General features: G+C 42.0%; 3 protein-coding genes across 3 annotated transcripts; 1 reads left to right on the forward strand and 2 right to left on the reverse strand.

Moving 5' to 3' along the window:
• Nucleotides 1–887: 887 nt before the first annotated feature.
• Nucleotides 888–40,493, reverse strand: LOC139449969 (WD repeat-containing protein 17-like). Its single transcript, XM_071231583.1, has 27 exons — nucleotides 40,435–40,493; nucleotides 37,283–37,448; nucleotides 34,768–35,179; nucleotides 32,964–33,215; nucleotides 31,233–31,537; nucleotides 30,049–30,162; nucleotides 27,892–28,038; nucleotides 26,847–26,929; nucleotides 25,854–25,940; nucleotides 25,348–25,436; nucleotides 23,821–23,896; nucleotides 23,242–23,444; nucleotides 22,544–22,693; nucleotides 21,936–22,066; nucleotides 20,580–20,705; nucleotides 19,365–19,520; nucleotides 17,566–17,630; nucleotides 16,707–16,937; nucleotides 16,213–16,312; nucleotides 15,335–15,471; nucleotides 14,531–14,642; nucleotides 14,021–14,162; nucleotides 12,859–12,961; nucleotides 12,591–12,692; nucleotides 11,895–12,005; nucleotides 4,433–4,586; nucleotides 888–2,439 (listed from the first exon to the last, which is right to left on the reverse strand). The coding sequence occupies exons 2-27, from the start codon at nucleotides 37,397–37,399 to the stop codon at nucleotides 2,320–2,322; spliced, it is 3,825 nt and encodes a 1,274-aa protein (XP_071087684.1). The 5' UTR covers nucleotides 37,400–37,448; nucleotides 40,435–40,493; the 3' UTR covers nucleotides 888–2,319.
• Nucleotides 40,494–40,575: 82 nt separating this feature from the next.
• LOC139450263 (gem-associated protein 8-like) lies at nucleotides 40,576–45,581 on the forward strand. The gene is made up of 4 exons (XM_071231940.1): nucleotides 40,576–40,661; nucleotides 42,237–43,013; nucleotides 44,578–44,640; nucleotides 45,350–45,581. The coding sequence occupies exons 2-4, from the start codon at nucleotides 42,251–42,253 to the stop codon at nucleotides 45,562–45,564; spliced, it is 1,041 nt and encodes a 346-aa protein (XP_071088041.1). The 5' UTR covers nucleotides 40,576–40,661; nucleotides 42,237–42,250; the 3' UTR covers nucleotides 45,565–45,581.
• An 8,161-nt stretch (nucleotides 45,582–53,742) lies between these two features.
• LOC139449840 (acid-sensing ion channel 4-A-like) lies at nucleotides 53,743–62,512 on the reverse strand. Its single transcript, XM_071231391.1, has 8 exons — nucleotides 62,355–62,512; nucleotides 60,206–60,749; nucleotides 58,430–58,528; nucleotides 57,909–58,089; nucleotides 56,474–56,530; nucleotides 55,511–55,673; nucleotides 54,295–54,386; nucleotides 53,743–53,888 (listed from the first exon to the last, which is right to left on the reverse strand). Exons 1-8 carry the CDS (start codon nucleotides 62,510–62,512, stop codon nucleotides 53,743–53,745), a joined length of 1,440 nt encoding a protein of 479 aa, XP_071087492.1.
• Nucleotides 62,513–72,089: the final 9,577 nt, after the last annotated feature.

The raw sequence follows: 72,089 nt of genomic DNA on the forward strand, positions 1-72,089 counted from the left end.
AGCTGATCAGGTTATAAAAGTAAACATCAACAACCAAAGTCAGAAACACATATATCAGAAAGAGAAACAGAAACTGACAAGTTCCATAATTTGGTTAAATCAACTTGTTTCAGAGAAGCAAAATGTAAATTTGAGGATAATTAACACAAAAACAAACCAAAATTATATTCGGTATATTTTCAAAACGCATCCTTTGATTTCATTTTTATCAAATATCAAAATTTTATATTTAATAAATTTTGAAATATTTAAGGCATCTGTAAAACGATGAAAAGGATATTCTGCCTATAAACATGAGAAGTCTCATTACAGCGAGGAAAGGCCAAACATGCAGGCTTCGATCTATGTATCAACTGGAGTCATAAGGCTCTGTAGCCCACCTGACCTAAAATAGACCTGTATATTGGGGAAGGTTTAATATGTATCCTTGTACAAATACTGTAAACACTGGATGAGACATCATATCAAGGGATATCTTTTTTCATCTGTAAAAGGTGACTTACGGGATCGGGTGGTCAGGCTCACTGACTTGGTTGATGCATGTCATCGATCCCAACTGCGTTGATCGATGTTCATGATGTCAATCACTGGATTGTCTAGTCCAGACTCCATTATTTTACAGACCGCCGTCATATAGCTGGAATATTGCTGAGTGTGGCGTTAAACAAACAAACAAACTGTACATTCCCAAAAGCAAATAACCCCAAACATGATAAAAATAAACCTTAAGAGACATAATGTTAAAAAATATAGCAGCTGGTGTTTGAAGATGAAATATTGGTTCATATTTGGTTGGTTGGTTTGTTGTTTTACGCCGCACTCAGCAATATTCCACCTATATGACGATGGTCTGTAAATAATCGAGTCTGGACCAGAGAATCCTGTGATTGATATCATGAGCATCGATCCAAGCATTTGGGACCCTGTTAGTCGCCTCTCACGACAAGCATAGTCGCCTATTACGGCAAGCATGGGTTCCTGAAGACCTATTCTACCCCGGATCTTCCCGAGTATATTGGTTCAGAAGATTGATACTAAATACGCATAAGGAAGAGAATTTATGGATGTCCACTTCTTTATTATGAGGAACACAATGTTTTAGAGTATATACCTACTCCTTCATCAGGTGAAATTTCATCATAAAGAAGCTGACATCCATAAATTCTCTTCCTTGTGTGTAATGCCACTTAAAGACTTGACGAAATGTGCAGTCTGTGCAAAAACGTTTGAGCCTCCTGCCCCAAACTTGGCATTTAATATCCCCGTTTGTACATGTTAGTGTTATAATATAGCGCTTTATTGGCCAATCTTAAAAGACCAAACAAAATTATACTACACTCTGGCGTCAGGCTGGTGGCTGAAGTCGCAGACTGAAATTATCTCTGTTTTCAAAACACATACATGTGCTATATTTCTTTTATCATAACTCCACACAATATTTCAACATACTTACATTAAAATTGACAGCTTATTCTCATCGCCCAAATTATTCCCTTCAAAAAGAGATTTTGTAGACAACGTTTATCATGGATGACACTGACAACATGCCATTGTTATGTATTTGTAGTGATGAAAATAAACATTCAGATCTGTTGTCAATAAACATAACAACTAGCAACATCATGGTAATATTTTCAAACAAAAATGTTTGGACGGACATGTAAATCATAGGCCGGACATGTAAATCACAGGACGGACATGTTAATCACAGGACGGACATGTAAATCACAGGACGGACATGTAAATCATAGGACTAACACGTTTTCCTAAACACAATCATGGCGCTGTACAAAGGAACATCAAATGTATAAAATACATACCCTTTGGCTTGGCGAATTTCATACCACACAATCAAATATTTGTTTAAAAAAAATTGATTTCTTTTCACATTCTGCTCACCAGGTGGATACAGTTATCATAAAAGCACATGGCGTCATCCATTGCAAGATGGCGTCATAGCATTAGAGATTAACCCTTTTGGTTCCAATTCAAATTTCAATGCCTCAAGTGCTCTATAACACAAAATGTTTATCTCCGTAGTATCTCGCAGAACTTTTCTTAGTCAAGTGGTGTTTATTTTCATTTTATCACTTTTCAAGTGATATTCCATATTGGCAGTTAAAAGCAACACCTGCATAAGTAAAAACATATGTACACAATCACATTATGCATTAACACCTAAACAATAATTTGGCATATGTGTGTAGATCTCAAATATGCATATTCAAAGCAAGTTAAAACTTCATACTATTGTTCAGAATATTTGTTCTGTATGAAAATAACTATCAACACAAACTACATCTTGACTAGGTGATGCCCTCAGAAAGGGTTAATCCTCATCCCTGATCCAAGAGGGGAGAAGGGGTTAACCTTGGCCCACATGAGAGCCTCATTTACAGACAGTGCTGACTGCCCGTCTTCCAGGAAGAAAGCAAGACCCTGAAAAGCAACACAGATTCTGTTACAAACACAAAACACATCAAGATGGTCTACTGACATCTACTGCAATGCGTGAAGTTAATGTCTTGTGTCACACGCCGTGATATAGCTGGAATATTGCTTAACGGGGCGTTTAACCATACTTACTCAAATGATTACGTTTACTGAATGTTTGTTTGTTTGTTTGTTGTTTAACGCTGCACTCAGCAATATTCCAGCTATATGACGGCAGTCTGAAAAATAATCGAGTCTGGACCAGACAATCCAGTGATTGACATTATGAGCATCGATCCGCGCAATTGGGATCGATGCCATGTATCAACCAAGTCAGCGAGCCTGACCACCGGATCCCGTTACTCGCCTTTTACGACAAGCATAGTCATCTTTTATGGCAAGCATGGGTTGCTGAAGGCCTATTCTACCCCGGAATCTTCACGGGTGTTTACTGAATGTACACAGATGTCACCGAGCATACTAATGTCCTAATGCAGAATGTCACCTTATACAGTGAGTGAGTGAGTTGGATTTAACGCTGCTTTTACAGTATTCCAGTTATATCATGGTGTGTCAGCTTAATGTGGGAGGAAAGCCCGAAGTGATGCAGGTCTCAGACGTTTACCACTTCGGTGAAACCCACGAGCACAGGTATGGTGCTGACAAACCCAGAAACATAATCGGGGTGAACCGGGATTCGAACCCGAAATCATAGGTTTCTGGCGTGCCCAAGGGACAAAACTTAGCGAATCGCGAATCGTGGCGCCTTAGGCGACTGGGCCACCTGTGACTCCTGACCTTATATAGCAACAAAGAGTCAGGTCCTGATGTCAAGACAATATAAGGTACCATTACAACTAGTTTGTAACATTCCTATATAACAGCTCATCGGTGTCAGAACTACAGTGAGCGAGTGAGTTTAATGCTGCTTTTAGCAGTATTCCAGTTATATCAAGGCATGTGGGCTTAATGTGGGAGGAAAGCCAGGAGTGATACAGGTCTCAGATGTTTACCACTTCGGTGAAACCCACGAGCATGGGTCGGGTGCTGACAAACCTAGAAACATTATCAGGGTGAACAAGGATTCGAACCCACGACCATAGGTTACTGACATGCCAAAGGGTACAACTACAACTATATACCTCTTGCATTATTCAACTTTTGGAAAACTGGTAGAAACTTGGCTTTGCATGCTTGTAGGTGACAATAGTTTCGATGGTAATGACAATGGATATCAAACAAAGTAGAACACTTGAATCAAACACAGACATGTTGAAATAATGTGAGAAAAAAATCATCTAAGAGCACTGTTTAATTTTGTTGTTTGTGTGTTGTTTAATGCCGCTTTCAGCAATATTCCAGCTATATGACAGTGGTCTGTAAATAATTGAGTCCGGACCAGACAATCCAGTGATCGCTATCATGAGCATTGATCCATGCAATTGAGAAACAATGACATGAATCAACCAAGTCAGCGAGCCTGACCACCCGATCTCGTTAGTCGCCTCTTATGACAAGCATAGTTGCCTCTTACGACAAGCATGGGCTGCTGAAGACCTATTCTAACCCAGATCTTCACAGGCAGTTAATTTGGTATAAAAGGGGGCAAGCAAAGGACAAGCAGTGGATATTGGAGGACCAATGTTTCAAGAGTGAGTGAGTGAGTTGGGTTTAATGCCGCTTTAACAGTATTCCAGTTATATCACGGTGTGTCAGCTTAATGTGGGAGGAAAGCCCGAAGTGATGCAGGTCTCAGATGTTTACCACTTCGGTGAAACCCACAAGCACGGGTATGGTGCTGACAAACAGAGAAACATAATCGGGGTGAACTGGGATTCGAACCCACAATCATAGGGTTCTGGCATGCCCAAGGGACACAACTCTGCACAGCGAATAGGGGCGCCTTAGACGACTGGGCCACCTGTGCCCCCCAATGTTTCAAGAACTAGCCACAGAGTGGAGTTCCTGGTTCCGGGACATTTATGGCTGCTGTACTGACCTGCACCCTTTGTCCGGTGAGACACGAGACGTGCACATCAGAGTGAGACGGGAGTTGAGAACTTGCAACACAGTCAGGGCCAGGATCTATCACGTACGTCTCAGTACCAACACATCTCATCAACATCTTGTACGCATCATCAGATCTCTCATCTCTGTCAACACAGACCAATTTTTAATATGTTAAAGTAGAGTGAGTGAGTGAAAACCTAGTTGCAACAGTCAAAACCAGGTTGCACCCTGGTTCCATAAATTTATCAAAGTTGAAACACATGGACATAGTCTTGAAGTACCTACAGTTTGACATCACGCCCAAGAAAGCATGACAAGTTTGGCATAAAAGCAGAAAAAGAATTGGTTTTCAGGCAATGATGATGATGTGGGCAGTGCCTGAGAACCAAGACTATTATTTTTCTTATCCTTTTATATAACACAGTGGTAAATATACCTTAGAAGTATTGAATGAGTTTAAAGAACGATGTCGTGTGGACAAGTAAGGGTTGAACATAAACATGATTTTTACATGCACACATGTACACATAAATATTAGCTTTCATTTTTCGATAAAAAGTTGAACTGGGGCATGTTTTATATGGCTACCACGAGCCCTGTATTGTAAGCACTGGGTGGTCGTGGTTGGAGGACAATGGTGGTACAGCTGTGGAAGATCTTGGCTGAATCACACAAACCTTCAGGTTTGATTGAGGTTTGTGGACCTGTCTCCATGGTCTACCAGACAATCGCATCAGGATTGGCCTAAACATCTACATACAACATTGAGAAGGATAAATAATGCACGAATACAACCTAGAGCAGTGCTACAATTATTCAAATGCATTTTTATACCAACATTGTATAATTTTGTATGTCAGGGAAGTACCAGGAAGTAGAGTCATAAAACAGCTACTGTTAGTGACATCACCAAAAACTAGCATGCCAGGTTTTAATCCATATGTAAATTTTCATCAGTTCGCAAGTGTGAGTGAGTTCGGTTTAATGCAGCTTTTAACAGTATTCCAGTTATATCACAGCATGTCAGCTTAAAGTGGGAGGAAAGCCCGAAGTGATGTAGGTCTTCGGTAAAACCCATGAGCACAGGTATGGTGCTGACAAACCTAGAAACATAATCAGGGTGGACTGGGAATCGAACCCACAAACATAGGTTTCTGGTGTGCCCAAAATTCGTGGAGGATAAGCATAATAGCATTGTTTTAAGTTCAAAAGCGTAATTATTTCACCAAAAGCATAATGGTTGGCATCTCTGCTTGGTGTGGGATGAAAGCCTGAATGTCGTAGGTCTCAGGCATGTACTGTGCCGTATGGTGCTGATAAAACTAGAATCATGATCAGAGTGAGTGAGTGAGTGAGTTTGGTTTTACGCCGCTTTTAGCAATATTCCAGCAATATCACGGCGGGGGACACCAGAAATGGGCTTCACACATTGTACCCATGTCGGGAATCGAACCCGGGTCTTCGGTGTGCCGAGCGAACGCTTTAACCACTTGGCTCCCCGACCGCCCCAATCATGAGCAAACCTGGATCACAGAAAATTGTAGAATTTTCCTATTCGGAATATTCTATAAGTAATACGTTACCACTGTTATACCGAGGCTGTTGTCCCCCACAACTGCTCTTATAGCGAAATCTTCCACAGAGATCTCAATTACCTCATGCAGCACGTGCGTAGCCACCTAGCTGCCATGTGACACCCTTCACTCTTGTTTCTTGCGAGAGCAAGTGCTCGGGGGACGGACGGGCGGGCAGCAGCCTAGTGGTAACGTATTACTTATAGAATATTCCGAATAGGAAAATTCTACAAATTACATTAAGTAATACGTTACCACTGTTATACCGAGGCTGACTACCACAGTAGGCGGTGGGGAGCACCTACAACCCGAAACCTGACTGCTCGTGTTCCTTCCGGCCAGCGGAAGTAAACAACAAGGCGGATGCACTCGATGCGCATGCTCCCAGCTTGGCGTTACCATATAGGGATACCAAAGCACTGTCAAGCGCAAACCGTAAGGCTCAATCGTCATTGCCAAAACGATTGGTGACTTCAAACGGCCCCACTGGATAGGTATTTCATCGCCGCAGCGGATGAGAACACAGTATCCGTGTGAGCTAAATCTTAGATCAGGTTAAACAGTCGAAAAGAGGGAAATTAATTTCATTCGGACCGTATATCCCGAGAACAAGCCTACTTAAGCGTGTGTAATAGGCGCGTGACCTAAATTCAATATTGGAAAGCATGTATTACAAGGTTGCAATACACGACAGACAATTAGGTTAATAATTGTCAAATCCAAATAAAGAAACACACAGAAAGCCGCACTCACCTGTGGATGAGCGCGCTGGCTTGTGGGACCCACACTCCCGTACCCACGGCTGTGGGAACGTTGGAGTAGACCCAGATTGACCACCGTGCAAGGTCTGAAGCCTGAGGAGTTCGGAATTGCAACGGGCACATCCCTTAGATGACCGCTTGTGCCGCGATCAGCGGCCCAAGACGGTGCACACCCTCCACGTCTTCATCAGAGACCTGTCTGAGGTAATGATTGGCAAAAACCGAGTCAGAACGCCAGTAACAACCCCGCAATATTCTGTGAACAGATATATTGGAGTGTAGGGCAAATGTTGCCGCTAGCGCCCTAATCTCGTGCGGGTTTGACCCCGCTACCGGTAAACCCCGAGACCGGTACGCCAGATTGATGACAGAACGAAGCCATAACGCAATCGAGTTGCGAGTTATGTCAACCGTGCGATTAGGGTTACACGATATGAACAGACGGTCACGCCCTTGTCTGCGTTCATTCGAAGCCTTAAGATAATACTTAAGGGCCCTAACCGGACACAGCGATCTGTCCTCGGTATCAGCAGGATGTAAGATTTCTTTGAGGGATCTTACAGTGAATTCTCTCCCCGTTTGGCCAAATTTCTGATTCTTAGCGACGAAGCCCATGAGCAAGCCCAGGCGGACCGCTCCTTCGTCGCCCCTATCGAATCGTACTTTGGTGACATCGAGTGCGTGTATTTCCGACACTCGTGCCGCCGTGGCAAAGGAGAGAAGAAATGCTGTTTTCCAAGTCACATGCCGGAACGAAGCACTACCCAAGGGTTCATACGGAGCCTCCGTAAGTGATTGTAACACTAAGGAGAGATCCCAGGCCGGTGCCCGAAGGCGGCCCTTTTTAAGATCTTGCTGTTTGAAACCCTTGATAATACCCCGAATCACCGGCTCTTTTGAGAGACTGGTACCCATAGCAACGTCCCGTACCGTGGCAACGGACGAGACATAGTTGGCAATGGAACCCCCGGAGAGTTTCCGGGTCTCTCGTAAGTGAGACATGAAACGAGCAATATCCTGCACAGATACCTTATCTGGCAAATGAATGTGATGTTTGCAACACCACTTCGTGAAAATAGCCCAACGTGCATTATACACCTTCTGGGTAGAATCACGATGCATACTAACGTATGCCCGAGATGCCCGACGAGAAAAACCTTTACTCCTCAGACGCTCGGTGACAACACCCACGCGTGCAGATTGAACTGCCCTGCGTTTGGATGAAGCTGACGGGTGTGAGGGTGGATCAGCAGATCCGGTCTCACAGGCAGAGGAAGTGGCGACTGCGTGGCCTGGGCCAGCAAGTCGGGGGTACCACGATCTGTTCGGCCACATGGGCGCGATCAGTAACATTCGACAGCGAACTCCTCGGAGCCGGCTGAGAATGAGTGGTATTAACGCCGTCGGCGGGTAAGCATAAGCGTCCATGCCCGTCCAGTCTAACGCGGAGAGCATCGTGATCGATGGCCCTCGGGTCCGGGACTGGTGATACAAACAACGGGAGTTGATTGTTGAACCTGGTTGCGAACAGGTCGACCATCGGACGACCCAAACGTTCGCACAGCCACTGAAACACCACTGGGTTTAGCATCCACTCCGTGGGGCTTGGATCCCAAGGCCTCGATAGAGCGTCGGCCAGTACGTTCTGCACACCTGGCACGGGACACTGTCCACCAGAGCGTAAAACTCGAACGCGAGATCGAGGAGCGAGTGACTGTGGGTTCCCCCCAGTTTGTTCACATAGGACACTACCGTCGTGTTGTCGGTCGCCAGCATGAGCCGGGCGTCGACGAGACGATGCTTCCAGTGATTGACTGCGTTTATCACTGCCTTGAACTCGAGGCAATTGATGTGAAGACCTTGTTCGTCTACGCACCACAGCCCCGAGCTCCCCTCCCCGTCTAGATGGGCGCCCCAGCCCACTAGAGAGGCGTCTGTATACAGGTTCAAGGTGGCGCGGAAGGGCCGCATAGAGACACCTGATAAGACGTTGCAAGGGACCGTCCACCACTCCAGATGCGGTCGGAGCCGATCCGGGAGGGCGACGGTCGCACTGTTCTCCTCCTGTGCTAACAACTGTATTAGAAACCGTTGCAGCGGGCGGAGTTGGAGACGACCCCGTTCGGTGCAGTCCTGGGCTGACACAAGTAGCCCTAACAGCTGTTCCCAAAAGTGAACAGTCTGTTGCACCGCTAAGACTTTGGCAATCATCGCCTGAATCTTGTGCCACCGGTCTGGTGGGACAAAGAGGCGATGGGTCACCGTGTCGAACCGACCTCCGATGAACTGCAAGTTCTGTGAGGGGGTTAACTCGCTCTTGGGGAGATTGATAATCCACCCCAATTGCTCCAAGAGCCGACGTGCGAAATCGAGATGGCGTGACAGGGCATCCGTCATTTGATTGGCCACTAGCGAGTCGTCCAGGTACGCGAAGTACCTGATACCCCTCTTGTGGAGGAACCCCACTATGGGGGTGGTTAACCGGGTGAACAGCCAGGGGGCGGACGAAAGACCGAATGGGAGTACAACCCACTCGTAGTGCCTGCCTTGAAAGACAAACCTGAGATACTTCTGATGATCCGAGTGAATCGGAACATGCAGATAAGCATCCTTCAGGTTGATCGAAGCGAGCCAGTCGGCCGGCATGATCAGAGCTTTCAGGTCCGCCAAGGTCAACATTCTGAACTTGGGCGGCTTGTGCAGGTAAAACTCGTTGAACGATTTTAGATTGTGAATCATTCTGAGTTTGGCACTGTCTTTCTTGGGAACAAGAAATATCCTGGAGTAAAACCCCGGTGTTATTTCTGGTAGGACTAACTCCCGTACCGCCCTCTTCTCCACCAAACTGCCGATGGCATCGGCGAGGATGGGAAGATCAGCTTCCGAATAGAAACCTTCCAATGGGGCGACGGTGAGCGGCGGATCCGCTTCGAGATCTAGCCGATAGCCGTACCGAATCGTGTTGACCACCCACGGGTCGTCGAACACTTGTTCCCAATTCTCCCAGTAAGTCTGGAGTCTGGCTCCGACAGGGGAAGGGAAGGGAGGCCTGACAGGCTGCGGCAAACGCAACTGTCCAGGGCTGAATGACTCGGGTTCGCCTACGGGCCAACCGAAGCTGGCGCTGTTGGCACACGAACCCTGCAAGAGAGAGTCATTTGGAGGAGCCCTTACCGTCACGAGACGGCTTAGGCTTCCCTCAGTGACCCTTCTTCCCCCGAAAGGGCGGCAGGTTGCCCTTACCGGGGCCCTCAGAGCGGGACCTCTTCGCGGAGGAAGAAGACACCGACCCCTTGGACTTCCCGGCCGCAGCATCCTGAGGGGCACTCCGTTTAGGGGCACCACTCAGGCGTCTGTGCAGAGACCCAACCAGATCCAACGTATGCTGCGAAGCCGCGGCAGACGAAGCAGACTGCTGTTCTTTTAGAACACCAGGGATCCGATTATTAAAAAGGGTCTGCGCAGACCAAGGCTGCGAAAGTAACACCTCCTGGTTGGCGGCGTCCAACCCAGAGGAGGCAAGGTACGCTTGCCGCCTCAAAAAATGGCACGTGCCGGAAAGAAAGGCCGAAGCCCCGGCAACGTACTCAAGGGTCGCATTCAAACCGATCAAACAGTTGTTCCGAGGGGGAACCTTCGACCAGACTGGCCGCCGCCGCCAAGTAGGTGTCGCCATGTGACATAGCGAGCATGGCGTGCCGAAAGAGGGTGTCCATCTGCTGTAAAGTCGCTTGAGTGACTGTAGCAGCAGGTGGGGCACGGACACCCAACCTCTCCACATGGGCCTCCGCGGTTGGACTTGATTCCGGGAAGGCCAAGTCATGCACCGGGAACGAACCCTTTCTCCACAACGGAGGAGGTAACGGGAGTCCCCGACCGGAGGCCGCCGCGAAGGCTTTCTCCAGAGACGGCTTGATCCCGCGCAACAAAGTTGACGCGGGAAAAGCCTTGTCGGCGGACTCGTCGAAAACCTCGGAGGAACCCACAGAGCCGTGGATTCCCCGGGGTACCGGCTGGGGCCGTGGCATGTCCTCAAAGAGGTCATACACCATGGCCACACGGTCCTTAGTCGATAACGGGAGTATCGGCTCGGGGGAAGGACCGGTGACTATGGTAGCCGCCGCCGTACCCGTAGACCCCGCGTCACTGAAGGGGCTGGGGACGGAACAACCAGGGCCTTATCCTGAGATAAGGCCGCCAGTTTGGTGTCCACCAATTGCGACAACAAAGACGCGACGGAATCCCCGGACAGCCCAAGGGCCGCCAAGGGATCCGCCGCCGAGGAGGTAGTGCCCGCAACGGGCGCCCGACCGGACGAACCGGCCACCTCAGGGGTGATAGCAGAACGCACGTAGCGCCTGTATTGCGCAAAATCCTCAGGCCCCAGACCCTCGCACAGGGTGCACCGGGTGTACTCGCAAGGGACCCGGCACCGCGGGCATCGATCGTGGGGATCCCGGGACGACAAAAACTTCTGACAAGCGCCGCAGCGCCTGGCAGCAGGAGTAGTCGGGGTGCTGGAGAAATCCAATTCCATGTCAGACATTGTTCTTTGAACAAAAAGCAAAACATGGTTACAACACACACACCAAACATATTCACAAACGTAGATTTTCCGAAGAAAAACAAACGATAATAGCGAATACAAAAAATACATATATTATAGATATATATATTTTCATAGGTGATGCAAAAAAACACCCCACAATATACCACTAAAGGTAGACGGAAAACACAAAGTGCCGTCGCCACACCCCGTAAGTAGCGAAAAAAAGAAAAGGCGCGAAAATTTAGGCGGGAAAATTTTATAAGCGCCGTATAACGAACGCCCTGTAAATTACAGTTTACTTAGGACTAAGAAACAGTAATAAATATCACCAAGGATAGCAGGAGGCTGGTAGAACGCAGAGCAGTCTATGGAAGCGAAGGCAAGCGAAGAGACAAGAGTGAAGGGTGTCACATGGCAGCTAGGTGGCTACGCATGTGCTGCATGAGGTAATTGAGATCTCTGTGGAAGATTTCGCTATAAGAGCAGTTGTGGGGGACAACAGCCTCGGTATAACAGTGGTAACGTATTACTTAATGTAATTAAACAACACAAGCCCTCTTAGTCTACCTGTGGTCAGTATGTCCAGTGACACTCCCAGCATCTCTCCATATCTGCAGCGCGGAGGTCAAGTCAGCCTCTGTAAAGGGGAGGTCCAATCTTTCCTTCGACATCAGATCTCTGTGCAAGAAATTCCTCTCTTTAATCCAAGCTCACATAAACATTATAAATTAAATTGTTGCATATTTTATGTGACCTAAAATGGAAATGGACAAACACCATTAGAAGTGAGTGAGTGAATGAGTGAGAGTGAATGAGTGATTTTACGCCGCTTATAGCAACAATATTCCAGCAGTATCATGGGGGGGGGGGGGGGGGGGGGGGGGCTTGAAATGCGCTTCAAACATTATACCCATGTTGGAAATCGAACCCAGGTCTTCTTTGAACCCGGACCACCCCAGTGAGTGAGTGAATGGGTTGGTGGATGAGTGTGTGAGTGAAAGAGTGTGGATGAGTGAATGAGTGAGTGAGCATGAGAGTGGGGTTTACCATCATCATTTCAGTTATTTCACGGCTTAATGTTGGAGGATGCAGACCCAATGGTATGGTGCTGACAGATCATTGATCACTATTCGGAGAATCTTCCGAACCAACAACCAGCAGATCCTGACACGGATAAGGTACACAACTCCGCCAAACAAACTGCCATGCCTCATACCACAGGCCCACCCACCCGTTCCCCGTTCCTGTGGGAGGTCTACTCACATAGCATGGGAGAAGAGAGCTGGTACAATAGGGCTGTACTCCCTCCTCATGGCAACCAGCCCACCAATGTAAGCACTGTACACCAGGAGTTCAAGTCGCTTTCTGAAACAAAGGTCAATGATATGCTTGACAAATCATAGGTATAAATAAGCCCCTTTAGAGGAATCACTTTACTTTTTGTATGGAAAAATCAGCCCAATGAAGGAAGCCCTTACTGATGTTTGGTTCTGCACAAACTGTTACGTTTGCTCTGTGAGCTAGGACCTACTTTTCACACTTCTGCTGCTGCAGCTTGTCAGTCTTCATACATCCCAGCAGTTGCAGGAGGTCAAACAGGTCACCGGCTGTCCAATCTGGCTTTCCCATACAACCTGCAATAGATGGGCACACCATTATCCAGAACCTACCTTCCCCATACTACATGTACTGTAGGCATTGGCCTCAACCTGCCCTCCCCCATACAGCCTATAACTACATAGTACTTACTTCTGACATGCCCCAGACCGACATCCAGTCCAACTTCTGGTGTGGTAGGTAGTACTTTCTTCTGACATGCCCCTGACCGACATCTAGTCCAACTCCTGGTGTGGTAGATAGTACTTACTTCTGACATGCCCCAGACTGACATCCAGTCCAACTTCTAGTGTGGTAGATAGTACTTACTTCTGACATGCCCATGACCGACATCCAGTCCAACTTCTGGTGTGGTAGATAGTACTTACTTCTGACATGCCCCAGACTGACATCTAGTCTAACTTCTGGTGTGGTAGATAGTACTTACTTCTGACATGCCCCAGACCGACATCTAGTCCAACTTCTGGTGTGGTAGATAGTACTTACTTCTGACATGCCCCAGACTGACATCTAGTCCAACTTCTGGTGTGGTAGATAGTACTTACTTCTGACATGCCCCAGACCGACATCCAGTCCAACTTCTGGTGTGGTAGATAGTACTTACTTCTGACATGCCCCAGACTGACATCTAGTCCAACTTCTGGTGTGGTAGATAGTACTTACTTCTGACATGCCCCAGACTGACATCCAGTCCAACTTCTAGTGTGGTAGATAGTACTTACTTCTGACATGCCCCAGACTGACATCTAGTCTAACTTCTGGTGTGGTAGATAGTACTTACTTCTGACATGCCCCAGACTGACATCCAGTCCAACTTCTGGTGTGGTAGATAGTACTCACTTCTGACATGCCCATGACCGACATCTAGTCCAACTTCTGGTGTGGTAGATAGTACTTACTTCTGACATGCCCCAGACCGACATCCAGACCAACTTCTGGTGTGGTAGATAGTACTTACTTCTGACATGCCCCAGACCGACATCCAGTCCAACTTCTGGTGTGGTAGATAGTACTTACTTCTGACATGCCCCAGACCGACATCCAGTCCAACTTCTGGTGTGGTAGATAGTACTTACTTCTGACATGCCCCAGACCGACATCCAGACCAACTTCTGGTGTGGTGGACATGAGAAAGTACTTGATACAGTTAAAGATGTCCACCTTGGTTCTCAACTTCTCGGCCTCCGCCAGACAGCCGTCCATGGAGGGGAAGCCAGCCTGCAGAAGAGGAGCGCATGTGTTGTCTGTATGACCCCATAGATATGTAACATACCATTGATGGCTTTAGGGCAAAGTTGAGATTCTAACATGGCTGCTTTGGCATCCATGTGTTAAATCCGATTGGACTTCTGTGAACACTTCTTAGAGGCACAATTACTGGAATCTTTCTGTTCAGCTAAAAAAAGGTATTTCAAACACAGTACTTTGACTTTTTCTAAATTTAGTTCATATTTGTTTCTAAAAACAAGAAATGAAATGATCTGATCTACATTGTGGCACTGCAGAAAAGAGCAGCCAAGAGTGGTCTTAATGAAGACAGTATTCCACAGTGATAATGTCAAACTGCTGCAGTCCTGTTAACTCACAGCTTTGTGGAGGAAGTTGATCTCATCCATGCTGGCTGCACAGCGAGCACACAGCTTGGCCAACAGTAGGTCACTGTCTGGAAGTGTCTTCAATAGTTCCACAGCAAGTTCCCTGGTATGGAAAAGTCCGAAGTCTTCATTTAAAATACAGACACTCCACAACTGGAGGGTAAAAAAATTGTTTTTCTCTTTAGACTTCTATTTTGACAAATAGTGATCGTCTGCTAGGTTCTCCACAACATGAATAAACACTTCTGTTAGAAAAGCACGACCTACATAATATTTGCAATATTCTGTCAAAATACGGAAAGAAGCCATTACATTCTCTGCAAATGTCTGTAGGATACAGTCAGCTGAAATCACCAAATAGTGCCGAATGGATTTATTGCGATAGTGGATCATACAAGTAGGCTATTGGGGAAAACTCTTTCGTTTCACAAAGAAATGAAAAAGAAAAAGTAACGTAAGTGCCTTAATGAAAATGACCATGCCAACGAGGTACTGTATATATAAAATTCAAGCGTGCCATTTCATAATTTATGCATGAAGAGGGCACGGAGGCACTAGTAATTTTGAGTAGCATTCTTTGGACATGCCAGAAACCTAAAATTGCGGTTTCAAATCCCAGTTTGCCTGAGTATGTTTCCAGGTTTGTCAGCACCATACCCACTCGAGGGTTTCTCCAAAGAGGTAAACGTCTGAGACGTGCATCAATGCGGGCTTTACTCCCGATCAACTATTTTTCAGGTCAACCTTTCAAGAGATTAAACAGAACAAAATTGATTCCTACACAAAATTACCTACCATTTCCCGAGCGCTTCACATCGACGTGAGAGCAGCTCTGTTGCTATGGAGAGGTGCTGTGGTGTTGAGCCAAGGACTGTGCCTACCCCGACTGCAAGCTCTAGTTCGTTGCCTTGGATAAGTTTTGACATGGCACTCTGAAACATGGCATAATAGAAAATTACAAACAAGGTGTGGTGAAATGGGGTTTAAGGTTGCGTTCAAGTTTATTGCACGTACGTGTGTGTATGTGTGTGTGTATGTTAGTGTGTTGGGGTGGCTTCTTGTATAGTGATTTTATAGTGCTAGCCCACTGAAATACCATGCCACAGTGTAACATGAATACTCCACTCAGACACTGTTTTCTACCCTTAATGCAAAGCCAGGGCTCAATTTAAGGAACTTGATTTAACTTGCACCAGATGCTTGTTGCCATGAAAACCAAGTTGCACCAAACAAAACCATGTTGCACTTTGGTGACCTAGTCCTATAAATTTATTAAAGTTGAAACATAGGCCAGTGTCTTCCAGTGTCCCATACATTAATGATGTGTTGCTGTAAAACATAATGGGATCATGTGCACATAATCTTTAGGTACCCACAATTTGATGACATCTAGCCCAAGAAAGTATGACAAATTACACATAACACAGGGATTAGTGATGTAGTATGGAAGACAGAGGTATTGACTGTATTCAAAGATCTATTCTGTGTTTGGTAAGGGTTAGTCAGACACAAACTTTGATTTTTTTTTAATGCTCTTTGTGCATGAATACATAGATATTATTTCAAAAAATAGGTTGCACTGGTGCATGTTTTATATAGCTCAATCGGGCCCTGCCAAGCGCCAGGCATGGTAACAACAGGTACCATAGGAGGTGGATGTGATGTGACATTACCTGGCAGTCGTCTACAGCCAGATGACAGCAGGCTGCCAGGATTGGAAGACCGTTGTTGAAGTACCACTCGGCGAGCTGGGTGGTTGCACGCTGGACCAGACTGGAACATACAGTGTTCACACATACATTCATCAACATCACTCAGATTCATTTCTTTTAGTGAATCATTTCCTCTTCCTTAAAGCTGTCAAAAGTTTGAAAAATATTTATGCACAAAGTTCCGGATATCTCAGCATGATTCAGCTCTTCGTTGGCTCCAATGTAACAAGAATGGGAACTGGAGAAATACTTGAGAATTAAAATTAAAATTAAAATTAATAACTGCTCAAATGTGCTTACAGTAGTATTGATTAAGTCAAAGGTTTGCTTGAAGATACAGGTCTTGGGTATTTTTTTCAAGTTGGCCACATTCTCTGATTCCTGGCGGCAGCTAGGATGTATTGATCATAATTAGAATATGTCCGAGCCTTACTACCGGTTTCATCTCCTCCTACCTGAGCTGTTCCTCAGAGGGCGGGTCACAGCCATTGACAGCTGAGCTTTGCGCCGATGACGTCCCGACATGTTGTGGGTAGAAACCCTCGCATGCTGCCTGGGCAGTCAGCAATGCGTCAGTCATCTGACCTCTAGAAGACAGGTAGTCTACAAGGCCTTCACAGTTACATGTGGATACCAGCAATGGGATTGCATCATCCTTTTCTTCAATCATCAGGGACCGTGCATATCTTGATAGAATCATGGATGAAAATAAGAAAGTATGGATGCAGTTTTTTGGACATAAAAGATGGTAACGTTTTGTGATTTGTTTGTTTGTTGTTTAACACCGCACTCAGCAATATTCCAGTTATATGGCGGCGGTCTGTAAATAATCGAGTCTGGACAAGACAATCCAGAGATTGACATCATGAACATCGATCCTCGCAATTGGGATCGATGACATGCATCAATCAAGTCAGCAATCCTGACCACCCGATCCCGCTAGTCGCCTCTTACGACAAGCATTGTCACCTTTTACGGCAAGCATGGGTTGCTTGAAGACCTATTCTACCCCAGATCTTCATGTGTCTTTTGTGATTTGGCAATTTTTGTTTCTTTGTTGTTTAACATGTTTAAGTCACACTCAAATTGTGGGCTGTAAATATTCAAGTCTGAACCAGACAATCCAGTGATCGATATTGTGAGCAACGATCCATGCCGTCAGGGTACGATGACACACAATCAACCCAGTCGCTGAGCCAGACCAGTGAATCTACTTGGTCTCCTTTTACTACCACTATAGGTTGCTGGGGAGCTATTCTATCCCGGAATCTGACGGGTGTCAGCCAAGTTATCGGAGACAGACTGATATCTCACCTTTCTGCCAGAGATTTCCAGTACTTCATGGAGACACCGGGTGCCACAATGAGAGCCTTGTGCCACTGGAACAACCAATGTAGCAGAGATATACACACACTACAGGCACTTCTTGCAACAGATACAAATCTGAAGACATGAAACTTTCTATAGATAACTTATTTGTTCTTTGTAACAAAGTTTTAGAGTGACCTCTTGCCCTTTAAACAGGTGAATACCGAGTAAGCATATTGAGTTTATATATATAATATAATAAGGTATTTTTGAGAGTAAAAATATCATTTATACTTATCCCGACTGATACATATGAGTATAAGTATGAGTCAGGATAAGATAAAATTAATATAATGGGAATAGCCAATGGGAATAAAGGGAGAGAACCCATTTAAACAAGAGACATCAGAAGATGACAAATCCCCCGGCCCCTACAAATTGGAAAGAACTAATTATCTGCTTGTTAAGTCCACTTGATGAAGAATTTCTATCTGATCTGTCTGTCAGTATACAAGAGTAGTTATTAAGCTATCAAAAAATACCATGGAATTGGGATTCGGAACTTTGTATTTCTATGTCAGGTACACACCAACATGGACAGTCAAAGTCAAACTTGTTGCCAGGGAAACCGAAAAAACATAAATTCTAACAATCCCTAAACAGCAAAAGGCACCAGATGACAAACTGGTCATATTTGTGCATAGTTTCAAGGAAGAATACCTATTTGTTTTAAAGATGCAGTCAAAGTCAAACTTCTGGCCATGGAAACAGTAAAAAAAGTATCTAAATACCTAGATAGCTAAAGGCACCACTTCAACCCCTGTATAATACATGTTCCAAGTTTGATTCAAAACTGTTGAACAGTTTTTAGTGCTGCTCCAGAAACGACACCTACCTCCATTTCAGCAAAGTCTAACTTGTGTCCATGGATACACGGAAAAATGAAATTTTGAAACATTCCGAAATAGCAAAAATAGAATTTTTAAAAATTAAAAAATAGCAAAAGGCACCACTTCAGCACGTGACTGATACATCTTTCAAGTTTCGATCAAATATACAGAACGGTTTTCGAATTCTGCCCTGGAAACGAACCCCATCCCTAATGGAGTCTATGTCCAACTTCTTTAAAATAAAAATTCGAAAAATCCCAAAATATCAAAAGGCACCAGTTCAGTATGTGACTGACAGATTTGCCAAGTTTCGATCAAATACACTGAATGGTTTTCGAGTTCTGCCCCGGAAAAGGAAATGATTACGGACAGACAGATGGACAGACAGACAAGACTGGCTGATCGCTATATCCCCCTGCATTATATGCCGGGGGGATAATTAGATGTAGTGATGGGGCTGGGTTAGGGCTAGGACGAGTCCAAATTTACTGCCCAGGTACCCAGCCCATTACCCGTCCCTGCCTGTGTACCCGCTGTAGGTCTAAAGATATAGGTACAAAATTTCCGATTGGAAATGATTTAACCGTAGCCCTCGCAAAATGTATTTAGATACACGTATTATAAATGACCTGGTCATGCATAGTCTGAGGACTGTAAACGTATAAAGTCAGAAGGAATGGGTGCATAGTCAAAAAGAAGTGCCAACATGACTAACCACGGGTCCGGGTAGTCTTGTGGATACACGGTCCTACTTAGTACCATCTTAACCCGAGTACCCGAGTTACGCCTCCCAGGCCTAGGCTGGGTGTAATGACAAAGAGCTGACTACAGTGACAAGATATCAACACTCCTTCATTATATACAAACATCCTGATTTCCTCTTTTATATATTTCTGCATGTCAACGTGTTCGTACCTCGCCCACCTCCACCATGAGTTCACAGTAGCGCTGTATGTTGCCCAGCTTGATGTGGGTGGCCGCTGCCTCCCGAAGCGACTCCTCCTTGCTGGGGGCCCCGATACCACTGCCGTGCCGGGACATCTTCACCATCTCCAGCTCCTGGGCTTCAGACTGGCACGAGAATGGGGACAGAGTCAGATTGAGTTACCATGCTTAAAGTGAGTGAGTGATTGGGGTTTTCTGTCACGTGTAGCAATATTCCAGCAACATCCTGGCTTCACACTACCATGCTTACAGCATTGCTTCATTCACATCTTGGCAAGTCAGTTCAGAGTCCAAGGATAGTGATGAAGACTGAGAAAGAGTTCCATAGGTATGGTGGTCCTGACAAGCCAAGGATTACAATTGTGATTTGGGAATGAACCCAAGACAACTGATCCTGGTAGCTAAGAAGCCTTTGAAATTCATGCTAGTCCAAGAGCCCAAGACTACCAAATTATGCTGAGGACAAGCAAAAATTCAATGGTGGAACATGCTTTTTGACAACAATAAATTTTTTTAAAAATCAATGAATTGAGGACTAAGAAAAACATATCTTTGCAAACATTCTGTCTAGGCATCAATGCATATTCAAACATCGTGGACCATTTCCTGATGGTTCCAACTCACCGTTCTGTACATGGCGACATGTTGCTATGCATGATGCCTGTCTCAACTCACTGCTCTGTTCATGGTGACATGTTGCTATGCATGACGCCTGTCTCAACTCACTGCTCTGTACATGGTGACATGTTGCTATGCATGACACCTGTCTCAACTCACCGCTCTGTACATGGTGACATGTTGCTATGCATGACGCCTGTCTCAAATCACCGCTCTGTACATGGCGACATGTTGCTATGCATGACGCCTGTCTCAACTCACCGCTCTGTTCATGGTGACATGTTGCTATGCATGATGCCTTTCTCACCTCACCGCTCTGTACATGGCGACATGTTGCTATGCATGACGCCTGTCTCAACTCACCGCTCTGTACATGGCGACATGTTGCTATGCATGACGCCTGTCTCAACTCACCGCTCTGTTCATGGTGACATTTTGCTATGCATGACGCCTGTCTCAACTCACCGCTCTGTTCATGGTGACATGTTGCTATGCATGACGCCTGTCTCAACTCACCGCACTGTTCAAGGTGACATGTTGCTATGCATGACGCCTGTCTCAACTCACCGCTCTGTACATGGTGACATGTTTGCTATGCAAGATGCCTGTCTTGTACTCCGGAGACAGCAGTGAGCTGTCTGCCCCCATCACCACGGACACCAACTCCCACAGGTTGTTGGTACCGGTGGGTTGCTGAAACACCATCCACACAAGATCAATTGTCGATTTGCTCAAGAGGACATATTTTCTCTTACTCTGTATCACCATTATTATACATCTCATTTATGTTCATAACTCAATTGCCCAACACATACAACAGCAAACATTGTCTGCTGATTTTCTGTCATCCAAAATTCTCACATTTCTCACAAAGATTAAATGAAATTCTCAAAATCATGAGTATATTTTGTTGACTGTAATATCTAGTTTCTCCAACACAGACAAGAAACATTTTGCTTCCGAACAACTGCTTGCAGTGTTCATTTGAGAGCAAGAAATATCCCCGACATGTGACAGGTGACGAAGCAAGCTCTATTCTATTGCCTGACACCTTCTTTAACCTCACAGATTAGTGCACTAGGGATGAGGTACTGTTTGTTTGTTTGTTTGTTGTTTAACGCCGCACTCAGCAATATTCCAGCTATATGACGGCGGTCTGTAAATAATCGAGACTGGACCAGACAATCCAGTGATTGATATCATCAGCATCGATCTAGCCAATTGGGATCGATGACATGCTTCATTCAAGTCAGCGAGCCTGACCACCTGATCCTGTTAGTCGCCTCTTACGACAAGCATAGTCACCTTTCACGGCAAGCATGGGTTACTGAAGACCTAGGTAAATGTTCACTGTACTGAATGGAGAAGCTTTATTGAAATTGTTTGAGACAATTAAGTTATTTGCAGAAACTCACACATGAAACAGGATGCTTCAAAGCATCCAAGCACTTCTAAACACTGACAAGATACGCTGCTGCCGGCAAGGGGCATGTATGATAAGTGAACAAAATAACGGGATCGGCAAGGGTTTCAAGACAATTTAGATTTGTTTCCAAACGGAAAAGAAACGATGATGTGATGCAAGCTTTACTGAGCACATCAGTCAAAATTTGTATTTCCATACTTCTATCACAATCAGGAAGCCTCATCCTGGACTGACTTTGTTACAAGAAAATAATTTTTCTGTGTTTCCTTGAGCACCCTTCACCCCCATCCATCCATCAATCATACCCTCCACCCACACCCACCCACCCACTTTTCTTAAACCGCCCCCTATAATTGTCATTGTTGACAGCCTGATAACAACTAGAATAAACCCTGTGTTTGGAGGATTCAGGGTTGAGACTTTTCCTCAAAATAATGTCTTGCAATTTCAATGAAACCATGGATGTTAGCACATTTCTGAATATGTCTTGAACTCACAGCAAAAAATTTGGAGAAGAACTTGATCTGATTGGCCAGAGCCTTCCCTGGCATGTTTTCTATGTGCTGCTTCAGGTCCTTCGATTCCTTCCCAGCCAACATGGGGGACGTGCCCAGGGACATGGCAGAGTCTGTAACACATGCCAGCATTATAGCAGAAAATCACTTTTTGTTGGTTGGTTGGTTTGTTTCTTGTTTAACGCCGCACTCAGCAATATTCCAGCTACAAGACGGCGGTCTGTAAATAATCGAGTCTGGACAAGACAATCCAGTGACTGATATCATGAACATCGATCCACGCATTTGGGATCGATGACATGCGTCAACCAAGTCAGCGAGCCTGACTACCCAATCCCGTTAGTCGCCTTTTATGACAAGCATAGTCGCCTTTTTCGGCAAGCTTGGGTTGCTGAAGAACTTTTCTACCCCAGATCTTCACTGGTCCTTCTTGTCACTTGCGTAATACAATGGAAACATTGCTAGCATCATCCCATTTCAATTATCCTAAAAAAAGCAAAGGGAGATAAGAGAATGCATTCTTGAAGATTTATCTCGCTTGATGTGCCTTTATTAATGTAAGTGCTGCAACGATTACAAGTCTATTTTACCTGAAATACCAACAACATCGCTGATTGGCTTCCCCGCTAGAATGTGTAATTCTATTGGCTGAATGAGGGAGGTCAAGGACCAGAGCCTCACTGTGGAATCCCTGGAACAGGAAGCCAGCAAGAACGGCCTCTTTGGATGACAAGTCAGGCCTGTGAACACATAGGACCCATCAACCCATATATCTAGAGCATAAGAACATGCATTTCGAGCCTATACAGGCCCCACCTCAGGTGTCCCAGATAGTTAAACAATATTCACTCACTCACTCACACACACATAGCTGGAATATTGCTGAAACAACATTCACTCACTCACGCACCCCACATCTAACATGTCAGCTCCATTGTCCAACACTGTGTCTATACAGACTCCGTCTCGGGCGTCCCACATAGTTGAACAACATTCACTCACTCACTCACCTTACACGTCAGCTCCATGGTCCAACACTGTGTCTATACACGCTCCGTCTCGGGCGTCCCACATAGTTAAACAACATTCACTCACTCACTCACCTTACACATCAGCTCCATGGTCCAACACTGTGTCTATACAGGCTCCGTCTCGGGTGTCCCACATAGTTAAACAACATTCACTCACTCACTCACCTTACACGTCAGCTCCATGGTCCAACACTGTGTCTATAAGGCTCCGTCTCGGGTGTCCCACATAGTTAAACAACATTCACTCACTCACTCACCATACACGTCAGCTCCATGGTCCAACACTGTGTCTATACACGCTCCGTCTCGGGTGTCCCAGATACGTATAGAGTAGTCCCAACTGCCGGAGATCAACATGTACGGTATTTCCGTGTTCCACAGCAGACCTCGGATAGGGTTTGTGTGCCCCGTTAGAACGTTGATACACTGCTCCTGTGTGTAGTCCCACACTCGTATCGTACTGACACAAAGATATTTTGTAATAAACTTTTAACAAATCATGGTCAATAACATTTATGAAATTGGCATTAGAAAAATGCCCGTCTGTGGTGGTCAAATTCCAACAAAATCCTAAAGCAGTCCAGTTAGACAAGGCTGCAAATCATCCTGATATGACGATGTGTATTGGTAAGTATACTAAGAAGATATATTTGTATTTTACCAATACCAGTAATAAACAGTCAGTCTCTTCCAAAAAGCAATATTGGAGTATCATATGTGTACATGGTGTATGCTTACAGTTTAGAAAGTTGAAAGTAATAACCGCCATATATGTCTGTCAAGGGATGCCAAACAAAACAAAGTGTGATGGTTCTATCAAACAGAAATAAACCAACCCATCATCAGATCCACTGCATAGGATGCCCTCTCTGAGCGGCGACCATCGGACGTGGAACACCTTAGCAGTATGGCCTGTGACAGGAGAGATGCACAGCAAATACATTTGACTGCAGAAAGTAAAATGTTAGGATGATTAAACAAACTTTTTCTCTCTCACTACTTTAAACACAATCATATTCCAGGTTGTTTCAGGTAACTTATAATTTATATACCGTATATTTGTGAGTGAGTGAGTAGCAATATTCCAGCAATATCACACCACCAATGACTTCACACAATGTACCCATGTGGAAACTGAATCTGGGTCTTCGGCGTGACGAGAAAATGCTTTAACCTCTGGGCTACCCCAGCGCCCAAAATATGTTTGTGTGCTCCCCAAGAGTAACATGTTGCATAACCTCAGTGATACATGTCTCAGTTACAATAAGCGACGACATGGGTACAATGTGTGAAGCCCATTTCTGGTGTCCCCCGCCATGATATTGCTGGAATATTGCTAAAAGCAGCGTAAAACCATACTCACTCACTCACTACAATAAGCGAGATGTTGTGTGCATGCATGTGCCATGTGTGTGCTATATGCACATGAGTGTGTGGGTATAGAGTGTGTGTGTACCTGTGAAGACCCGGAGTGGCTGGTCGGTGCTGGTGGGCAGGTAGTACACTCTCACATTCTTGTCCCCCACCCCCACCCCCATCCCCACCCACCTGAAGTACATGAGTGTGTAGGTATAGAGTGTGTGTGTACCTGTGAAGACCCGGAGTGGCTGGTCGGTGCTGGTGGCCAGGTAGTACACACTCACATTCTTGTCCCCCACCCCCACCCACCTGAAGTACATGAGTGTGTGGGTATAGTGTGTGTGTACCAGTGAAGACCCGGATAGGCTGGTCGCTGCTGGTGGCCAGGTAGTACACTCTCACATTCTTGTCCCCCCATCCCACCCCCCCCCACCCACCCCCACCCACCTGAAGTACATGAGTGTGTGGGTATAGTGTGTGTGTACCTGTGAAGACCCCGAGTGACTGGTGGCTGCTGGTGGCCGGGTACTACACTCTCACATTCTTGTCCCCCCATCCCACCCCCCCCAACCCACCCCCACCCACCTGAAGTACATGAGTGTGTGGGTATAGTGTGTGTGTACCTGTGAAGACCCCGAGTGACTGGTGGCTGCTGGTGGCCAGGTACTACACTCTCACATTCTTGTCCCCCCATCCCACCCCCCCCAACCCACCCCCACCCACCTGAAGTACATGAGTGTGTGGGTATAGTGTGTGTGTACCTGTGAAGACCCCGAGTGACTGGTGGCTGCTGGTGGCCGGGTACTACACTCTCACATTCTTGTACCCCCATCCCACCCCCACCCACCTGAAGTACATGAGTGTGTGGGTATAGTGTGTGTGTACCTGTGAAGACCCCGAGTGACTGGTGGCTGCTGGTGGCCAGGTACTACACTCTCACATTCTTGTCCCCCCACCCCCACCCACCTGAAGTACATGAGTGTGTAGGTATAGTGTGTGTGTACCTGTGAAGACCCGGAGAGGCTGGTCGCTGCTGGTGGCCAGGTAGTACACTCTCACATTCTTGTCCTCACACCCCGTGGCCAGGATGTCTCTGTAACAGCAGAACCTTGTCACTAGCTATATACTCTTGATAACTAACTGACAAGCAAACTAGGAGAATATTTAGACATAAGTGTACACTTACACTGCTTGAAGAAAGCCACATAGCTAAAGTAAAGTGACTAGCACAGAAAATCAGATTTCAAAGGCATTGTCAACTTGGCAGTTATTGAGCTAAAACTTAGTGTTGTATTAGAATATCTCTGGTACATAGCTTTAATTACACATAGGGGAAAAACAACAACAAAAACAACACCAGTCTTCACTACCACAACAACAAAACACCAGTCTTAATTAACAAAAAATAACACCAGTCTCACCATCTTCACAAAGCATGCTAATACTTATTTTTACAGGCACTGTGTGCATTCATATTGCATTGTCAGCTCCCTAGTCAGTGTACACGTACTTGTTGTTAGGGCTCCAGTCTCCCCCAAACACAGCCCCGGGGTGCCGGTACTTCTGCACCACTTGTCCATCCACCTGCCGCACGATGCTGATGACACAGGAACAACAAGAGATGGATGATGAGGATAGTCACAATGTCTTACCGGTGCTATGAAAACATCTGACTCTACTAAGGTTACACCTTTTAAACTGACATTGTTTATGTATTTATCGGTTTTGTTGACATGGTTAACTATGGGACGTTTCCTTCAGCTCACACAACAGCCAGAACAGTTCACGTGGGTTACTATTCAACACATTGCTTGCATGTTGATATCTGTGTCAGCAATTGTATTCATATCTAATCTTGATCTTAAGGTCCCTCGGCAATATTTCAGCTATATGATCGAGTCTGGATCAGACAATCCTGGGATTGATATTATGAGCAAGGATCGACACCTTCACTGAGTCTGACCACCAGATCAACTTTGAAAAAAATAAATGAGTTAGATTTAAAACATCAATCCAGATAGATCTGAACTGAACTATCTTAGTAACCAGATAGCATAAAAACAGGACTAAAATGTGTACCTTGTTTGTTTGTTGCACTCAGCAATATTCCAGCTATATGACCGTAGTCTGTAGATAGACGAGTCATTGACATCGTGAGCATTGATCTACACCATAGTGATAGGATGACATGCATCAACATGATCACCTGATCCCTTTAGTTGTTTCTTACGACAAACATTGTTGTCTGTTATGGCAAGCATGGGTTTTCTAAACGCGGATCTTCACGGGGATAATTGTGGTCTACAGTGTGGATCTGTTAACCTCTAAATGACTCACTAACCCACATATAAGTAGTGACAGAAAATTTTGCTTGCTCTGCTTCAATTTTACTTGTCAATAAGATGTTTGAAACCCTGATCAGTACTATATCTACAGAGCATTATCATTGCTCTTTATGTTGAAGAATGTTGATGCAACAAGATATTGTATAGAGAAAACTTACCAATAACCATCAGCGCCACAGGACATGATCCTCTTGGAGTCCTTCTGGCTCCAGCTGACAGAGTACACGCTGCTCTTCCCATGCTGCAACACAAGGTACAGCAGATTCATCACTGGCTTTCATTTGTGGAGAGGGATAAACAAAACAAACCTTCCTGGAGAGAGGTGTATCATATCTTTACTTAGACATACAAACACAGAATCATATGACATCACCATAAACAGATCATACAAACACAGTGTCATATCGTGAGAGAATGAGTATGGATGTACGCCGTTTTTAAAAATATTCCAGCAATATCATGGCAGGGGACACCAGAAATGGGCTCCACACATTGTACCCATGTGGGGTCTTTGGTGAGACATCAGTATAAACAGACTGACATACAGACACAGGTCATACGACAGCAGCATAAACAGACTGACATACATACATAGGTCATGTAACATCAGCATAAACAGACTGACATAATGAACATGTCATATGAGATCAGCATAAACAGACTGACATACAAACACAGGTCATACGACATCAGTATAAACAGACTGACATACAGACACAGGTCATATGACATCAGCATAAACCGACTGACATACAGAACAGGTCATATGACATCAGCATAAGCAGACAGACATACACACACAGGTCATGTAACATCAGCATAAACAGACTGACATACAGACACTGGTCATATGACATCAGCATAAGCAGACTGACATACAGACACTGGTCATATGACATAAGCATTTATAAACAAACTGAATGATTGTGTTTCTCCTTAGGAAGTAAGGAGCGAGTGCAAGGGTCATATTTACTCCGCAATATTTTGTCAATATTAAACATCTTTCAGTATAAGTTATCAGCTCTGGAATAGGCTGAGGAAGAAGCTTCGATCAACATAACATAACTTCTGATTGTTGTTCACCCTGCATAAACCATTGCGCATTTTAGCAATCACTTGATTATCTCTTCCAGACTTATTTACAGGACACATTCATATACCAGGGTTATTGTTGCTTTAAACAACATACAAACAATTACTCACCTCATTGAATCTCTTGATGATCTTGCTTTTCTGAATGTCCCATATAAACAACCCATTTTTGGAAGTACACGCTGCAATGCAGTTCAGGTTTCCGGGGGCCCATGATATATGATATATCACACCCTCATTACCTACGGACGAGAACACCTGGAAGACAAACAATTCTGTCAAACACAGCACACATGAATGTATACATGGCATCATTGTAGATACTACTCAAAGAATCTACTAATGAAACAAATGCCTTTTCAGAGGGATGATAAATTGTCATCACTGTACAGGAACAACGATGACAAGTTAAACTTTAGACAAGGGGGTAGAATGGCACAACGAGCATCCTCAATTATCAAGGACATTATAATCAGTGCAGGATACTTATTATAATAGAATGGAGATATACCAGTCAGGGCTCGATTTAGCTATATAGAACATGCACCAGTGCAACATAATATTGAAAAAAAGCAACAAAATATTTTTGTCTACATGCACCAAGAGCTTGTCATCATCATCATCATCATCATCATCATCATCATCATCAACATCCAAATTTGTGTCTAACCCATACACATCCACGCTTCATCTATCTTTGAACATATTCAATACCTCTAAGCTTTATGTACAATACTACATCACTAATCCCAGTGTCATGTTTAATTTGTCATACTTTGGGGGGCTTGAAGTCATCATACAATGGGCACCTTAACAAATTTATGAGACCAGAGTGACATCTGATTTTATCTGGTGCTACTAGATTTTCATGTCAGCATGCACCTGGTGCAGGTTAAATCAAGTTCCTTCAATCAAGCCCTGTCTGCAACGCACTAGATAATAGAAGATGGGTCACAAAAGACAACATGCTCCTCTTTGGAATCTGCCACTGGCAATCTCTGCTACCAATATGTGTAAGCCCCTGTTTCTGTGACTATTATAGGTCAACAGGCTTTTAGAATGCACGACCTTGGTGGATGTGTGTGTCACTGTAGTGAGTGAGTTGGGTTAACGCTGCTTTTAACAGTATTCCAGTTATATCACAGTGTGTCAGCTTAATGTGGGAGGAAAGCCCGAAGTGATGCAGGTCTAAGAAGTTTACCACTTCGGTGAAACCCACGAGCACAGGTATGGTGCTGACAAACCTAGAAACATAATTTGGGCGAACAAGGATTTGAACCCACAATCATAGGTTTCTGGCGTGCCCTAGGGACGCAACTCTGCAGAGCGAATCGCGGCGCCTTAGACGACTGGGCCACCCGTGCCCTCGTGTGTCACTGTAACCAGACAGTGGATCATTGCTATTTAGGGTGGGATGGCTCCAAATTTACTACCTGGGTACCCACACCCCAACCCGACCCGACCAGAATACCCACTGAAGATCTCAAGAGACAGGTAAAAAATGTCCACTTGAGACTTATTTGACGGTAAGGCCTGCCAAAATGATACACGTATAAAACAATCTGGTCATGCATACACTGAAGTTGACTGAAGTTTAATCTTTATTTAAACATATGAAAGTCAGAAGGCTTGGGTGCATAGTCAAAAAGAAATGCGAACATTAGTGACTTGTTGAGTAACCATAGAGTTCTAGATCAAATAAAACTATATCATGTGACTAACCACGGGTCAGGGTAGTCCTGTGGGTACACGGGTCCAGAGTACCCGAGTAACCCATCCCAGTCCTATTGTTAACGTTGTCTGCCACTTGTGTATCTGTCCCACACTAGAATAACAGGCTGCCGTGATACAGCTGACATATTGTTTGTTTGTTTGTTTGTTGTTTAACGCCACACTAAGCAATATTCCAGCTATATGACGGCGGTCTGTAAATAATCAAGTCTGAACCAGACAATCCAGTGATTGACATCATGACCATCGATCCATGCAATTGAGATATGATGACGTGCATCATCAACCAAGTCAGCGATCCTGACCACCCGATTCAGTTAGTTGCCTCTTACGGCAAGCATGGATTGCTGAAGACCCATTCTACCCCGGATCTTCACAGAGAAGCTGTCATATTGATCACTGTGGATAACTGCGGCCTATAACAACATTCCTTTGCTGACATGCAACAAATGCTAGTGACCTAGTACAATTGTTAACAGTTTTGATACTAAGTTGAACAAGGAGCCTGAGTGCACATCGTCTCCACTGCCTACTCACAGCTTCCATTGCATTGATGTCCCACACTTTGATCGTTCCATCAAAACTGGCGGTGGCCAACATATCAGGATTATCTGGCTTAAATTTGCAGTCAAAAATGGTCTCCATATGTCCCTGGAATAAATAAGCACTTATATAACAAAATTGGCTTCAATTAGCATTGATTGGGGACACGGTAGGATGAGATTATGTGAATGCAGGCCTTCTCGTGCCAAATTAAGATATGTAAAAAAGAATGTTCTGACCAGAACCCACGAATATTAAATATCTTAATTTCGACTAGAACTGAGAAGGGGAGGACAATGAAATGGGGGAGATTGTTTTCTTTAATACATGCTAGGGGTCTTTGAGAGCCCCTGGAGCTGAGAATGTAATTTGATTTCACATCCATTTAGGTAGCAATTGTGTAGTGCCATGAGCATGCTTTAGTGCAAGGACAAGGCACAAAATAGACACCACATTCAGCAATGTTCCGGCCAAATGACGGCGGTCTGTAAATAATCAAGTCTGGACCACACAATCTAGTGATTGTATCGATGACATGCATCAATCATATCAGCGAACCTGACCACCCAATCCTGTTGCCGCCTTTATGACAAGCATGGGTCACTGAAAACAGTTCTAACAAGGATCTTCATGGTGGATCTATTTATAAACTAATATATGCATTCATTAGAACATAGAGAAATAATATGTGTATATATGTTGTGCTAGGCTCCATACAGAAGGTGCATGCTCAATGCACTAACATTATTACCCTGGTCAATGTGCACTCAATCTTCATTCTCAGCTCCCTGGGGTGTATGCAACCCAAGTAACTTGCCAGGCACTAGAAGGTTTACAGTCACAATACTATATCATCTTGCCGGGTATCCAATTTACTGGTGGGTGAACAGAGGCATATTTCAAACAAAGTCACTTGCCTAAGGAGACACAACCTGTGCTTAGGTGTCGGGCAGCACTGAAGCCCTTGAAACTCCAAAGAGTCAAGCTGAGCTGTCACCCATGCAACTAATTGTGAACGACTGACATTGCATAAATTCACCTATTTGTGACCTGTGCACCATGCAGAGGACCACACCCCACACATAGATGTTAGTCCTACATATATTTTAATCATTATTTTGCTTTGAGTGCTTTGAATCTTGTGCTGGTAAACATGTTAAAACCTGTTATCTGTGTACCTGATCCTTCAAGAAGTTCCACTTCCGCTTGCCCAGGTCGTACAAGCCGATCCCCCCATCCCTGAAAGTACAGACCAGTCTGGCTGGGGGGAGGGCAAAGTTGGACTGGGTGGTCTTGGACGGAGCCACGGCCTGACTGGTTGATGATATAATCTTCTCTCGGGATGACGAAACTGTTTCTCTTGTTTCAGTGGACTGGTTGTAGATTACTTGTAGGGAATGGAACCCGGTTTTCTTCAAGCGGACATTTTCAATGGGGGTACTTTTGGAGACATTCCATATCCGTAATGTGCCATGATGGGAATCTGAGAACATGATTAATCTGAAGGTGCTCATGGCTGTATATACATGACATATAACTGACAACGATAGTTCTGTTCTACTCAACTCCTGTGAGGAACATGCAGGTGCCCTGTTCACACTCAACCACAAAGGAACACGCAGTTGCCCCATTCTACTCTCACCCAGTAAGGCACATGTAGGTGTCTTGTTCTACTTCCCTATTCAGGAACATGTAGGTGCCCTGTTCTACTTCCCTATTCAGGAACATGTAGGTGTCCTGTTCTACTTCCCTCTTTAGGAACATGTAGGTGCCCTGTTCAACTTTCCTCTTTAGGAACATGTAGGTGCCCTGTTAAACTTTCCTCTTTAGGAACATGCAGGTGCCCTGTTCTACTTCCATCTTGAGGAACATGTAGGTGCCCTGTTCTACTGTGCCCTGCAGGAACAAGTAGGTGCCCTGTTCTTCTTCCCACTTCAGGAACAGCAGGTGCCCTGTTCTACTTCCCCCTTGAGGAACAAGCAGGTGTCCTGTGCAACTCACCCCCCAGTAAGGAACAAGCAGGTGCCCTGTGCTACTCACCCCCAGTAAGGAACAAGCAGGTGCCCTGTGCTACTCACCCCCAGCAAGGAACAAGGCAGGTGCCCTGTGCTACTCACCCCCAGTAAGGAACACGCAGGTGCCCTGTGCTACCCATCCCCTTGAGGAACAAGCAGTGCCCTGTGCTACTCACCCCCAGTAAGGAACAAGCAGGTGCCCTGTGCTACTCACCCCCAGTAAGGAACAAGCAGGTGCCCTGTGCTACTCACCCCCAGTAAGGAACAAGCAGTGCCCTGTGCTACTCACCCCCAGTAAGGAACAAGCAGGTGCCCTGTGCTACTCACCCCCAGTAAGGAACAAGCAGGTGCCCTGTGCTACTCGTCCCGAGTAAGGAACAAGCAGGTGCCCTGTGCTACTCACCCCCAGTAAGGAACAAGTAGGTGGCCTGTGCTACTCAACCCCAGTAAGGAACATGACAGGTGCCCTGTGCTACTCACCCCCAGTAAGGAACAAGCAGGTGCCCTGTGCAACTCACCCCCAGTTAGGAACATGCAGGTGCCCTGTGCTACTCACCCCCAGTAAGGAACATGCCAGGCTCCCTGTTCTACTTCCCCCTTGAGAAACAAGAAGGTGTCCTGTGCTAATCATCCCCAGTAAGGAACATGACAGGTGCCCTGTGCTACTCAACCCCTGTAAGGAACATGCCAGGTGTCCTGTGCTACTCACCCCTTTGAGGAACAAGCAGGTGCCCCGTGCTACTCACCCCCTTGAGGAACAAGCAGATGCCCTGTGCTACTCACCCCCTTGAGGAACAAGCAGGTGCCCTGTGCTACTCAACCCCTTGAGGAACAAGCAGGTGCCCTGTGCTACTCAACCCCTTGAGGAACAAGAAGGTGCCCTGTGCCACTCACCCCCAGTAAGGAACATGCCAGGTGCCCCATTGACCCAGGACAGAGTCTGAATATGAGCTGCAGCACTAGGGAGCTGGAACATCATGATGACCACCAGGGATGCTGTGTCCACCATCCGCACCCCATAGTGAAGGTTAGCCATCAGCAGGTACTCTGCTGACAAGGGGTCCCACTCCAGGGAGGTGACAGGGTCCATATCTTCTGAATCCCCCAAGTTTTCAGGCCTGAACACATGCTTCTTCCCTTTGGATCCTGAAGAACCATGTTAAACAATAACAATAACAAAAATAATATTAATGTTTTATTTAAAACAGGTAAACTACCTTTAAACCACCACATACACCTGAAACAAAACTGTATTAAACCCATCAAATTTAAATTCATAAGTCACATAGTCTCATACGGTGTCTTCGGATTTGTTTTTGCACACAAGGATACAAGCATGGGGTAATGGGGACCTATTCTGCCCTGAACCCTATGGTAAGTCAAACATTGGGTAATGGGGGCCTATTCTGCCCTGAACCCCACAGAGATATAAGCATGGGGTACTGGGGGTCTATTCTGCCCTGAACCCTATGGGAAGACAAGCATGGGGTACTGGGGGTCTATTCTCTCCCTAAACTTACAAAAAGAGACAAGCATGGGGTACTTGGGGCCTATTCTGCCCTGAACCCTATGGGAAGACAAGCATGGGGTACTGGGGGCCTATTCTCTCCCCAAACCCACAAACGGAGACAAGCATCGAGTACTGGGGGTCTATTCTGCCCTGAACCCTATGGGAAGACAAGCATGGGGTACTGGGGGCCTATTCTCTCCCAAAACCCACAAACGGAGACAAGCATGGGGTACTGGGGGTCTATTCTGCCCTGAACCCTATGGGAAGACAAGCATGGGGTACTGGGGGTCTATTCTCTCCCTAAACTTACAAAAAGAGACAAGCATGGGGTACTTGGGGCCTATTCTGCCCTGAACCCTATGGGAAGACAAGCATGGGGTACTGGGGGCCTATTCTCTCCCAAAACCCACAAACGGAGACAAGCATCGAGTACTGGGGGTCTATTCTGCCCTGAACCCTATGGGAAGACAAGCATGGGGTACTGGGGGCCTATTCTCTCCCAAAACCCACAAACGGAGACAAGCATGGGGTACTGGGGGTCTATTCTGCCCTGAACCCTGTGGGAAGACAAGCATGGGGTACTGGGGGCCTATTCTCTCCCCAAACCCACAAACGGAGACAAGCATCGGGTACTGGGGGTCTATTCTGCCCTGAACCCTATGGGAAGACAAGCATGGGGTACTGGGGGCCTATTCTCTCCCCAAACCCACAAACGGAGACAAGCATCGAGTACTGGGGGTCTATTCTGCCCTGAACCCTATGGGAAAACAAGCATGGGGTACTGGGGGCCTATTCTCTCCCCAAACCCACAAACAGAGACAAGCATCGGGTACTGGGGGTCTATTCTGCATTGAACCCTATGTGAGGACAAGCATGGGGTACTGGAGGTCTATTCTGCCCTGAACCCTATGTGAAGACAAGCATGGGGTACTGGGGGCCTATTCTCTCCCCAAACCCACAAACGGAGACAAGCATCGGGTACTGGGGGTCTATTCTGCACTGAACCCTATGGGAAGACAAGCATGGTAAACTGGGGGCCTATTCTCTCCCTAAACCAACAAACAGATACAAGTATCGGGTACTTAGGGCCTATTCTGCCCTGAAACCTATGGGAAGACAAGCATGGGGTATTGGGGACCTTTTCTGCCCTCAGTCCAATGGAGAAAATGAACTGAGATAATAACCTACCTATGATACAAACTGATATACTCCCATCTACATGACCAAACACCACTTTGCCCAGACTCTTGGGGTGCCATCTGAGCTGACACACATCACAGTTGAAACTCTGAGCCTCCTTGACCACCGTCACCGCGCTGTTGGACTTGTAGTTCCAGGAGTACATGGGGCCTCGGGATGCGATGAAGGAGATGACGTCCGTATCGTACGGACACCAGCCTACAGAACAAGGTGCCTCTTTGGTGTTGGAAAGTAAAGATACTACTTTCTGTTCCGCTACGTTCCAGACGATGAGCCTATGGTCGGCGCTTGTGCTGACAAAGATGTCTGGGTCACGGGGATTCCAGCTGAAGGCTGTGATGGTCTTCTTGTGTTCTGACATGATGGACACCATTTTGAATTCATTGAATCGTCTGTCAAGCTGAAAGGTTGACAACGTACACCATGAAGTTTGATCATGTTGATAGGTCATTTGATTTTTTGCAGGCTGTATCAAGTTATCATCATGATCATGAATTGAAGTACTGTATATTAAATAAAATGAAAGTGAAATGAAACTTGAAAATGTGTTCCAGTACATGGGCGGATACAGCTTTTTTTTAAAAGGGGGGGTGCACAATTAAGATTTATTTTTTGATTTTGGTGGTAATTTATACAGAAATAAATATTTTTTTCGAAATAAAAAGGATCCTCTGTATCTGCCCATGCAGTATTTTATTCTCAGTACATTTTATAAAAAAATTTATACTGGAAACCAATAGCAATTTCAACTCTGTGATCATGTCATTCATTAGTACCTCATTAATGCTGTTAACAAACTCCCTGGCTTTTTCATCTGTCACATAACTGTGACTGACAAGAGCTGAAGAATTTTGGGGAAATCACTGTATGGCTACTCACATTTCCCATGAAGCAAACAACCTTAAACAAAAGTTTCAAAGTGCCTGTTTGTTGTGATTGTATCATTGGTCTAGTGGCAATTGTGAAGAATTAGTTTTTGCACAAAATCCCCTGTATTTAGACTTCCTGCATATTTCAGTTTTCATGGATTTTTATTTCCTGAAATCTAAAACATTTGCAGCCAGGTCTAAAAGAACTCAGCTTTCAACTTTTGTCACTTTTTTACCAAATTCAACAGTACATCAACATGATGAAGCTGTCTGTTTCTTCATAATGAAACTGATCCTCTCTGTCCAATTATTTCTAGTTTTCGCCTCCTTATTGATATCATTACTGATACTACTAGGACACAGTCTTTTGTTACATTTAGAAGTGTTTGTGTTTGTTTCACTGATGTTTAAACAATCCAGGCAGCAGATAATTCTTTATCAGCAGACCAAGACAGATAGTCATGACCAACTTCACTATCTCCAGTGCTGCTCAAAACACAGGATGTCTGGAAGAACGTTTTGATAGATCGTTGCTTTCCACTGACATTTTCATTCATAAATTTGAGAAAATATGTCGGCAAATTCAACTTGTCTGCCATTACCCATGACCTTTGCACATTGGCTTCTGACCTTCTGACATTGCATGAAATGTCACAAGATTGTGTGCACAAACTAATAACCATAGACACTACTGTGACCTATCCGACCTTCCACTTCACAAGATTGCGTGCACAAACTAATAACCATAGACACTACTGTGACCTATCCGACCTTCCACGTCACAAGATTGTGAACACAACGTTTTGTCTATGTGACTGATTTATGGGTAAGAGGACAGTTTTTTAGTTCTTGCTATTGATTTTAACCTGATACACACGATAGGAGTAGACATTATTCATGGGAAAGTTATACAAATAAATGCACTTGTGCAGGAAAAAGTCACCTGCACCTGGAACAACCTGACAATAAAAGTTCAGGGTTCACACTAGGATATTTCTGACATGGGCTCTTTATGTGAAAATTTCAAATATTCCAGAGGTACACCCACACTTGCCCATACAGCACAATGTCAAAATGCCCAATGCATTTTAAAATGTGGACCCTTTTTCATATTTAGGAGCTAAAAGCAACAGGCCCCACCCTAGAATTATCCCTGAAAGTTACCTGCACTAGAAAAGATGTACCTGCACTGGTGCAGCTTGGATATAGTGAAATTAAATCCTGTAAAATCTACACATTTCACAAACTGATCCACAGACCTATAATAATTACACAGTCATCCATTACTAAAGACTGAGTAACTAACCGTAATGGGAAAACTACATTTTGTTAAAAGCAGAGTTAAAAATTGGCAATGGTCCTGTAGTCCTTGCCAAACTGCCCAATAGTTAAGGTATTATAAGGACTAGTAGAAATTTGCCATTTTTAAGGGTTTTGCTATATATTATCATTACAAGGACTAGTGGACTAAAATTGTTAGTTTCTTCCGCTGTAAATGGCTGGAGTCACATATGTCTTGGTACCAAATCTGTTATCTGATCGACCGACCTGATTCCTACATTGTGACCACCTGATCCCCAGAGCCACGACCAGACAGTGTGTATTCTGGACTGAAGTTCCCCGTGTGGACGTACCTGGTAGACATATATAGCCAGCGTAGCGCAGTATGCGAAGCGGTCATGGCTGGAGTCACACACATCGTGGTTCCAGGGCTGGCAGCCCGCTGACAATAGGCCCACCTGCTTCACCATCTTCCTGTGTTCCGGCTAGGCATACCTCCTGTAGGCTGGCACACACATGCTGAAACCATCAACCAGCATTAGAAATTGGCACTAGTCCTGTAGTCCTTACCAAACTTCCCAATAGTAAAGGTATCCTATGAACTAGTAGAAATTGGCCCATTTTAAGGGGTTTGCTATATGCTATCATTATAAGGACTAGTGGACAAAAACTGTTAGTTTCTAACCCTGTCAACTCAAGTCAAAGTAGACACAATTGATGGATAACAACTTCTTTAATTCCTGTAAAGGCAACATTTCGGTTAGATCCTTATACTGTTGTCAAGCATGACAGGTCTTGTCAGACTGGACTACCAGTCTTACTTGACAACGGTATAAGGATAGATCTACACTGAACATTGCCTTTACAGTAATCACAGAAGTTGTTATCCCTAAACTGTGTCTACTTTGTCATCCGTCAACTTCTATGTAACGCCTATCAAACTTAAGTGTAATTTACAACAAAGCTTTCATTTCTTCAACAGACCTTGACTTCCTTGATGTTTGCTGCTATTAGGGTTGTCATATTGCCACAAAAATCGTATTGCAAGATATCACAATACCACAATACGGTGATCTGTATTGCAAATTTGCGATACATATTACGTCAAAAAATATCTCTGTTATGCACCTATTGAAATAGAAACTATAACACCTCAAGACTGATGGCATGGTTTAATCATTAATTGATTATGTCGAACAAAGACAAACTCAAACTAAGCCACCAGTTTCCGATTCATTGCCATAATTGCACAGCTATCCTGGAGCTGCAAGCCATCACAGTCCTAGGTGACTAATGAATTCAATGGAGAAGCCTTGACTGGCAATGGCCACTAATAATGTTCATCAATAACAAATCAAACTAATCATTAATGTTTGTGTAAGGACCTGCCAAAATGTCTAATGAGTTTGGATTGTCTCAAATCCTTCTGGACAAGAAGTAGAACTACCTGTATTTCCATATACAACATGACACAAAGGAAAGTATAGAGAGTGTGAAAATAGTTTGAATGTGAGTGGGTGAGTATGGTTTAGCTTTAAGCAATATTCCAGCAATATCACAGCAGGAGACACCAGAAAATGAGCTTCACACATTGTACCCATGTGGGGAATCGAACCTGGGTCTTTGGCGTGACGAGCGAACACTTTCACCACTAGGCTACCCCACCGCACCAGTTTGAATGTGAGACTTTTAGTTAAGTGAATATCGACCAACCGTTGATTGGCTCCCTACCATTATTGAGATTTTTGTTCATGCAACATACAATATCCTGACTAATTGAACATGTTGAACATTTTTGCCTTTTTAATAACAAGGAAGGACTTGTTGTTGTCAGGCAAACAAGCATTTTTACTGTTACATGTATTAACAAATTTACATTGACAATGTGACACAATTGAAACTAATACTTATATTAACATGATACTTACTTGATCATGTTGAAAAGTATTGTTTAGAAAATAAACCTAATATAGATTTTCTGTTTTGATACATATCATCTCATTTATGGAAACCTAATATACAGATAACCAGGTTAACATGACCACTGAAGTACAAATATTGCATGACAAGAGATCATTATAATATATCGCCTGAGACCACAGTCCAAATTGAGGATAATCATCGATCACCATGATGTAGGATAATCAAATTATCACCCGAGGCTGTGGGATTATTTCAAGCCCGACATACCAGGAGACTATATCATGTACGCAACATCCACCTGCTCAACAAATTGATATATATTTTTTTAATACAAATTCAACACAAAAAAAGTACGAAAATCTGTACTTTACCAAGAAAGTGTTATCCTAAATATAACATTTGAAACACAAAAGAACAAATAAGTAAAATGGGAATAATTTTTTGAGAGTAGAAAACACAAAACTCAGTATCAAATGAAGTTGAACTAAACAACTTTAAAAATGATCAACAGGGATGATAGGGTAGCCTCTGTGGATAAAGCACCTTTTATCCATGTTTTTAAACCAAAGGAGAGTTTGGTTACACAGAAGCACATTTTTTGTTACCCCTTTTGTTACTTTGCTAGCATATTACTCAAAGTCGCATAAACATGATAAAACCTTTCACTGTCACGTCTTTGTTTGTGGTGAAGTGCATGGGTGTATACCTACCACAACTAATTGCTCTTTAAAACAATATATTCAGCACATTAACCATGTTAACATCATTAACCCGAGGCTTGATCCCTGCAACTCTTTATTATGCTACACAGTGTGCATGGCAGATTAAGGGTGGGATGATTCGCCTTAATATAAAAAATACTTGGCATTTCTTTATGACCATCCTATTGCACACATATGTATTGATACTTTAAAACAGCGTTAGAAATTGGCGCTAGTCCTATAGTCCTTGCCAAACTGCTCATTAGTTAAGGTATTATAAAGACTAGCAGAAATTTGCCCTTTTTTAAGAGTTTTGCTATATGTTGTCTTTATAAGGACTAGGACTAGGCCCTAGTGGACTAAAACTGTTGGTTTCTATTGCTGAACAATATTATAATCATTTTACCCACATTGTGGCTGTGCACAGTATATGTAATGCATTTCATCAATGTCACAAAAAAACTGCTTGTATGCAACAGCAGGTATGATTGGTACAGTTACATGATTAGATAGGCATCAGCCAATTAAGGAACACAATATTCTGCCTTGATTTTTATTAAAATCTATAAAAAAAATGTAAATCAATCACCACATCCTATGTGTACCATTCACAATAACCACACACTGAATAACGGAAATGCGATGGTGATCAAAGACATTGATATAGGGGAAGATATACTTGGAGAGATACATCGTTCGACAACTGTCAAAAAGGTTGCTGATGTCTACAGTTAACCAGGTACTGAGGTAGATCGACAGATCTGTCTATGGCTAAGCAGACTGCTGTCTGGGTTTCGGTTGGAATCTTTAACCAGTGATAACCTGTATTATATCGCACACATTGGTGACATAAACGCTGTCAAAAAATAAATGCCATGTACCTGGTTGTGCACTGCTGACTGTCAACACCAAGATATCTCATACATAGAGTATAATCAACACCTTCTGCTCGCAACCATTTGAATCACGTGATCAAACATATCCAAAGCGCATGTTCACATTGACTTCCGCTTGTATTAACTTCCGGTGACGGATAACGTATTGCTTCGAAGTGATAAACTTGGTATCGGGCCTATTGGTTTTTAATCAAAGACATTTAGATCTGTTGGTTGGTAAATTATACTTGTTTCCAAATGTTGAATCGTATCAGATCAGTTGCCCATTAATGATGACATTGTCCGAAAGATGACCGTCACATGTTTTCGTGGTACTGGTAGGGGTACCGTAGGCCCATGCATACTACCACATTTGGTGTATGTCAGGTTATTTCGCACGTTGAAAATCCTACACAGCGCCGCCTTGGACTTCCCTGGCATTTACACTGTTGTGACCTGTTTTTAGAGCTTCTGACAATAATAATTTTGATCAAAAGGTTGAGAAAAAACATTTGAACACCCAAACTGCCAATCATTAAAATCAGATCTTGGTTATCGCTACTGCTAAACACTATTTACAATTCATAGAGATATAACATCAGGATTAAGCAGTGTTAAGAAAACCAGTCTAATCATTACCTCACTAGTGAAGCAGGTCTCTAGTTTCCGTATTCAAGCTAAAATTCAAGACAGATCCATTTTGAAATGAGAGAAGTAGATCTAGTAATGCGAGAAATAACAAAAGTAATTAATCCAAAATGCTTTCCATTTTTGACCTTTTCAACTTATTGTCACTAAAAGAGAAAATGCCTCTAAAATTTTCTAGCCTTCGAACTATTACTGCCGTATTGAAAAGACACCATTGGTTAGCTCCCAAGAATTGGATTCTGTTCAGTAAGAGTTACCAATCTTTTCATTTGTGTCAAATAAGGTTAATAGTCCTTTTGAACAGAAACTTGTACATTGGATATTAGTGTCCTTTCCCCTTTCAAATCAGTGCTCAATAAGACAAACCCCAGCAAAAGTTTTGATCATATTACACTGTTGAAATTTAATATGTGAAGTCAGAGCTGCAGATAAGCAGCATATTTGTGTAAAGTCCCCCAAAATTTATCAAAACCCAATTTCTTTCAATTCACTTGCATACAGAAACACACACATTAAATGAAAAATTCAAATGTATAAAAAACAGCATGCATAAATACCCAATGAAGTTTTTTCAGCATGTGTACATAGGAGCTAATTTCCGAAAGCTAATTTACTTTCCAAATCAAGCCTATATCATGTATATATTTAGAACAGTTATCATGGTTATATACATCTGAACCATTATTTCAATTTTTTTTAAATCTTAAAATGTTCTCTAATTTTGGGAAAAACCCAATAGTGATCACTAGATGAGTGAAAAGTGAAAAAAATATTGGTTACTCAATGAAAAATGTAATGACCCAATTAAAATAGGAACCCTAGAGTAAAAACTCAATTGCTCAAAAAGTTATCTGGAACTCTGATGAAATACAAGAAAGCTGTAAAATCACACCTAAGGGAGACAACTTGCAAAAGACTAGATGCAATTTATCGTACATCCAAACAATAGATTGATTAATTATTTTTGATTGAGTCATGATCAATGCATTTAAAAACAAATTCAAAGAAACAATTGCAAATATTCAAATGCCATAATAATTTAAATATTATTAGAGTTTCATCTCTACCCACATCACTAACAAACAAAGGCTTTTGAGTAATGATATGACATCAGTAACATTCATGAAAATTATATACATGTACTATTTCGTAATTTTCAGATGACATTCTCAGGATGAAAAAAATTCAAATCTTAACAGCCAAAATGTCTGGTGAAACCCAGCCACCAGATGGCAGCACCGAGGATATGTCAGCAGACTCAGGCACTGAAGACAAATTATCTTCTAGTGTAAGTCTAGTGAGAGAAAACATCCCTAAACCAGCTCTCACAAGAGATTCTTGTAAGACAACACAAGATACCTCTTCATCAACCACTTCAGCATCTACTGACACAAAGGATGACAAGAAGACCATTTTTAGTAATCTCCCTAAATTTGACACCCAGGACTGGTATTCACACAAATGTTTCAATAGATACTGGAGTCACTATGGTTATGTGATGAACTGGTATAAGAAACACGGTCATGTGCAGAGGTCTCTTCAAAGGAAGCTGAGCTATCATCGATCATACCCATCATACCACACAGCATATCCTTATCAGCCTTACTCCTACCAGCCTTACTCCTACCCTTTCTCTCATGCTCAGTACATGCACAGACAGACTCCAGTCAGGTCAAGAAGGGGGAGAGGGAGGGCGACGTCCGACAGGTCTAGGGTGCCGAGTGAGCGGTCTGTGCCTGTTAAGAGGAAACAAGGAGATGTGAATATGGATGTAGACAGTGACTTTGCTGATGCAGTGGAAGCCGGAGATGATGTGGCATGTGATGTGTCACAGACGTCGGAGCGAGGGGAGAATGTGGCCTGCAGGATGGAGTTGGAGATCACTGATGAAATGTTGGACTTTTTTGCAACATCTCAAAAACACAGGAAACAGAGAGGTATGAACAGTGTGTCACTATTTGTAATCAGATCAGTGATGGTGATTACATCAGGGGATATGGCTTTAGTCGCTTAAAGTACCTAGTAATAGCCTAGTAATGACATGGTGATGTTGGGGAAAACTGGTCCTCTGTACCATGCTCCTGAAGGTCATGGAGATGGATGCTCAAAAGGTAAGATAGGTCTTCAGTACTCTATGTTCATGATAGGTCCTAAGTACTCTATGTTCATGATAGGACTTCAGTACTCTATGTTCATGGTAGGTCCTCAGTACTCTATGTTCATGGTAGGTCTTCAGTACCCTATGTTCATGATAGGTCCTCAGTACTCTATGTTCATGGTAGGTCCTGAGTACTCTATGTTCATGATAGGTCCTGAGTACTCTATGTTCATGGTAGGTCCTGAGTACTCTATGTTCATGGTAGGTCCTCAGTACTCTATGTTCATGGTAAGTCCTCAGTACTCCATGTTCATGATAGGTCCTCAGTACTCCATGTTTATGGTAGGTTCTCAGTACTCTATGTTCATGATAGGTCCTCTGTACTCTATGTTCATGATAGGTCCTCAGTACTCTATGTTCACTGGTTTCCTTGATAGGTCCCCAGTACCCTATATTCATGGGTTTCCTTGTTATGTCCTCAGTACCCTATGTTCATGGTAGGTCATCAGTACTCTATGTTCATGGTAGGTCCTCAGTACTCTATGTTCATGGTAGGTCCTCAGTACTCTATGTTCATGGTAGGTCCTCAGTACTCTATGTTCATGGTAGGTCCTCAGTACTCTATGTTCACTGGTTTCCTTGATAGGTGGTCCCCAGTACCCTATGTTCCTGGGTTTCCTTGATAGGTCCCCAGTACCCTATGTTCCTGATGTTCCTGGGTTTCCTTGATAGATTCTCAGTACCCTATGTTCATCAGTTTCCTTGATAGGTCCTCAATACCCTATGTTCATGGGTTTCCTTGATAGGAATACATCATAAAAGACTGAAAGAAGTAGGGACGTGAAAGAAAATGTCAAGTAAAATTTGCCTTTAAAAAAAGGCTCATATTGTTTGATTTAGATAATTTTACTCCAAATTTGACATTTTTTATATTTTGTTACAAATTCTTTCTTGTCATTGAACACGTATAATTGTCAATGACTGTATCTACTATTGTTTTATTTACATTCTTGACCCTCAATTATTACATTTTTATTTTGTAAAATATTGTAAAATTGTTGACTTTAAATTTTAAACCCTAGAAAGTAATTCACCATTCTCACATGAAGAAACTTCATTCATAGTAATACACATAATTGTTTGTTTTTGTTTTTTGGTTATTGTTTTTTAAAAATATTTTTTATTCAATTCAGTATATGATATTACAGAGTTATACATTGTGTGGCACGTCATGTGGTATACGTATTAGGTGTAGGTTACATACCTATACAGCAGACAGCAAATTTAAATTGGCTACAGGTGTCCAACAATATTTACAAATGGTGAAATGGGCAGGCTACATTTGCCATGTTTATTAACTAAGCGTGAAACTAAATCCTTACATATAACTGTTTGTCTTTCAGAAGCCGAGAAAAAGGAAGAAATAGCAAGGGAAAAGAAAGATAAAAGGATCAACATTGAAGATGGTAAGGGGAAAACAGTCATCATGGTCATTTTGGGTTGTACACTCCTCAGGGAGCTGAGAATGGAAATCAATGTAATTCCATGAACATTTACTTGGTGAATTATAAATGGACCTATTATTGATATTATGTCCAATCTTTGCATTTTGTTTTGTGGTTCTCTCTGTTAATATTACAGGATAGGCCAAACCTTCAATCTCCCGAGGATTGATACCCCTCTCTAAGTGATTCCTGTTTGTATTTCTGCATAACTCCATTGTCTAGTGGATGGAATATAGCTGTCTGGAAAGCGGAAGCTCAGTTGTTGGAAACCTGGCCTCTTTCTACCAAAACTGAAAAGACATTTAAAGATGATACTTGTTGGTACCCTATCTGGCGCTTGGTAGCAAGAGGATAAACTGGCTCAGATTCAGTATAATGTATGTGTAGAGTATCATTGTTAAACTGTGGAAGGGTATTTGAATTTGCTAGCACTAAAAAAACCATTTTTTGTCCGGACTAGTACAAGCAGCCACACGCAGGCAGACAGGCAGGGCAGGGCAGAGCAGGGCAGCACGCACGCATGCACGCACACACACGTGCATGCACATCGCTATATAAGTGCAATAATCTTGGTCTCGACGTTAAACCCCATTTCACCACCTCACCCTTCCAATTGAGCCATGTGTATCGGGCATTACTATTTACTGCATTTTGTTAATGTCTACCACAGTGCGAGGACAGCAGCGTGAGCGGACATCAGAAGCTCCCAGTGAGAGACCAGGCCTGCGACGTACATCAGAAATGAAGCTGTTGTATGGAAAAGGTGCGGCCATGATTCACGGCATGGAGACAGCTCTACAGATGACATACGACAGACACCTTGATGCCAATCAGCCCAAGTATTGGCCAAATATGCCTCTGAGAGTCCACTTTTCAGATGCTTAGAAATTGATGTTTCATTTGTGACAAATGACTTGGATTACATGTTTTTCCAATAAATAATCTTTGTAATCATCATGTGTTATATACTTTGTTCAGACCAATGATGGGTATATACACATGGAAAAAGGTTAAGCATCACCCCAACCTTATTTTTCATATATCCCAAACTTCCATGTATCTTTTGGAAATATCCACATTCAGTGATTGAGTGAGTGAGTGAGTTGGTTCTAAAGCAGCTTCTAAGCAGCAGTATTCCAGTTATATCTCAGAGTGTCAGCGTAATTTAGGAGGAAAGCCTGAAGTGATGCAGGTCTTAGATGTCTCCCACTTTGGTGAAACCCATGGGTATGGGACCGCCTCCGTGGTCTAGTGGTAGAGCGGAAGGTCCGAGGTTCGATCCCGGCCACGCCATACCAAAAAACGTTAAAAGATGGTACTTGTTACCCAGCCTGGCGCTCAGCATTAAGAGGCTAAAACAAAGACTGGTCGGCTCGGAGTCAGTATACTGTGTCTGAGTGGGGTATTTATGTAAAACTGCAGCATGGTATCTCAGTGTGCTAGCACTATAAATCGGCATCAGTCCGGACTAGTACAAGCAGCCACACACACAAACACACGTGCATGCAAGTCGCTATATAAGTGCTTTAATCTTGGACGCGATGTTAAACCCCATTTCACCTCACCTCACCGTGGGTATGGTGCTGACAAACCTAGAAACATAATGCGGGTGAACTGTGATTTGAACCCACAATCACAAGTTTCTGGTGTGCCCAAGGGATGCAACTCTGCACAGAAAAATGCGGGCCTAAGATGTCTTGGACACGCAAGCCCCCCACCTGGAAATAGATAATCACAAAAGGATGTCCGCAACTCAAGTACATCAACAACATGAGGCGCCCCGATTATGTTTAAGCATAAGCACCATACCCGTGCTCGTCTGAGACCTACATCACTTCGGGCTTTCCTCCCACATTAAGCTGACACGCCGTGATATGACTGGAATACTGTTAAAAGCGGTGTAAAACCCAACTCACTCACACTCAACAACATGTGATTGGGCTCCATGGAATGGAGAGGGAGTGCCAGTGTCCCCGTGACCCCTCCCACCTAGATTCACCAGTGTAATTTACATACTCGTCCCAGTGACAACTAATACTACACTACGCATGATAAGCCCACATCTAACACACTTCAAACAAAAGCAGTTGATGACTCTATTCCCCAGGGACTTTGGTTTGTACAGTGTGTTCATCAACATGTGCTTATTGTACCTAAACAAGTAGCAATGTTAACAACTAGTGAATAATAAACAGTTAAGAACAGGTTACAAAACAACCATTGGTATTTAATGAGGCACATCCCAGGGGGACAAACATGTTGTGTATCGTATCGTATCTATTTAAATGTTAATAGAGTCCAGTATGAATCATTTCAGGCCTAATGTTGATCAGAGAATGACTGTCAACTCGGAGAGCTCACAAGGGACCATAGCTGGCTGTGTGTTTAATCAGTGTAGAGGATAGGTTCATCAGAGATACGTGGGTTGGGGGCTTTCTGTACCTGAAGACATTGGTATGCACATTAGTGATGAAATATTTATGTTACCATTGAGGAGTTAAATGAGTGTGACATCGAGGGAGATGTTTATCGATTGTTGTGTTTTAACGTTATTGGTTGTGAAGGTATATTTACTGGAACTAATAAAATATACACAAACACTATTATATTGCTTTGGTATAACTTGCGGGAAATAATTTGTATTGATTTGTTAACATGTCCAATGTGTTTTCTGGTGGCATCCATTTCCGAATCACAAACCCACCACAAATCATTTGTCCTTCATTGAACAAACCAGAAGTGATACAATTGAAATACTGTTCACAGCAGGGTTAATCCGATCTTTGTTTGTTTGTTTGTTGTTTAACTCCACAATCAGCAATTTTCCTGCTTTATGGTGGCAGTGAAAAAATAGTACACATATGGTTCAGGGGAGAGACCTAGATATTGAAAATATTTTATGAGTTTTAGCCAGTTGGCAGACTATATTAACGGGTTGATCAGTAGTCCTCAGCATGTAGTGACAAAACATAGAAAGCTATGAACAGATCACTCTTCTCTTCACTCGATCTATTGAAGTAGTTGTTATGAACAACTGAGACCGGCCCTCAACAAGGCCGGTCCCCCAACATTTGTCTTTAATTAATATAAACAATTTTAATTGAGACCTGCTACCCAACATTTGTCTTTAATTCATATAAACAATTTTAATTGAGACCTGCGCCCCAACATTTGTCTTTAATTAATATCAACAATTTTAATTGAGACCTGCTACCCAACATTTGTCTTTAATTAATATCAACAATTTTAATTGAGACCTGCGCCCCAACATTTGTCTTTAATTCATATCAACAATTTTAATTGAGACCTGCGCCCCAACATTTGTCTTTAATTCATATAAACAATTTTAATTGAGACCTGCGCCCCAACATTTGTCTTTAATCAATATCAACAATTTTAATTGAGACCTGCTACCCAACATTTGTCTTTAATTAATATCAACAATTTTAATTGAGACCTGCGCCCCAACATTTGTCTTTAATTCATATAAACAATCTTAATTGAGACCTGCGCCCCAACATTTGTCTTTAATTAATATCAACAATTTTAATTGAGACCTGCGCCCCAACATTTGTCTTTAATTCATATCAACAATTTTAATTGAGACCTGCGCCCCAACATTTGTCTTTAATTAATATCAACAATTTTAATTGAGACCTGCGCCCCAACATTTGTCTTTAATTCATATCAACAATTTTAATTGAGACCTGCGCCCCAACATTTGTCTTTAATTAATATCAACAATTTTAATTGAGACCTGCGCCCCAACATTTGTCTTTAATTAATATCAACAATTTTAATTGAGACCTGCTACCCAACATTTGTCTTTAATTAATATCAACAATTTTAATTGAGACCTGCGCCCCAACATTTGTCTTTAATTCATATCAACAACTGAGGCTGGCGCTGAACAAGGCCGGTCTACCAACATTTTCCTTTAAATTCATATCAACTGATATTTGCCCTCAACAAGGCCGGCGTACGAACCTCAGTTTTGTCTTCAATTCAAACAAACTACTCAGACCAGTGTTCCATCGGCGCTCGCCGTAGTTGTGTTGGTTCCTCTTGCAATGAGGCACAGGGTGTAGTATACCTACTGCAGTTTAGTCTATAGTATTGTAGGTATCTTATATCTCATAACTTGTCTTCTTGAGCTGCTGCTAATAGTTTTCACACACACGCAGTTCACCATCGTTTAGAAGGGAGTTATCATAGAACTAAATACATTCATAAGCATTTGTGTGTACTAGAATTTATGAAAGCTTTCATTTGAAGAAAAAAGAAATTATCATGCTGGAGTCACCATTGAATTGTATGGACAATTGTGTCATTTATTTAAATGCATCTGTCTGGATTTAATTTAAATACATTACTCATAAAAGGGTAAATAGCAGAGCTAAGGTTCAAGGATCAAAGTTGTATTTGCTGACGTTCGTCATCTAATACCGATACATATATTATAAACACCAAATTTAACTATTTCAAACAGAGGGAGAAGTCATATTTTGACGTCATCCGTCACAGAAATTCCGCAAGCTCCTCACAGCGATAGCCCGTTCGCGGAGCTCTCTACTATCGCTGCCACCAGTCAAAACTCCCCACTGTGATAGGTGGCCACAGCCGTCCTTGGAGTTGAACTCGCAAACGAATGACCGTTAAGTATACAAACAAGTGACGCCTGTCGTGACGCCGAATACACTTATCGCTGCCAAATTACTTTCTCTGTTTGTCAGTTTGAATTTCTCTTTCATCAAAACTATCGTGTTATTGATATAGCAAGAATGCAATGGAGAAGACCAATCTGATTATTAAAACAACAAAGTAAATTCATCTGGAAAACATGGTCAGTCGTAAACCTTTTCAAAATGAAATATGATGGCATTCCCAAAGACTTAAACAAAAGTATACACGTTACTACATTTGGTGTTAGAGGGCAAATTTCAAGATTCTTGTAATGGCCGCGCCCACACTGGTGTGATGTTACCGAGAGTGTCACGAAGGTGTCACGCGCAAGGAAGGAGCCAAGCTTGGGAAGGAGCTTGGAAATTCCGTTGGGAGTTATCTTCCTTAGTTTTACGAAAGTAAAAAAATGGCGGCTTTGTTCACTTGAAATAGAAGTTGCAACCAGTAAAGCTGGAACTCGAAAGAAATCCAGACCCGGTTGATGCTGAAAATGGATTAATATACACGTTCTGTGAACTTTGGGTTTGGGTTTGAGTCACACTTAGGCAAAATAAGCTGCTGATTACGGGGATTGCCGAGCGATCGGATTTCTCGATGCAATGATTGTCATACATGACCGTTTAGAGCTACTTTTGGTAAGATCTGGAACATTAAACATTGTTTTTTATTTGAATACTTAGATTATGCCATTAGCTTTGCCTGTATGCGCGCAATCTGAAGGAAATTGTATGATGATACCGTCCCTATTTGTCGGTGTCTTATAAGACTTTAGATACGATTGACAACGCAATCACGCGACATATTGACGTTCATCGGGAGATACACGACAGTAAGCTTTGTGGTGTTCTTCGAGGCGAGATCACACGCTACTGTCAATATAAAGAGATGGTACAACTAACGCGAGAAAGACAATCTGTTTTTGCTCTGAACAAGACATATGATAACGATTTCACCAGTAGTTTTCCCACATTCACATCTCAGCCTCTTTGTTCAAATATCCAGAATTCCTGCCTTGGATCAGTGTAATGCTATATGGTTTCAGTCTGTTATTGTGAATCCATGGCTGCCACATTGCATCAATTTATTATACCAGGGGGCAGTAGATGTTTATTATGTATTTCCCCAATGGCTATCTGTTCTTGTGTATTGCAGGTCTTTCCTCCTCAACAATCCTACTCCTTCCTCACCCCTCTCAATCCCTTCTGTCAACGCTGGCTTTTCAGCACTCCCAGACATCTTGTCACATCGTTGCTTTGTATTGTTCCCATGAACTGTGTGATGAGGTACTTTGTTTATTACACAGTGATGAGAAACAAGAATATAATATTTCTGCCCACAGAAGTGAATATATGGATGGAACATAAACAAGAGAGAATGTGAACTTGGGTGTAACGTCGGTTTCAAGAGTGTGTATCGTCTGCTACAGCTTTTACTTGTCCATACTAATGCAGGTGTTATAGTTCTAGCCCCCTGAGATACCATGCCGCATTTTAAACATGGAAGCTCACACATAGTAAATCCAAGCCGACCAGTCCTTGTTTAATTTCCGAAAACACAGAGCGCCTGGCGGGGTAATGAGTAACATCTTTTTACATATTTTGGTATGACTCGACCGGGTTCGAACCATCGACCTCCTGCTCTCGGACAGACACTGTCCACTACACCACGGTGATTGTAGGTTATACCAATATGTGTATGTGTTGTCTGTGTTGTTCAAATCAGAATCTACTTGACTCCATTACTCGTATACATACACATGTACTGATGTCACCTGTTGTGTTCACAAACATTTGTGCTCAAGATGAAGAAATTACACGATGAATACCTCACATTTACACTGGAGAAATCAACATGTAGAGAAACAATTTATTCAGTGTATATGTTATAAATCAAATGGTCTTGTTGAATATAAACATTTGTTAATAATTAAAAGCGCCAGATATTACTATGTTAAAGGTATCACTTTTGATACCTAGATCACTGAAGATTCTTTTGATTTAAGGATCCTTTTTTCTTCAAATGTGAAGGATAGATGTAGGGTATTCTAGATAGACGTCTTTAGTCACCCCTACATACAATATTATATATAATCATTTAAAAAATCATGTAAAAAAGTGATGAAACCATTTCCATAATCATAAGAATCAATTGAACGATTCCGACTTCATCATCAATGAGTGATGATACCAGGAGTTCGCGGAAAGGAGAGCGTCACCTGCCTTACCGGTGTCATCCGTCAAAAACATAGGCCAAGGCATGTATGTTGTTCACATAAAACACGGGAACATATGGTACAAGTCAAAGTTGCGACTATATACAGGTAACACTTTATAGCGAGAGATAATCTCCACATATCACAACAGGATAATTACAAAAATGCATACTGAAGTACAAATAGTGAAGTTTAGTAATGTATATAGTTGTTTGTGGGTATTAAAATGACTATCTTCATGTCACTTGTGTTATCTACCAGTTGGGTGGGGACGTTACATAATGGCTATCTTCATGTCACTTGTGTTATCTACCAGTTGGGTGGGAACGTTACATAATGGCAATCTTCATGTTACTTGTGTTGTCTACCATTTGGGTGGGGACGTTACATAATGGCTATCTTCATGTTACTTGTGTTACCTACCCGTTAGGTGGGGGACGTTACATAATGGCTATCTTCATGTCACTTGTGTTATCTACCAGTTGGGTGGGGACGTTACATAATGGCTATCTTCATGTCACATGTGTTATCTACCAGTTGTGTGGGGACGTTACCTAATGGCTATCTTCATGTCACTTGTGTTATCTACCAGTTGAGTGGGGACGTTACATAATGGCTATCTTCATGTCACTTGTGTTATCTACCAGTTGCGTGGGGACGTTACATAATGGCTATCTTCATGTTACTTGTGTTATCTACCAGTTGGGTGGGGACGTTACATAATGACTATCTTCATGTCACTTGTGTTATCTACCAGTTTGGTGGGGACGTTACATAATGGCTATCTTCATGTCACTTGTGTTATCTACCAGCTGGGTGGGGACGTTACATAATGGCTATCTTCATGTCACTTGTGTTATCTACCAGTTGGATGGGGACGTTACATAATGGCTATCTTCATGTCACTAGTGTTATCTACCAGTTGTGAGGGGACGTTACATAATGGCTATCTTCATGTCACTTGTGTTATCTACCAGTTTTGTGGGGACGTTACATAATGGCCATCTTCATTTTACTTGTGTTATCTACCAGTTGTGTGGGGACGTTACATAATGGCTATCTTCATGTTACTTGTGTTATCTACCAGTTGGGTGGGGACGTTACATAATGGCTATCTTCATGTCACTTGTGTTATCTACCAGTTGTGTGGGGACGTTACATAATGGCAGTCTTCATGTTACTTGTGTTATCTACCAGTTGTGTGGGGACGTTACATAATGGCTATCTTCATGTCACTTGTGTTATCTACCAGTTGTGTGGGGACGTTACATAATGGCAATCTTCATGTTACTTGTGTTATCTACCAGTTGTGAGGGGACGTTACATAATGGCTATCTTCATGTTACTTGTGTTATCTACCAGTTGAGTGGGGACGTTACATAATGGCTATCTTCATGTTACTTGTGTTATCTACCAGTTGTGTGGGGACGTTACATAATGGCTATCTTCATGTTATTTGTGTTATCTACCAGTTGGGTGGGGACGTTACATAATGGCCATCTTCATGTTACTTGTGTTATCTACCAGTTGTGTGGGGACGTTACATAATGGCTATCTTCATGTTACTTGTGTTATCTACCAGTTGGGTGGGGACGTTACATAATGGCTATCTTCATGTTACTTGTGTTATCTACCAGTTGAGTGGGGACGTTACATAATGGCTATCTTCATGTTACTTGTGTTATCTACCAGTTGGGTGGGGACGTTACATAATGGCCATCTTCATGTTACTTGTGTTATCTACCAGTTGTGTGGGGACGTTACATAATGGCTATCTTCATGTTACTTGTGTTATCTACCAGTTGGGTGGGGACGTTACATAATGCCTATAGACCCGTGACGCTCTGAGGTAGAATAGGTCTTCAGCAACCTATACTTGCCGTGAAAGGTGACAATGCTTGTCGTAAGTGGGCGACTAAGGGGATAGGGTGGACAGGCTAGCTGATTTGGTTGATATATGTCAGCGTATCCCAATTGCGTGGATCGATGCTCATGATATCAATCACAGACTTGATTATTTACAGACCACCATCATATAGCTGGGATATTGCTGAGTGCGATGTTTAACAAGAAGCAAACAAAACAGAATGGCTATTGCTATGTTAGTTGTATTGTCTACCAGTTGGGTGATGGTATTATGGAATGGTTATCCTCTTAGTTGTCATTGTCTACCAGGTGTTGATTCTGTTTCGAGCTTTTCTTCCTCTACACTTGTCACAGAGGAAGAGGATGATGAACACCAGGAGCTCCGTGATCTCCATGACTGTCAAGATGCTGGCTCCGAGGCACAGTCCCATCTGACCCCCGACATTAGCTGTAAAAACAATACCCCATCGATAATGGAAATCAGAACACAACCTCTGTTGCGAGGGACTGCAGGATATGGGGACAGCGTCCTGCTCTATTTGCAATGTGGAGCCATTTAACCGCTAGGGTTAATATCCAAAACGCCAATACCTTCTTCTCGATTAAATATTCTTTTAAAAAAAAGTTCTCTCCGACTCTGTTGAGTATGTAACTTGGGTTTTATACTATTTTGCTGACAGACCAAAGGTAATAAACAACGAGAATCTGATATTAGAGCCCACTGTGACTAAGGGTTGTAACTCTGCACAGTGAATTGCGACGATTCAGACCACACTGTCACTCGTTCGAGGCTGAATGAATTAAGGAATCTTTTGCAATGAGACAATATCACGTGGAAAAAATATGATACTTACAAAACAGCGAGGCCACTGTATATTGAGGTTGTTGTGTAATGGATGTCACTATCATCTGGTCGTAAAACACTCTCAGCTCCAGAAAGTTGTCTCTGAATAATAGACATTAGCAAATACTTTTACACCTACTTGGAAATCTGTTGGAAGTAACGCCACCGACATTTTCAAAACCCACGAACATGGTTTTTCCATACTAAGGATAAAAATCGAGCTGAAACTGGAAATCAAATCAGTCACCAGCGATCTTGGCGCAAAAAAGAACTGCACCGCCCGTTCCGGAGCATTTCTTGACTCAGATATTGTAACAGTAACGGTTCACATGGTATGCAGGCATGTTTTAATGCTATCTGGCCAACATTTGTTATTCTGAGAGTAAAACCTCCCCGAAAGAACTTTTCATTGTTCTGTACTTGATTATTAATAAAACATGCAGGTTTTTCTTTTAGATCTGTTACTTAGTATTTGACGCCAGGGAAGTTTGTTTCGGGCGAAATTGATTGAGACTGAAATATTGGTTTGAAACCAAGATTTATCGTGAGTATTTGAATGAAAGCGACAAATGTCTTTTCGTATTCATTTGAAAAGGTGAGTTAATCTGTCCCCTCTGGTGGAATGCATCTCAAATACATGGAAAGGCAAGCCAATTGTTAACCTGAAAAAGCATGGGAACATATGGTTCAAGTGAAAATAAGGACATCATTTTTGCAACTGATGCGTCAAATTTAGAAATGTCCTCAACATGTCTACCATAAAAAGACATCCCTTTTGTCATACAGTCTTGTGGAAAGTGTTTTGTCACTCTGAATTTTTATGCATAGATCTGAATATGAAACAGATGACGCGGTTTCACTGGTCTTCTTTATTTCTTGTTCAGGTGGGTAAATCAGTGGAAGGGAATTGGCTCTTTTAGTGGTTATTGAACGATATCAGATCGTCGATATACTTGAGCTTAAGTTAAACTGCTTGTCCAGATTGCTTTGTCTTGACTCCACCAATCCGAACAGAAATTCCTATTCATATGCATGAAGAAAAATATGCATCAGCAAGAAGGGGAACACAATTGGTGCCAGTGGGGATGCCTATTTCTTGTCTAAATGTCTTACCCGTTAATTTTTACCTCCATTCAGAACATCAATGGCAGGAAATAAAATAACCATGGTTTGTTTCTTAACATTTATGTTTGGGAAACAGAGCGTGATCTCTATGGACGTCTTACTTCATGCTGCCCTTGTCCCGAGCCCTCGTGATGTTGAGGAAGGTGTTGTCCCAGATGTTGGCTGGGAAGGAGCTGGAGGACACCTGGGCAGGGTACCTGTCGAACGTGCACTCGCTGACACACCCACATTCCTTCACAATGGTACCGTCCTTAGACATTGATCCTAGTATTAAAAAAATAAATGCATGTAACACGTTTTGGATATTTGATACATAAGCAGTGATTAAGTACTTCTTACAGAGTTTAAGTGAGGCAGGGAGGCCCTGAAGACGACCCCTGATATGGAAGACCTGTGACGTTAGCAACACCAGAAATGATCCAGAGAATTCACGGTGATGACTGACTTGAGAATGTGTGAACGTCGTACTGCTAATTCCAAGGAAAGCGTACATACCATTATCACAGAAACTTTGGCAATGAAAGCATCGTTGAGTTCCAACACTTCTGACATCTGTTGAAAAACGCAGCTTACACTATGTGTCTCGTTAACGTCGATAATGTTTGAAGCAGATCCAGAAAGGGTTTTGCAAAGATTTGTGACTATAACGTATATGCAAGCAACTATCTCCAAGTGCTTACTTGATCAAAGCATATTCCTCAAGTTTGTCCATTTTCCATTTGACTCAATTGACATCATGTAACACAGACCCTTATAAGATCATCCACAACAAAAGATTTCACTATTACATAATTCCTTCCATGTGAGGCTCAGAACTTATCAATTAACCCCCAAATGTCTAACTTACTTGTACTTTCTTTTCTTCACTGACTTGTGACTCCAGCTCGTGTCTTTTATTGTGTCTAAGTGTTGTCCTACGAAGATGAAATTACAAAACCAGGATTTCATGGTTGCATGAATTCTGCGTTTTTGTGTGTGTGAATTGCAATATTAAAACAGAAGAGTCCTCACCTCACTGTACGCGAAGGACTCTACTGTTATTGGTATATAGACAGTATACTTACTGACAAAGGGCTTGTAACAACTATCCTGCTTCGCCAGCGAGCATCTAGGACCATCCTCTGCAATAAAATCAATAAATATTGCTATTGAAGTGTCAAGAACAGTATGCAAAGACCTTTTTCCAGTTGAAGGTGTTTGGACATGAGGTGATGAGTAATACAATCTCATTTAACTCGGATCCTTGTGCCTGCAAACATAACATCGATCTGAGGACATCCCATTACAGGTCACACCAGAGCCTTTCGTGAACTTTGACCGACCAACAAACAAAGAAGTCAGCATTAACCAATCCTCGAGCTTTATGGCACAAGTTTAAAACAGCTGACTTCCATTCTAGACTACAATTTGAAAATATTGATTCAAAATTTAAAAATGAACAAAAGAAAATATTGGAATGTCTCACAGATGGTCGAGACTGTATGGCAGTACTTACCGCAGGTTATGGAAATTATGTATTTCAAATAGTGATCTCATTGAACAGTCATGTTAACCTTTTTGAAGTTTGTGTGATTAGAAAACACATTCTGCATGTCACTTCCCCATTCCAGAATTAAAGCGAATCTCTGATGAGACGAGTGAAAGGTCGTTCTGACGTGACCTCGTAATGGAATGTCCTCAGATATTTGTTTTGCATGAACAAGAACTAACATCTTTTTTGATGACATTGTGTGGAATAAAGATGACGAATGGACTAGTTGTGATATTGATATTGGTGCACTTATTTTTATACCAAGTTCAGAATACTCAAGTCATGAGAACTGATAAATGGAAGTGATGGTTTTGACGATGGTGGATGATTTCCCGTTTTGTTTGAGTAAAACAACGACAGAGGATTTCAATAAAAACAGTACTGGCAGAAATACTTGTAAAAAATCAGCTTTTGACACATTTAGATGTTTACATCCGATCGTTTGGGGATGAAAATTACCCTTTCCATATTCATAAGAAATCTCAGACGATCGTACGATTATGAGCTAGACAGACACTCAGGCCTACATAATCGGCTACATTAGGTCTTCAGGACGAATTGGCTTCCACTACCCAAGGTGTCATCCACAGACTTGGTTATACTGGCAGGCGGTGTCGTGCAGTCATTCAGGTTAGTGTGGGACACATACGGTATTATGCTTCATGACTGCTGTGCTTGACATAACCGGGACATTCACAGATCTCCCCCTCAACGTTTAATTGACTGTTACTTTTTGTAATCTTTTAAAGAGATCGCCTCTAAGTCTTGTAGAAATCACAAAAATGAATCAGTTGGAATGTCATATGGCATGGGAAGTAACTTTTTCCCTATACAGTATGACTTAAATTCCTACTTATTTTTCTGGTGCCATTTCTGTCTCCAAATATGGACCCAATAAGGTAAAACAAATTGACTGCTACATTCCTTTGCTTATACACTTTGGATATGCACAAGAGTCAAAAACTTACGTGGGTCAGAAGGTCCAATACATCCACACTCACTGAAGGCCTTCATCTGAACACACTCCATTAAGCAATGGTTGTAGGTGTAGTAGGAGTAGTATTTGAGAGGGTTCACAAACTGGGCACTAGTTGTGTCCACACATTCCATGTCATCAAATGCTGTGTAGGGATGGGGCTGGTACATATACTACAAACAAAGCCACAAGTTATTGATGTTTTTTTTGAAATCACCGACTGAATGTGGGGCCAAATGCATCTGTGCCAACGCCCAGACGATTGTTAAGGTATGGGTGTCGACATTGCCCTAGATGTAATGAGCAAATACAGGACGTAGCATGAAAAGGAAGAAAAAAATATACTCTTTCATAATGAGGTCACAAATGAAATTCATTGATTCACACTTCGAGTCCTTAACAACATGATATTTTTGTGGGTATTAAGGTAAATGATATCGCACTGTCCCCCTTCAAACTTAAAATAAGCATATTAAATGCAAAGCCTTTGCTATAGACAACAGAAGTACCCACCAAAAATTTTTGCATGGCAACAAATGTAGAGAATCCGGGAGCGGCCATCACCACAGTGGAACTTGCGTCTGGGTGTACGCGTGGATCATGGAGTAATACCTGCATATACACACATGACTTTCTTACTGACTTTCTTACTGCCCACTGTTACATTGTGATCTGAAATCCATTCTAAAACTCAAAACATCAGGGTATTCAAAATCTTATCTCTATCACATGGAAACAGAGACAAATTCATACCAAACTTCTACTGTGTTTGCGGAATGTGAGCTTTACTTTGCTCCTATATTCAGAGGCAGGTTTACGGATTTACGGATGAGCACTTCCTGTCCCCCGGGAAACGTCCAACTTAAATCAAGATCTAGGTTATTTTGGACTTGAATGGAAACAATTTACGTGCTGAGGAAAGTGTGCATTGCACAAACTATCAAAAATATTAACTGCTTGTACAAACGTACTCGTAAAAATTTAAAATTTGCAGGTAAGTAGACATACATATGTATATAATTTTTTTATTTGAAGGTTAAACGATATACGGCTTTTCCATTGGACGAGAGGTCAGTCACATGACCGCGAAATTGACGTTCATAAGTGTATCAACGACACAATTTGACGTTCATACGTTTTTCACGAGACCATGTTCTTGAAATGACGTAAACACTGACGGACTGCTTCCACATTTCTAGGGAAACCCCTGCAGAATTCCCTACCACGAAAACATACATAAGCGTTCTTTCTGATCATTTAGACCTTTATTCTTGGTCTCAGCGTTTCAGTATACGTTGAGAAATGTCAGAGAGCGTGACTGCATGATTGTTCACGAATATCCTCGCTGCGGCCTATCCTAATGAACAAACGAAGAAATGCACATCTAAACTATCGTAGTATCGACTCGATCCGTGTCAAGGCTGACATTGACCGTCTCCAGCAATATAGTGTCTGTTTGACGCATCTTTAGTCACCTTTCAATGATCGACCAGTTGATCAATGATGACTAACACATGTAAACGCCACAGGTTCATTAACAACTCCACGTTTATCGTGTCGGCCTTTTTTTGGCCTTGTACTTGATGTAAATGTATTACGACGCGCTGTCATTGTGACTGACTTACTGAGGTAGTTCTTTACAGACCTTTCTCATCTAATGAGGATATGATTTGAATACATGTGCTTCGTAAAATGTTTCAGAAGAGCAAGTTGTGCACCCATACGCCCATGTCACCTCTCTTTTTGAGGAACTATTTTACTCCGGGATGTAGTTGGTTGTTGTATGGCTGTCAGTGTAAACATGAAGTCACACGTACTAAATACAATTGTGTTTAGATCTTGGCCTACATCCTTTGAGGTAAGAAATTGTGATAAAAACTGATAAAAACAAGCTCCGACGTTCATACAGTTTGGCCTTCACTCTATGAAGGTTCATACTCCAATGAACTCCTACAAAGTGAAGGTCAATTGTTAAGTGAACGTAAATTAGCCTCTTGTTCTAATGAGATCTGAGGGTTTCTTATACAGTTCAACATTATGAGACTTTCTTGTTGTTGGTTTGTTGTTTTACGCCGTACTCAGCAATATTCCAGCTATATGACAGCGGTCTGTAAATAATGGAGTCTGGACCAGACAATCCAGTGATGTATCAAATGAGCATCGATCCACGCAATTGGGATCGATGACATGCTTCAACCAAGTCAGCGAGCCTACATTGAGATATTTCCTTTTCAGTTTGCCCAATGTGGTGTTTATGCCAACTCAGTTACTTAGGGAAGACGTTATTACCTTAATCCCTGCAGCCATGTTTTTCCTGAATGTGTAGTCGTTCTGATTAATGTTGAAAGAGAGTACGAGGTTTGCCTCTTCTCCTGCCGTCCACACTTTGACCATTTCACTAAAATTGAAGTTGAAGGTATGGCACAATCCCTCTTTAGTGTGAACAGGTCGAAACATGGTCATGCAATCAAAGATGTCACCTTGAAAGACACACTGAGACAGCATCTTGGATCCTTCCATAGACATATTCTTCCACCATTCTAAAGACAACGGTTCCTGAAACACATCTGAAGTTGGTGCAGAAAATGAGATTCCTTTCATCCGCAAAATAGAAGTATTGAAGAAATAGTTCATCATATCTGGGTAAACGTCAAGACGTGATTTGTTGAGAGTGCATCTGTTGCAGATGGTGACGGCAGGGAACTCGATGGAGTTCTGGATTTTGGGTGTGACCTTGGTGACGGTGGGGTAGCTGTTGTAGTTCCCTATCTCCCCGACAAGGTTATAAACGAGAAACGCCGAAGTTGAACACATAGCTAAAATCCATAGCAATCTGTTGAATAAAGATGATTAGAATGAGTATTGTAAAGTTCTCAGGGGTATGGTCTGTTAATGTCAAGGGGGCTTTCAGCGTGATCTGGATTAGAATTTGGTAATTACTCATGAAAAGTATTACCCCTACCCAGTAATATGTAAGTAAACTTAATCCTTATTCAGTTTTCTGTAATAACAAGATGCACAGGATACCACGACAGAATAGCGTCGGGTTTATTGTTATCCTAAATATGAGAGACCACACCCAATCGAAATAATCTTGCGTATAGTTGGCCCTACTACAACACTATCGTCATTGTTACTTCTGTTTTTTGTCCATAATTGCAGAAGCCGTAGCTCTAAAATTGATTTGTAAACGATGTCTACAAATCAGTAACAGATTCTGGTGATTAGGTGATGAAGTCACTTTCCAAAAACGAGTCCCGACTACCAGAATAGTAATCCCACCTCGGCAATGTTGGATAAGTCCATTTTGTTAACAGGTGGGTTATGTTTGGTATTTACCGCATATTCTCACAATCCTCACGTCGATTTCTCCATTACCGATTGTAATATCTCTCCCACTACTGGATACGATCGTTTGGCCACTATGTTATCTACGTAGCCCAGCTACATCTATGGGAGACAACTCACTAGACACTTCCCTCTAATAAATAACGTCATCGTACCAAGGGTGGACCTCTGTGTCGAAACCACAAGCATGGCGGAGGCGGTAATAAAATGATCGAGCTACACCATCATGTCGTTTAAGATGCTGTGTTTGTGCCAAAATTGGGCATCCACTGACAATGTGTTGAACAGTCTCATTAAATTCATTGCATAATTTACATTTCATATTTACATTTTGATGCAAAATCACACATTGACAGTTTCGAGTGGGAAGTGACTGGTCCTGAGCAGCAAACAGAAAGCCTTCTGTTTCACTTTTCAGGCCAGACGACTTCATCCAAGCAAAGGACTCTGCAGGATTGCTGATCTACTCAACACACTGCACATAAACTCGATGCAGTGGTCGTTCAGATAGCCTCTCCTTTAAAAACTGAGTCTGGGCCGACCTGATATGGCACTTCGCTTGGTTGACACTCATTTCTGTACCGTCCAGCAGTACAGAACCATCAACAAAATCAACACCGACATTGAGATTATGTCCAACATCCTTAGCTCGTTTTAGAAAACTGTGGAATGCCTTGTTTTCAACATGAGTCCTGACATGCTTCACAAGAGGATCTTAAGACAAATAATTGTGTGCAAAAGTGCACAAAACAATTCTATCATGAAGAGCCCCAACGTTAATCAAACCACGTCCTCCCATAATGATTGGTAAATATTAATTATTATTATGTGGAGATAACCTACCTATCCGTAGATGCTTCTAGGATTACTGTATAAAATGGACACTCAGTGTCAAGATATCGACGACGAGAAATATCCTGTTTGTTAATGGTATTGTCACATTAGTACATCTATGTATTATATTACATACAAATATAATCATAAGATTAGTTGTCTTGCCCGGACTGGATTATTTACAGGCCTGTCATATAACTGTGGCATTACAAAAGACACAAACAAACATGCACATGTTAAATACAACCACACTTACCCACGAATGCGAAACGGGCTCTTTGAAGGACGTTTAATCTTATCAACTGCATGAAGGCCTGTAGACTGACTGAATTCGATCCATAGATCTTTCAATGCATACTTTGGCGTCCGCCGGTCTGCATCAAACGTGACAGTCTCCGTCTTCTTCTCATCCATTCTGATTGTTTCTGTAGGCGAAGTATATTTCATGGTAAGACCACATCCGAAGGGTGAGCGACAAGTAGAAACATGTTCATGGTTAGTATGGTTACAAATACGTAACATTTACCATATTCAAACAGGTACAGGTTTGGCCTTCTCTAGCACTGGGAGGTAAGACCACATCCGAAGGGTGAGCGACAAGCAGAAACATGTTCATGGATAGTATGGTTACAAATATGTTACATTTACCATATTCAAACAAGTACAGGTTTGGCCTTCTATAGCACTGGCAGGGCGAAGACCTGGAGACATCTCTTTCAACTGTTCTGCTTATGAAAGTAAGTGTCAACCTTTTCATATGTGAATACCCCTATTTTAGAGTTTTAGCGTTGTAAATGGCAAAGAAGATTGAATCCTTCCCGAAGGGACATACACAAACTCTTTCATGTTTCTTATCTTATGCCGAAGTCAGCAAAAATAATTATGATACACATGCTTATTTGCTAATGTTACTATCTTTACATAGCAGCAATATGAAAGGAATTGGAAATTGTGGTGAGTGCTTAGAATGCCTTTATGTAATTCAATAACCTATAAATGTTATCAAGATGGTCAAAGAATATTTAACATACTTGAATAAATACATCATTTTGATTTACAATTGCTTTGGGTATTATAATACGAACAATTTTCATTGTAATTTTCGTCACAAAGAAGTAATGTATGAAGTACTAGTACATGGGCAAGTCATACGTTCTCCTGAATGTATGGTATAACATGAATTGGTGTGAGTCAAAAAATCTCATCCTGCACACTACCCTGTACATTAATCATGTCTACACAGAGTATTTTGAATACTATGTGGATGGGTGTAGGTGATAGGACGTTACAATATATATATATATATATATATATATATATATATATATATATATATATATATATATATATATATATATATATATATATTGTAACGTCCTATCACCTACACCTATATATATCTATGACATCACACCTTAAAAATGTATGTAAATATAAAACTAGAATTCATCTATATATACATATAAGAGATTGACAACCTTACCTTCTATTTGAATGCCACCATACCATTAAATCAATGTAACAATCCTGTACGTAACGTAAAGACTGACAACTTACTTTGTATGTGAATGCCACTACATCGTCAAAGCATGAAACTAGGATCTGCTTCTGTTAACAATATATTGACGTTACCTTCTGTGGGATATTTTACCTTTCTACTTCGCTGTAGATAAGAACTTCAGTCTAACCTTCTATGCAGGTATGCGTGTTCCGTGGATTACCCAAGAGATATAAACAATGACGACACTTGCAGCCGAAGCTGATTACTAATCAATCAATACACTGCATTAGAACAAGAGACATTACCTTTCAATAAATTAATTATACAAATAAAGATACACAGCACATTAAAAAAAAGAAGAGATGTGACAATCACAAATGTTGCATACAAAATGTATTTCCCATGAGTAAAATCAAAACCGACTGCAGCGGTCAGCCCTTATTTGTGCACAAAGGTTAAGTTGAGGAAGTACTGAAGTGAAATATGATTGTGATTTGAGCTTCCCATACCACAGTTTGACATTTGCCTTTGTTCATTTGCTTCTGATTGTGAACATCACTGAGACTGCAAGGATACGTTTCAACGATTACACTGCGACAACCTGAATCCAAACGTCAACTTCAGTGAAGACTTGAATATCTACCGAAATAGATTCCATTGGGGGTCAAAGACAAAGTAGTGATAACAAATCGTATGATAGAAACATTGAAAATCTGTGATAACAGCAAGTGATGGAGCAGAGGGTAAGGATGTCCTGCTGTAGCGGCTGAACCTTCCATCCACCCACACAATAGCAATACACTGGCATCACCAGGAATCATGTCTCTGAGTGTTAACATATCATTTCTGGAAGGACTTCACCAGGGCTTTGATCGTGTAACATTGACTGAAAAGCTTAGTTGAAAGCAAAATGGTTCTTAGAGAGACGGTCGGTATGATCATGTGATTGACTGACTGAATGAATATAGCTTTACGCCACATCAGCAATTTTGCAGCTATACACAGCGAGACCCTGTTAATAAACATTTATCCATTTGGAAATGAAGAACAATCTGAAAAGCAACATGTCGAAGATGACATGAAAAACACCAGTTAAATAGCACAGACAAACCACAGAAAAAGACCCACAATAGAAGAAATTTATATTTGATATATTTCATTCAAGAATGTTAAATTTGTATTTTTATGATAAGTGTAAATGAGCATGTTGTATGTACACATTCTAATAAATAAAAACGGCAGAACCTTTTCCATATTCACAATACATGAGAGGGGTCGGATGGAGAACTCTGACCGGGGAAAAGTTTCATTGGCAAAGGTTAATACAGACACAACTCGTAGCAATCTGAAGTACCAAGCCAAGACACCACTCTTGACAAATTCAAGGGATATAATTCAAAAAGTGCGAAACAATGATGTAGTCCCTCCTTGCCAACAGGGTTGCCTAGTGGTTTACACGTTCACTCATCACACCAAAGCCCCGGGTTTGATTCCTTACATGGGTAAAATAATGCGAAACATTCTTGGTGATTTCCCCTAAGTTAATAGTGGAAATATAACTGTCTCATAACTGGGAAGTTAACCAATGCTTGTCGTAAAAGGCAACTAACGGGATCGGGTGGTCAAGCTCGCTGATTTGATTGATGACTGTCATCCTATCCCAATTGTGGATCGATGCTCATGACGTCAATCACTGGATCGTCTGATTCGATTATTTACAGACCGCCGTCATATAGCTGGAATATTGCTCAGTGTGACGTTAAACAATCAAAACTGGAGCATTCTAACAATTTGTCATGCACAATCATTAACTATCCCTGCACACATATTGTATTAATGTGATACCCTATTATACGTTGCATTTTATACTGAAATGATTAATTTTGAAAACATATGGACATGTTTATTTTCAAGAATTTTCACGACCTGGACTACTAATGCGCGAACTTGTTACCATGAATGAGCTCGAAGTAGACACATTTGATTTATTTTCTATCCCAATATATTCGAGACAACTGTTGGCAGATGTTTGTAACTTTAGACAGAGAGAGAGTGTGTTGGGGATGTTCCACATTGTCAAGTACACATTATTCGTCATTTCATTTAATGCCCTGTAAATGATTATTGCTTAAGTATGCATTTTTAATAATAACCGTTGTGACAAGATTCATGGTAACCTCAATCGCCACCAGCATGTATCAGACCATCATTTCCCAAGAGAGAGAGAGAGAGAGAGAGAGAGTGTGGCATTAAACAGAAACTCGATTTATGGATTTTGAATCTGATGCAACAAAGAAACTGATTTATAACAACAACTCTCATAAACATTTATGTGTGCTGCGTAAACTAAATTAAGTAAATTAACCACACAATGGTACATGTAATACACTTTGCGGTTGCTTTCACACAACAAAAAACACTAGCATCGATTTGGTACAAAGCAGTGCATTCCATTCTTGAAAATAGACGTAATCTATCAAATAATGGAAGAGAATGATACATATTACACTCCATGAGAGCGTTTTCACTGTTTAAAAGTTGAAACTATTGAATAGGGTTGTTGCTAAAGGCTGTGTAAATAGTGATTGTACAGAGTCTAGTAAGTATCAGTAAATAGTTTTACGTTAGATTCAGTTACATCACTGAATTTAGCAAATGAAGAGAGAAGAGTTGATCCTTTCAAAAAATGAACTGAGTCTCACTAAGGTAAATTTCATTTTAATGATGGTGACATTAATGAAATCGCCAGTTCATAATTTCATAAAAAAAATCCAGCCACTTCAGATCAATACTCTGGATGAGGATAATGTAGCATGATCAAGTTCATTCCAAAATGTCTGAATTATTTTTACCAGGAAGCAAATGTAGTGAGTAGTAGATGTCCACCATCAGGTGATTATCTGTGTTCTGATGTTAATCAGTTTACACGGTGTTAGACGTTTAGAGTGTGAAGAGAAACCATTTAGTGCAGTTGTTTGGGTTTTTTAAAATGTTGTACCGGAAGATTGCTAGTTCTATTCTTGTGTTCATGTTTATTGTTTCTTTTTTTTCAAATTGTCCATTAAAGTATTTCAAGTAGAAACGATTTCTGAAATCGCATGCTACGTAATAGGCTTCCAAAAGCAACCTATTTTGGGGCATTGTCTAAAGCAACCGGTGCAGCAGTGCCTGGCCCTGTTGTCATTGGCTGATGTGTAGACTTGGTTAACGCATGTAGCTACTATAGAATCTATCTTGTTATTCTTAGCAACTATACTGATACATCAGGGAGTGGTCAGCTGCAACTCCTACATCAACTGGGACAATGTGTAAAGGTATGGTTATTTCTGTTAATCCTACAAAAATAACAACTGTGCATACACTGTTGTGTGTCTTAACAGTGTGAATAATTCAAATAACAAGTCACGTCTGTCACAAATGTTATACTTGGGATAAACTTTCTGAGTAAAGTACAGATTATCGTACATATCCGTCCGGCATTCGAACCTACATCTGTACTTAACATCTGTACTTTACTCAGAAAGTGTTATTCCCAACATTTGTTACATTTGAGCACTTTCCGAAATGGCATCGTGTGTTCATCATGTCTGTCAGTAGCTTTTTATGAATAGCTTCCTGTTTGGGAACAATAAACTACCTGCTGCCTACTGTCCTATTCTACTCAATGAATGCTTGTCATTTGCTTATGATTATTTGCACAAGATGTGGATCGGATAATCAAAACGAGTAACAGACATTAAATTCCCGTAATTTGATTAAAAAGTCCGAGGTGGAAGCGGACAGACTCAGCGCCAGGCAGGTCGTTGAAATAGTACAGCGCAACAAACGCCATGTACCCGTTTTTACCAAAGTGAGGGATATTTCGTTTGGGTGACAATTTATCCTTATCATTGTTTTTGATTTCCACTTCATGGATTAAGCATGTCCTAAAGTATTAGGATCTGCAAAGTTGCTATCTTCAGTTCACTTGTCTTTTTTGTTATGCAAATTGTCACAAGCTTTAAACTTATTCCCTGAAAACGTTCAGAGAATTATAATCTTGATAAGATTTTTGTGAAAACAAATATGTCAACATTGCAATCTATAATGGCCACTATGACGTGAATTTCCCAAAATGTTTTATCTCATTTTTCCAACGTCTTTGTGAACAAGGTTTCCAGGGGAGACGATTATAACACAGATATACTTGGATTCAATTTGTGAAAAGAATGTCGGTCAAAGCATTTGAATTTTCAACTTTATGCACCACTATCCCTTGCTACAAACATTAGACAAAGCTTCATTCCTTGAGCCATGTGGTAAGATTCCGACCGTATGATGGCCATGTGTTTATGAATCATAATCAAATAATGATGAAACCAGGTGATCGTGAGAAAGCGATCGTTACATGTCCCACCGGTGGCACCCATCACAAATTCATGCAAAGGCAAGTCAAGTATTGGACTTACAAAAACACGGGGTCATATGGTACGAATCAAAATAGGACATGAAATTTGTCACTGATGCGTCAAATTTAGAAATGTCCTCCACATGTGTCGTTTCCACCATGAAACGTTTTGAAAACGTTACTGAGGCCTTAAATGTTGTAACCTTGATCAAACAACTTTTGAGCAAGCGTCGTATGACGCTCTTTGAAACCGTCGTAGAAAGAGACCAGATGTGTTCCCTAAAACGTTGTGAAATGTAAACATCAAAAGCTAGAGCTGCTGGAATATTGCTCCACATAAAGGGAAAGTTGACTATTGGAAAGTTGAACTCAGTTGACAGTTTTTGTCACTCTTCATCTTCATACACAGATCTAAATGATGCGGCGGTCCCATGCATCTCTTTTACTTCTAGTTCAGGTGGGTAAATAGGTGGAAGGGTATTGGCTATTTCATTGTGCAACAATTGGGCAATTTCCCTTGTGTTGATTTTGCAAATCCGAGCAGAAATCCCCATTTATATTCATACAGAAACAGAGCAGCTGAAAGGGAAGCACAACTTGGATACGAGTGGATAATGCTATATGGATCAAGGAATTAAAGTTTTCCTGAAGCTTGCCGTGTGGGATAATGGTGTACAAAGTGGAAAAATCAAAGGTTTTGACAGATCTGGTTCTATTCTTAGATTGCACCAATTGGCAAATCGCTAAACTTCAAGCAAATCCTTCTGGTATTAATTTCACTTGTCTGTGAATATAAAGAAAGTCCTTTCTTGATAATATTAAGGATTATGGTTTATCTTGGCAGCACTTAAAATAGGGGGATAAAATATGAGTAAAGCCCTGATGGTGTCAGTTGCCGTTTGACAAGCTGTCACTACAATGTAGTAATTTGATTAGTATTTCAATGTCCTTGCCGAGATCATGCATGTGTGGTCATTTAATGACTGGTTAACGCAACAATAGTGAATAGCGAGTGAGCTTTGCAGCATGACAATATTGTATGCATGACGACTGAAACTGACACTAACAGGTAAATCAAGTTTATTAACCTCATTGTTTGATATTTTATAGCCTCTATTTACACAGTAATGTTAGGAATTCGATTTACAAGCTACTTTGGAAATGGTGAAACGATATTACTTGAAACAACAGTTGTAGTTAATATTAATAAGTGCTATGCAAACTCAATTTGACAAACCACGACATACCTACTTTGTGGAATCTGTCATTATGTTGGTCTATTAACAAACATTTTTTTAAGAGATATTACATGCAGATCATCAATTTTGAATAAGGCAGCGCATTGCAAGGTTTGCAAGGTTAAAGACAAAAGATCCGGGCCCTCAAACAGAAGAGAAGAATGACAAACATTATGCTCACTGAACAGTTGTTCCTTGGTGTAAAATATTTATCGCTATAGACAATGGTTATAACGATTTATAGGGCTGCGGTGTCGCCCGGTAACGCCCCGGTAAACAAGATTCAAGCCACACGGATATCACGGTGAACTGCACATAATCACCACCAGTGGGTTATTAGTTACGTTCTAGGTGATAACAAAATAACCACTTGGACCTTTATTTTAACACATGTTCGTAAACTGCAAACTCTGCATCACATCATGATGAAATTATTATTCATGCTAGTTGAAATGCTAATCCACAACAAGGATTGAAGTATGATAACAATGGTTGGAAAAAAACAGCAAAGCAGAGGTGTGTACTCCAACGTCCTCGCTTTGTCGCATCTCTCTTATAAAATGTTTATGTGACTCAGTGAGAAATTCAGTTGTACTGCCGCGTGTGTTCCCCGGAGAAATTCCAAGGCTGGAGTTGTTGCCAATCTGTGAAGATATAAGCTGGTGATGTTTGAACGGATGTCCATGACACTGATTTTGTCATTGTGGGAGCTGTATATTCCTGTTAGATTTAATACCCTCTGTGTATTTAGATCAGGGCAGTTGTATTTTAGTACTAACTAGTTTGCTATCAGTGTTGCTTAATTGTGACTATTCACCTGACAGCTGTATTTCACGCTGTGTGAGTTCACCTTGTATCTGCTTAAAGATTATCTACTTAAAGATTTACTGCTTTAGCTTGGTTTATTGATTAGTGTTAATAAATCTCTATACTTCAGTTTAGTTAATCTTTATCAATACCAATCGGTCATAAATCTGAAGATATTTTTCGTCTTCTGAAGGCTGTATACTCACGTCTGTTCGCTATTCGTAGTCATCATCTGGTCTGTCAGACCATCGGTCAATCCGTCCGTCTGTATGTCGTTTCCGGAACATAAATTGAAAACCGTGAACGATTTTTCATGAAAAGTTAGTACATGGTATTATCCAGAAGCTGAATTGGTGCGTTTTGCTATATCGGACTTTTTCAAAATATCATTTTGCCTTGTTCCATGGAAACAAGTCAGGCAGCTGGAACCGAGGGTGTTGTTGTTTCCGAAGCAGAACTAAAAGCTTATTCAAGATTTGTCATCCAAACTTGGTACATGTATCAATTAGGGGCTGCAGTGGGGCTTTTTTTCTTTTTAGGAATTTTAACATTTATAATTATGTTCTGTTTCCATGGCAAGAAGTTAAATTTTAACTCAGTGCATAGTGGTGTGTTTGTCCTGATCATATCCCTAAAACAAATAGGTACTCTTTTTTAAAACTGCACACACCAAACTCAGGCTTTCGCCTGGTGCCTATTGCTATTTAACTATTTTTAGAATTCATATTGTTCCAAGTTTGACTTTGGTGTGTACAAAAAAAGTACGGATTCCCAATTCCGCTGTATTGTCTTGATAGCTCACTAACTACCTTATATACGGACAGACAGATTAGATAGAAATTCTCTAATTAAGTTGGACTTAAAGTAACAGTCAGGTGATTTGTACTTTCGAATTTGTGGGGGCTGGGGGATTTGTCATCGTCTGATGACTCGAGGTGACAATTTCAAGTCGGCGTCTCAGTGGGTTAGACGGCGACTTTTTCTGTAGAGAGCATTTAAGACATGGACTTGTTATAAAGGGAAACGAATGGAAATCACCATTGACAGTATGGGAACTCCATATACAATGCAGACCTATTTTCTGGAAGTCTGTGATTTACAAACTGAATCAGAATGCCCAAGATCTAACCAAAAGCTAGAATACATGTGTCCAATAGTCACGTACCTACAGTGGATGAATTTTAAGTTATGTGAAGCACCATACACATGCTCCATAACCATGCGCATGCGCCATAAACACATGCTCATGATCTACAATCAGATTCATGCACTCGACTCTGCTTTTCGCAGAGAATTTTTCTGCTATGGATAAGGTTATATGTACAGGCAGTACGCTCGTTTCACAGCTCTCAGTTTTCACGAAATTCATGCTTTTATCACCAGACTACAGACACTAAAAATTGCCATAGGGTTTGCAAGCCAATTCTGGACATTTTTTTCAAATTGTCATGAAGTTTAAACATTTTGGAAAATGTGGATTTATTTTTACCATTTTGTTATCTATCTCAACTATTTCAAATATTCAATGTAAGTTCAATATGACCAAGTCACCCACAAGCCGAGACTACAACCAACAATAGCTACACAACGAGGCAAGCCAAGCTATATGGATTACTTACATACATATCTACCTGGAAGTTTTTTCTGATCAAAATCACTTGTCCTTTCTTTACTGAAACTATTCGTCTGCCATTTGCTTTACTCACAAAATCCTATTTGAATCAGCACAAATGCAAGACAAATAGTGGCAAAAGAGCCGAAGATGAAAACAAAAGAAAAGTCAACAATGTATTGACTTGAGCCTTAGTTTTATTATAACTGATGAGATACATACTCTCAAAATGTGCAAAATGAATTTCAGCAGTGCACAAAACAAGAAAACCGAGATTTACGACCTACTTGTAGACATGGGCATGCTGTTCATCACTGAATCCTGGATCAAGACGTTTTCAGCGATGGACGGATTCGAGTGTACCGACGTCGAGGTGGAACGTTACATCATTGTGTCATGGAAGAAGATCGGTTCGGGGCGGCAGCATTATAGTATGGGGTTGGATT

Source organism: Haliotis cracherodii, unplaced genomic scaffold (genome assembly GCF_022045235.1).
Source record: "Haliotis cracherodii isolate W230 unplaced genomic scaffold, xgHalCrac1.p SCAF_8, whole genome shotgun sequence".
NCBI classification, from domain to species: Eukaryota; Metazoa; Mollusca; class Gastropoda; order Lepetellida; family Haliotidae; genus Haliotis; species Haliotis cracherodii.

Excerpts from the sequence above, each read along its gene's own strand:
- LOC139449969 (XM_071231583.1), bottom strand. The coding sequence starts at position 37,399 with ATGGTGAAGCAGGTGGGCCTATTGTCAGCGGGCTGCCAGCCCTGGAAC. Across the intron at positions 31,538-32,963 it reads TGGCATGTTCCTTACTGGGG|ATTCCCATCATGGCACATTA; the intron begins GTGAGTGGCACA and ends TCATGTTCTCAG. Across the intron at positions 17,631-19,364 it reads TCATGGTGGAGGTGGGCGAG|TGGCACAAGGCTCTCATTGT; the intron begins GTACGAACACGT and ends TGGTTGTTCCAG.
- LOC139450263 (XM_071231940.1), top strand. The coding sequence starts at position 42,251 with ATGAAAAAAATTCAAATCTTAACAGCCAAAATGTCTGGTGAAACCCAG. Across the intron at positions 43,014-44,577 it reads AAAACACAGGAAACAGAGAG|AAGCCGAGAAAAAGGAAGAA; the intron begins GTATGAACAGTG and ends TTTGTCTTTCAG. Across the intron at positions 44,641-45,349 it reads AAGGATCAACATTGAAGATG|TGCGAGGACAGCAGCGTGAG; the intron begins GTAAGGGGAAAA and ends TGTCTACCACAG.
- LOC139449840 (XM_071231391.1), bottom strand. The coding sequence starts at position 62,512 with ATGGATGAGAAGAAGACGGAGACTGTCACGTTTGATGCAGACCGGCGG. Across the intron at positions 60,750-62,354 it reads AGCCCGTTTCGCATTCGTGG|ATTGCTATGGATTTTAGCTA; the intron begins GTAAGTGTGGTT and ends TTTATTCAACAG. Across the intron at positions 58,529-60,205 it reads ACATGGCTGCAGGGATTAAG|GTATTACTCCATGATCCACG; the intron begins GTAATAACGTCT and ends GTGTATATGCAG.